Genomic DNA, 72089 nt, shown 5'->3' with positions numbered 1-72089 from the left:
GTGTCCGAACGCCTTCCTTTTCTAAGGACAGTCTGGTTGGATTAGGGCCCACCCTAGAGGCCTCCTAGGTGGCTCAGACAGGAAAAAATCTGCCTGCAAAGCAGGAGACACAGGTTCAATTCCCGGGTCTGGAAGATTCCCTGGAGAAGGGAATGGCAACTCACTTCAGTACTCTTGCCTGGAAAATTTCATGGAGAAAGGAACCTAGCAGGCTGCAGTCCATGGGGTGGCCGAGAGTCAGACACGACTGAGCTATTAACAGTTCACTTTCTTTCACTAGTGGCCTCACTGTAACTTAAATACCTCTCTAATAAAGGGCCTTATCTCCAAACACTATCTCATTCTGAGATACTACTTAATTACCTCTTTAAGGGTCTTATCTCCAAACACTCACATTCTGAGATACTGAGGGTTAGGGCTTCAACATATAAATTTTGAGGGGACACAATTCAGCTCATTACAACAATGGATATTTTAAAATTAAGAATGGCCCCAATTCATCAATAGAATTGTCTATCAATGTAGAGAACAAATATGTGGACACCAAGGGGGGAAATGGGTGGGGTGGGATGAATTGGGAGTTAGGGATTGACATAGACACACACTCGTGATACTATATATAAAATAGTTAGCTAATGAGAACCTCCTGTATAGCACGGGGAACTCTGCTCAGTGCTCTGTCCTGACCTAAGTGAGAAGGAAGTCCAGAAAAGAGGTGATAATGTTTACACATAACTGGTTCACTTTGCTGTCCAGTAGAAACCAGCACAACATTGTAAAGCAACTATGCTCCAATAAAAATTAAAAATAAAAGAATTGTCTATCAATTCCTCCTTCATTTAGTATTTACAGTAATGCTGCTGCCGCTGCTGCTGTCGCTTCAGTCGTGTCCGACTCTGTGCGACCCCATAGACGGCAGCCCACCAGGCTCCCCCGTCCCTGGGATTCTCCAGGCAAGAACACTGGAGTGGGGTGCCATTGCCTTCTCCAATGCATGAAAGTGAAGTCGAGTCGTGCCCGACTCTTAGCGACCCCATGGACTGCAGCCCACCAGCCTCCTCTGTCCATGGAATTTGCCAGGCAAGAGTACTGGAGTGGGTTGCCATTGCCTTCTCCATTACAATAATGAGTGATACTGAATGTGGTCAAAAGCTTTTGATCCCAGTCCTTCTCATCCCTTCAGGTATTTCAAATCCTCAAAGTTCCATTTTCTTCCTTGTACCTTCAATACAGTTTTCTCTACTAATTTTTTTCTTCAGTGTACAAACATAAGGGTACCTTCATACCCTAAAAGTGTGCCCTCCCATGCCCTTTCTCTCTCTTTCCTTCTAATTGTAAAAAATGTAAGAATACTGAGGCATACTTAAGACTTCCTATGTACCTTTAAAGGCTGGTGTTCATTTCTAAATGTTATACCATCTCTCCTCATACCCACTTCAACTCCTGTACAAATGTTCTTGTAAATAAAAATCTGGGTTTTCTTTCTGTTTTGGAACTTGCTGTGTAAAGACCAGGTGTTTCCTGGGCTAGAAGATGAATTCTGAGGATCTTTGATTCCTGTCCTTGAATTTTAGGCATATCGCCACTAGGTGGCAGTAGGAGTCATCTTCTGAACAGACACTGAAGATGTTTAGGCCTCTGCTGATTTAAAAAGCAAAAATTTTTCCCTTTTTTTTTTCAAAGTAGGTGATAATTTTTTTTTCTATGCTGAGCAACATGTGGGACATTAGTTCCCTGAGCAAGGATTGAACCTGTGCCCCTGCAGTGGAAGCATGGAGTCTTCATCACTGGATTGTCAGGAAAGTCCCCCTTGCTGATTTTTAGACGCTGCTTTCTACTTTTAAAAATGGAAATACATTGTATATAATGTATATATGTAAGTATATATATATATTATATGTACACATATGATTTATTTAATTTGGAGAGTATATAAATATATACATTCAGGACTTTCCTGGTGGCTCAGATGGTAAAGAATCTGCCTGTGATTCAGTTTCGATCCCCTGGTCAGGAAGATCCCCTGGCGAAGGGAGGTACCCACACCAGTATTCTTGCCTTGAGAATCCCATGGACAGAGGAGCCGGGCAGGCTGCAGTCCATGGCATTGCAAAGAGTGGCACACAACTGAGCGACTAAATACATGTACATAGTATCAAATATTTATATGTAATATATATGTATATTTATTTTCAAAAGTAAAATAAAAGCAAGCACTAGAGTTTGTCATGTAAAGGCTGTTAAAGCTCTGCCTGATTTCCAGGTTCACAAAATGTGTGCCTGAATTTTGGTCATCTCTGTAGGGATCTAATGCAGAGATTCCCACCTGCATCAACCCTGGGCCCCAGGGCCAAATGGGGGAGGGGGACAGAGTAGGCTCCTCCCTCCACTGTTCTGGGGTAAGCAGTGCCAGGGTGGAAGTGAAATTGTGAATGGTAGTGGCTGAAATATGAAAGTTCATGTGAGAATTTGAAGGCCATGATTTCAGGTTTTCTATAGTAACTCTGGGAGAGTGTTTGAGGGAACCACCTCTTGATTATTACTTAGACCTCTGATATAATTACATGTAAAGTAAAAATCTTAAAAAAATAGCATCTTATGGCTACAGTGACATGAGCACATGATGTTTCTCTCTGTCATTTGGTGAGGAGCCTCAGGCATAGCCTTAATCATGGTCTTTAGCTCAGAATTCCTTTTTTTTTTTTCTATTATTATTTTTTTTTTATTCAATTTTAATTAAAAAAAAATTATACATGTGTTCCCCATCCTGAACCCTAGCTCAGAATTCCTGCCGGATAATGTAGAAGCAAAGTGAAAGTGAAGTCGCTCAGTCATGTCCGAGTCTTTGAGATGCCACGGACTGTAGCCTACCAGGTTCCTCCATCCTTGGGATTTTCCAGGCAAGAGTACTGGAGTGGATTGCCATTCCTTCTCCAGGGGATCCTCCTGACCCAGGAATTGAAGCCGGGTCTCCCGCGTTGCACACAGATTCTTTACTGTCAGAGCCACCAGGGAAGCCCATAGAAAGAAAGGGACCAGGCTTTTCTTTTCCTATCGTAACAGAGAATGGAAGGATCTGGGTTCAGGACTGTTCCTCTCTCCCTAATCTGAGTGTTTTTCTTTACAGGAGCAGGAGAGAAGGGACTATAGGACCCTCTCTGATGACACCAGGGGGGTGCGGCTGTATCTCATGTCTCTTCAAGTCCTTTCTAACAGAGAGCTGTGCGCTGGAACGTTTTAGATTAGTATTTTGGTCTGGCTTTGTCCCCTCCCCTTGTTTGATCTGCATTAGAGGAGGAGAGACCAGAATATCTCTAGGTCTCTTTCAGGGGGTCAGTCTTTGGACTTTCTCTGAGCTGCTTGCTGTGTGGATCGGATTCTGGTGCACAGCCTGGAGCAGCCCATCCTGGACTAATGATAAGCCTTGGATAGGGGCGGGGGCGGGGGTGGGGGCTGGGGCTTGAGGACCTATAGACGCTGCACACCTATGTGGGTGAATTTACAGGGGAAGGGTACACTCAAGTGTGGAAGGGGCAAGAAGAGATAGCCACTGCTACCTTACTCCTCTTCCTCTATGTGGAATGGAATATCTCCGGCCATATCAATGAACAAGGATGCCACAGTCATTAGTGACTTCAAGCTTCCGAATGTGAACGAGGGCTCCCCAAAGGGAACACAAGGTCTGCGATCCAGGAGATGCTGCCATGCCCCAGTGGTGATTGCTGAAGAACTGGTGGCGGGGAGGGGGGCAGTGGGATATGAGAAATAAAAAAAAAATCAGGATTTGGCCCCAGATAGCTGAAGTGCATGTGAAAGGAATGAATTCAGCTAGCGCAGAGGCTTGCATCTTCCCATACAAAGAAGAGTGCAAAATTCCTTACTTGATATCTAAGTTTTCTTGCATAACAATAATCTCTGATGTTCAGACTTACCTGTTCCCCTCTGTTGCAAACTTGTATATAGCCTGACTCCCTCTCCTGCCTCCGTGAAACAGTTTTCTCAAGGCTACTGAGATGCTGTCTCCCGTGCTCAGCGTCCTAAATATTCCCACCAAATAAAATAACTCTACTTTTAGGCTGTGACTAATTTTTTAGTTGACATCTGCACAAAGAATAGCCATTCTCTTGATACAGAGAAAGAAATTCTCAGCCTGGAGGTAAGGAGCTGGTTCTACCTCTATTGCTGTGTATTGTGTTGTGTGTTAGTCACTCAGTTGTGTTTGACTCTTTGCGGCCCCATGGACTGTAGCCTGCCAGGCTCCTCTGTCCCTAGGGATTTTCCAGGCAAGAATACTGGAGTGGGTTGCCATTTCCTTCTCCTGGGGATCTTCCTGACCTCCAGGGATCAAACCTGGGTCCCCTGCATTGCAGGTGGATTCTTTACTGAGTCACTAGGGAAGCCTGTCTACCTCTAATGCAGTTCTTTTCTAAACCTGGAGCTCACTACCCATGAGACGTGGTTCCGCCGTGATTGCTAGTCTGGGCTGACTTCACACTCAGAACAGAACTGCAGCGTTCGCTTCCTCCTGATCTTAGGGAAGCCAGGGCTTCACCACTCTAACTGCTGAGGCTCTCAACTTCCCACGTTCTTCTTTTCTCTTATTTTTACTTTCTCCTTCATAGCTCTCTTCATCTTTTACGTCACCCAAATTATAACAGGGCTTAGGTCTTCTATTCATTTTGTGGTTGGTGGTGATCCCTGGGTTTGGATCGATGTGGTCACTATTGAGATTCTGTTCTCTAAGGATTCCTTCCTGCTCGTGCTTGCTTCCTAGGTTGCTGTGTGTTCTAGAGCCATGACTTGACTGGGAGACATGGGCTGAACAAGTTTTGTGATCACAAGAGCAAGGGCGCTCACGAGTGTGCGGTGCAGCTCGCTTCCTCCGGCTCTCCTAGATTAGCACTTGAACACAGCAGCAGGGTTTCATGTCACTGGCGTGAGCTTCACAGTTTCCAATCTTGGTGCCGTTATCTCCTGTTTTCACTCACTTTATCACCTTAGGCATCATCTTTTTTCTTCTTAATTGTTTATTAAGCACTGATATTTATTTTTTATTTATTTACTAGGCCACACCGTGCTGCATGTGGGATCTTAGTTCCCTGACCAGGGATCGAACCTGAGCCCCTTGTGTTGGAAGGGCAGAATCTTAACCACTGGATGGCCAGGGAAATCTCAGTTCAGTTCAGTCGCTCAGTCGTGTCCGACTCTTTGCAACCCCATGAATCGCAGCATGCCAGGCCTCCCTGTCCATCACCAACTCCCGGAGTTCACTCAGACTCACGTCCATCGAGTCAGTGATGCCATCCAGCCATCTCATCCTCTGTCGTCCCCTTCTCCTCCTGCCCCCAATCCCTCCCAGCATCAGAGTCTTTTCCAGTGAGTCAACTCTTCACATGAGGTGGCCAAAGTACTGGAGTTTCAGCTTTAGCATCATTCCTTCCAAAGAACACCCAGGGCTGATCTCCTTCAGAATGGACTGGTTGGATCTCCTTGCAGTCCAAGGGACTCTCGAGAGTCTTCTCCAACACCACAGTGCAAAAGCATTAATTCTTCGGCTCTCAGCCTTCTTCACAGCCCAACTCTCACATCCATACGTGACCACAGGAAAAACCATAGCCTTGACTAGATGGACCTTTGTTGGCAAAGTAATGTCTTTGCTTTTGAATATGTTATCTAGGTTGGTCATAACTTTCCTTCCAAGGGGTAAGCGTCTTTTAATTTCATGGCTGCAGTCACCATGTGCAGTGATTTTGGAGCCCAGAAAAATAAAGTCTGACACTGTTTCCACTGTTTTCCCATCTATTTCCCATGAAGTATCTCAAGGAAATCTCAATTTAAAAAAAAATTTTATTTATTTGGCTGTGAACTCTTAACTGAAGCATGTGGGATCTAGTTCCCTGACCAGGAAATGAACCCTACATTGGGAGTATGGCGTCTCTGCCACCAGCTCACCAGAGAAGTCCCACCAAGGCATCATCTTTGATGAGGACTTGTCCAAAGTTCCAGTACCTGCAGACTCAACTCAGTCCTGATCACATTCTCTTTCTCTTCTTCACTCTTTCCACCTTCCCCTTCCTCAGCATTCAGAGGTCTCTTGGAACTATAGGTTAAACCATGCAATTTGAGTGCTGCTGTTTTTATGGGACTTTGAAGGAGATTGTCTTAGTTTTCTGGACAAGCCCTCCATTTCCTCGACCTGGACTCCAACCTTGCCTCTTACTAGCCTCCTCCCTGGGAACTAAATCTGACTGCGGCCCTGTCGTGTAGGGAAGGCGCCCGAGGAGGCAGGAGAACATGTTCCCCCTGCCTTTACTTTCCCAGCTCCTGTGCCTCATTCACCTGACTCCTCACCCTCCCTGCCTCACCAACACACGGGCTTGCTCTTCTCCATGCAGCCTGCGCAGTAAACCCGCATCCGTCCAGGTCAGGTGTACCTTCCAGTCCCAGCAGCACAGGGCAGGGAAGGGAGGACCCAGAAGAGCTAGGATTAAGACTGGCAGGGACACAGCTTCCCCCACCTCCCCCGTATATGTACCTGTAGAGAGATTTGTTTTAAGCAATTGGCTTACATAATTGTGGGGCCTGGCCAGTCCAAAATTTGTCAGGCATACTGGCACTTTGGAAATTTCAGGTGAGAGTTGATATTTTTAAAAATTTTATTTTATTTGTTTTTGGCTGTGCTGGGTCTTCTTTGCTGAGTGGGCTGTCCTCTAGTTGTGGCAAGCGGGGGCTACTCTCCAGTTGCGGTGCGCTGGTTTCTCATTGCCGTGGCTGCTCTTGTTGTGGAGCACGGACTCTAGGGAGTGCTGGCTTCAATAGTTGCAGCACGAGGGCTCGGTAGTGGCAGTTCCCGGGCTCTAGAGCACAGGGCCAATAGTTGGGGCACACGGGCTTAGCTGCTCCAGGGCATGTGGGATCTTCCTGGATCAGGGATCGAACCTGTGTCTGTTGCTTTGGCTGGCAGATTCTTTACCACTGAGCCTCCAGGGAAGCCCTGACAGTTGATATTAGTTTTGAATTTCAATTCCATCAGGCAGGCAAGCTGAAAACTCAGGCAGGATTCTATGTTACAGTCTTGGGGCAAAATTCTTTCCTCTCCGAGAAACTTCTTTGCCTTCAACTGTTTGAACGACACCTACTCACGTTAGGGAGGATAATCTACTTTACTTGAAGTCAACTGGTCATGATGTTAATCACACCTACAAAATACTTTCACAGCAGGATCAAGACTAGTGTTTGATCAAACAGCTGGACCCTTAGCCTAGCCAAGCTGACACATAAAACTAGCCATCATGGTCTGCCCTTTGTCAACTAGGTACCCATACACATCTCCCTTAGTCATACTGATGTCTGTATAAAGATAAGGATAATAACAACTCCAACTTCCATCTAACATGATATGACCAAGTTGACACATAAGATGAACCATCACACCACTCTCCCCCAAAGCTCTCCTATCACACTCTTCAGCAGACTCAGTGATTTAGCCATAATCTCACCTGTTGTGTTGTTTAGTCACTCTGTGGTGTCTGACTCTTTGTGACCCCATGGACTGTAGCCCGCCAGGCTCCTCTGTCCATGGGATTTTCCAGGCAAGAACACGAGTGGGATGCCTTTTCCTTCTTCAGGGGATCTTCCCAATCCAGGGATCGAACCCAGGTCTTCTGAATTGGCAGGTGGATTCTTTACTGCTGAGCTACCAGGAAGCCCTACAATCTCACCTACGTTTCCCTAAATATACTTGGGTCTTTCTGCACCTCCATGTCTTTTTTCATGCTGTTTTCTCTGCTTGGATCCCTCCCCTATCCTCTGCGATCACCTACATATCATTCAGGAGTCAGAGCAATGAGTTATCAGCACTTCATAAACCTGACTGGAGAAGGCAATGGCACCCCACTCCAGTACTCTTGCCTGGAAAATCCCACGGATGGAGGAGCCTGGTGGGCTGCAGTCCATGGGGTCGCTACGAGTTGAACTCGACTGCACGACTTCACTTTCACTTTTTGCTTTTATGCACTGGAGGAGGAAATGGCAACCCACTCCAGTATTCTTGCCTGGAGAATCCCAAGGATGGGGGAGCCTGGTGGGCTGCCATCTATGGGGTCGCACAGAGTTGGACACGACTGAAATGACTTAGCAGCAGCAGCAGCAGCAGCATAAACCAGACAGGACATGTCTCAGTGAAGACTGAGATTAAAGTAAAGGTATGGCCAATTATCTGTCATGAAAGTAAAGATACACCTTAAGCATTTAATAATTTGAAAACAAAATCATAAATTTTATAAAATGGGTGATGGGTTGTTCCTTGTGTTGATGACATAGGGCACCTTAGCAGACAGCAAAGAGGGTGTGTGTGTGTGTGAGTGTCTGTGCCTGCCTCTGCTATAACAGTGAGTGTTTAAAAAATAAATGCTAACCATGTCACATGTTAAATATTTAAATAATAATGATGTCATTAGCTTCATGTAGCTTTGGAAATAATTTTGGGAATGCAAAATTATTGTAAGACATTTTCCACCAACACTGAGGCCCCAGGGTGGGGGTTTCCAGTGGTAAAAGAGGTGAAGTGCCAGGCAAAGCTGGTGAGCTGGTCACTCTAGTGTCGCCTTGCCTTGGTCATACTGAATATGTTGCCTATAAATGTGGAGATTAGGGCAGATGAGGAAAGGTAAGGATCTGAGGAATGGGTTTCAGGAGGCATTTGAAATTAGAAGAGCACGATTAGGGCAGGATTAGTACACTGTTCAGAGGGAGCACCAGCCTAAAGCAAAGGGGATGACTGAGAGCCAGGAGTGTGGGCGCCAGAGTCACTTAGACTTGGCTTTGAATCCCAGTGTCTTTGTTTACCAGCTGTGTGACCTTGGGCTAGTTATCACACTAAATTCCACAGTACATGGGGAAACAATGGTACCGAACTGTTGGGAAGTGTAACTGAACTATGGCATATAAAGCATTTAGGAGAGTTGTGTGGCTAAGAATAAGAGTCCAAAAACATGTTAGTGGCTGGCATTATTATTCTTGTGACTAAGAAAGTCACATAAAGGGATCACGTAGAAGTTCTTGGGGAGGAATAAGTAGGGAGGAGTGAAAGAGAGGAGAGGAGGAAGTCTGGATGAGAAAGCTCTGGGCATCACTTCTTGGTCACTCTCAGATCCACCTCTCTCTGCCTTGTCTTCTCCCAAGTGCAAAAAAGTAGCAACTAAGTTGAGAAATACCTTCTATAAGGAAGAAAATTAAACAGTGAGTGACTCTCAAACTCACTGCTGAAAGTTTAATTTTTATTGATGTGTATTTTTTATTGATTTACAATATTATATTTTTTCCAGATGTATGGCATTTTTATAGGTGACTCCAATGGCAACCCACTTCAGCATTCTTGCCTGGGAAATCACATGGACAGAGGAGCCTGGCAGGCTAGAGTCCACGGGGTCACAAAGAGTCATACCTGACTTAGCAAATGAACCGGCATTTAAAGTTACTATAAACTGATGTCTTTATTTCCCTGTGGTGTAAAATACATCCTTGCTGCTTATTTATTTTATACATAGTAGTGTTTCGTAATCTCATGCCCCTAGTGTCCCTCCCCCCAGTAGCCACTGTTTAGTCTCTTTATCTGTGAATCTGTGAAAGTTTAAAATTGATGTTAAATTACAATTAAGAGAGTAGAGTTCTACCATAGGACTCAGGATAGAGGAAATGTTTCCTAAATGAGATAAATGACATTAAAATTATCTGGTTTTAAATAGATCTGAGAGTTGAGAGAGGGAAGGAAGGAAGAGGGAAGGAGGCAGGAGAAGTCACCCAGACATTCAGAGAAGGGACTGTATCCCATCTCAGGTGGCGATCATTCAGAAGGGTTCCCTCTGGGATTCATAACAACTTATTTTTTTTTCTTTTTTTAAATTTTAAATTAATTTATTTGTTTTAATTGGAGGCTAATTACAATATTGTGGTGGTTTTTGCCATACATTGACATGAATCAGCCATGGGTGTACATGTGTTTCCTATCCTGAAGCCCCCTCCCACCTTCCTCCCCATCCCATCCCTCAGGGTTATCCCAGTGCACCAGCCCTGAGCACCCTGTCTCATGCATTGAACCTGGACTGGCAATCTATTTCACATATGGTAATATACATGTTTCAATGCTATTCTCTCAAATCATCCCACGCTCGCCTTCTCCCACAGAGTCCAAAAGTCTATAACAACTTATTTTTAAATTGGAGCAAGAATTATGACATTTGCATCAAAGCAATTTTCCCCTCAGAGTTTTGTGCATGGCAGCCTTTACCTCCTTATTCCTCAAGCTGTAGATCAGGGGGTTCAGCATGGGGATCACTGTGGTGTAGAACACGGAGGCCACGTTCTCCTGGGCCAGGGAACTGGCCGTGGAGGGTTTCAAGTACATGAAGGCGGTCGTTCCATAGAAAATCCCCATGGCTGCAAAGTGGGAGCTGCATGTATTGAAGGCTTTGGACCTTCCCTCTGTGGTGCTGATGCGGAGGATACTGGACAGGATGAAGGCATAGGAAATTAAGACTGTTAAGCTAGTAACTACGAAGTTGAATCCAGCCAAAAAGAAGACTGTCATCTCAATGTCATAGGTGCTAAAGCAGGAAAGTTTCATGAGGGGGAGGATGTCACAGAAGTAATGACTGATGAGGTGTTCACAATAGGGCAGTTTCAACATGAGGCCAGTCTCTATGGTTGAGCCAATGAGCCCCATGATATAGACCCCAGCCACCAGCAGGGAGCAGACTCGATGAGACATGATGATGTTGTAAAGCAAAGGTCTGCAGGTGGCAACGTAGCGGTCATAGGCCATCACTGTCAGCATGTAACACTCAGCAACAACAAACACAATGAAGAAGTAGAGCTGGGCCATGCACCCTGCATAGGAGATGGTGTTCTTCCCTGAGACAAAGTTCACCAGCATCTTAGGGGTAGTGACAGAGGAGTAGCAGAGATCCACAAAGGACAGGTTGCTGAGGAAATAGTACATGGGGGTGTGAAGCTGAGCGTTCAGACAAATCAGGGTTATCATGCCCAGGTTCCCTACCATGGTGATGGAATAGATCCCAAGGAAGAGGAAGAAGAGGGGGAGCTGGAGCTCTGGTTGACTTGTTAAACCTCCGAGAATGAACTCTGTCACTGTAGAGTGATTTTCTGCAACCATTCTCCTTGGGGGACCTGTGTGATGAGAGAACAACTGCATGAAAGGCTGCTTCTTGCACTGCTTGGTGAAGCTAGTTTTGAGACTCTGGGCCAGCTGTGCGATCCTGATCTTTCCTGATGAATATTCCCTCATCCTGCTGTTTGTTTTGGGAGGAAGACAAGACCCTGAGTATTTCAAAGATGAGCCCAAAGGGGGCAAGATCTGGAGCTGCTGTCATTTTCATGGTTCTCAACTAGCCTAGCACAGTGGGTCTGGCAATCCACTCCAGTATTCTTGCCTGAAGAATCCCCATGGAGCTTAAAGAACTTAATGCAAAATAGAACCAAATATTAATATTCTGTATCAACAACATTTGATGCAATATGATGAAAAGATTAAGGTCCAACACTTAGCATAGCATTTGGTGTTTAACAGGTCCTGCTCAGTAAGTATTTGTTGAATACTCTAGGACCAGATTTTTTTCTGCAACCCAAACTCTCAGATCCAGTATGAGATATTATTTGAAGGTCTGTGTTCTCACTTTCTTGCTGACTTTTAAAGTTTTTCCTTAGAGATGGAAAAAGATTCCCGAGGATGGAAAAAATTTTTAAGTATCATACCCGGTGCCAATTCACTGGCCTGGTAAGGACTATTCTATCTGTTCTCATCAGCCCTGGCTGAAAATCTATGTGGATACATGTATGGGCCTGGGCTTTAGCACAGTCCATCCACCCAAAGCATTTGTGGGTCCAGCAGGCAGATCTTATTTCCATTGGCCTCTTGAGTCCTAAAATGACAGTGTGAGGCTGCAGTCCCTGGTGGCTTGACTCCCTAGCTTCAACATAGCTCCTCTGACAGAGATGTCCAGGCCCTCCCTTGGAAGCTGATCCCATTCATTGTCCATCTGCTCCTTCTGCCCTTTCCCCTCCCTCCATCACTATTTTCACACTAGTATAATGTTATCTTCTACTTTCCAGGCTTGGCTTCCTTAAGAGGAATCATCACTTAGATACTAAAATGTCATTTACAACCATATACAGAGTTAAGGTAAAAGACTAGTTCTCCAGGCTTTTTACTCCCAAGCTCTCACTAAGAATTCTGGGTACCAGAATCTTACCAAAGAATTGCGTGTCATCTTCAAAACCCTCTACAAATTTCTAAACGCAAACTCAAATGCAACTAGGCCCCTAACTGCACTAACATCTGGACTGCTACAAGGTCTTCCAGACTCAAGTTCCACTTCCTTCCTCAACTCCAATCTATTCTCCATACCTCCATACCTACATCACCTTCATTGGTGAGAAAAGACGGAACAAGACTTGAAGCATTTCGTATGACTCCCTGTTGTTCTGAATTTAAAGTCTTCAAGATAATGCTCAAGATCCGCCAGGATCTGGTCTTCACCTTATTCAGTTCATATTTCCCATGGATCTCTCATACAAACCTGTGGATTCAATTAGGCCTAATTATCCTAATTTCTATTCCATACAAGCCAAAATCACTGTATAGAGGAAAAAGAATTGACCTAACAATAAAAGTATCTGAATTCCAGACGTTTTTGGCATACACTAGCTGTGTACCTTTGGACATGTCCTTTGCCTCTCGGGGCTCGGTTTCCCTATCTATAAACAGAATGATTGAACCAGATCTTAATAATCCTGCCAGCTTAAGAAAAATTACTCTATGATTCCTAAAAGACCAACCAAATCCATTTCTTTTTCAAAAGTCTGTAGGTCCTCCATGGATTCTTTCTAAGCACTCCAGACCACACTATTCTCTCCATTCTCTGAACTCCATGTCTGGAATTCAAAACAAATCAAATAGTGCATTCCTGGACCAACATCACTGGCATCACTTGAAGATATTAGAGATGCAGATTCTCAGGCCTCACCCCAGACCTACCAAGTCAGGAACTCTGGGATGGGGCCCAGTGATCTGTGTATCACACTGTCTCCAGATGAGGCTGAAGAAGGTTCAAGTTTGCGAATCTCAATCCTGTAGGTAATAAGCAGTAGAGTTAATATTGGAGATACACTTTGTTTCAGAAATGAAATTCTTCTATCATTTATGCAAGTCCTAGATATTGACTGAATGTGAACATCCACTAACCTATCTCAGATTGATGAAGTGTCAGGGGGATATGGTAGTTACAATAGTATTATTGAGTTTCAAGTCAATTTCTGTGTCTGGAAGATGAAGAGATGAGTGATAACAATTTCTAAGCTGGTTGTAAAAATAATATGGGATTATGCAGTTAGAATTTTTTTTTCAAGATGTCATTTCCTATACAAATGTGAGCTGTCAGTAGATGTCTGGAATGTTTTCTTAGTTTTTCACTGGCCTCAGTTCCTAAGGCAATGGTTCTCAACATTGGCTGTACATTATAATCACCTGCAACATTTAAAAAGTGTCGATATCTATGTTTCAGCCAGAGAGGTTCTAATTAATTCATCTCTGGTGAAGCCTGGACCCTGACATATAGGACATTCCAGAGTAAATGCTCACCAGCTACTTTTATTATTGTTCTTATTTTCATTTTGATTATGATATCAAACCATCATCTCCCTAATGACAAAGTGCTTAAGTCCTAAGATGTCCTAAGAAGCACGGATCATCATTGCTGGATATGATACCTATAGATATCCCTTCTCTGACAGGTATTCTTTAAGTTAAAGTCTTAAATTTGCACTATTTTAATTGGTTACTTACACAGTTACTAACTTTTGTATACTGCTCTTCAAAAGTCATTCTCATTAACTCCTCTGAAATGTTTCGCATATGAGGAGAAATGTGTTTAGAGTAGAATTTTCATTCACATGTTTATATGGAGAAAACTGAAGTGCCAAACACTAAGTGACTTTCCAGAGACTTTCTAATTATGAAGAACTTGGAACTGAAACTGCTTTCTTCTAATCATGAACTCTTCCCTTGGCCGAAGTGTGTAGCCTTACAAATCAACGCACCTAGAGGTCTAAGCAATGTTGTGGTTGAATGTGTTTTATCCTTGATGTCTTACATTGTGCATAGCATATAAAAAGGGGAAAGCTATATTATTTTCCTCTTCTCTAGGAAACAGAAGTTTTAAAATTTATTTATTTATTTTTATTGGAAGTTAATTACGTTACAATATTGTATTGGTTTTGCCATACATCAACATGAATCTAAAATTTAAATAAGTTACCAAAAGGCATAAAACTAGGAAGACACGGAACTTGGTCTAACTAAACCTTAGGACTTCTGTCTACCAGTTTGTTATTTGTCCTCTAAACTATGTTACCTTATTCTAGGTTATCTTTTTTGTAGCACTTTGTTATTATTTAATGAAGTTAACTTATTGAATTTTTAGACAAAGATGATAGATTTTATGGCCAATTTCAGATGCATTAAAGAAAAATTAGCAGGACTTCCCTGGTGGTCCAGTGGTTAAGAATGTGTCTTCCAGTGCAGGTGACATGAGTTTGATCCCTGGTCTGGGAAGATCCCACATGTCACAGAGCAACTAAGCCCGTGCGCCACAACTACTTAAGCATGAGTTCTGCAGCTACTGAAGCCTGTGCCCTAGATCCCGTGCTTTGCAACAAGATCAGCCACTGTCAAGAGAAGCCCGTGCACAGCAACTAGAGAGTAGCCCTCACTTGCTGCAGTTAGAGGAAGCCTTTGTGCAACTCCAAAGACCCAGTGCAGAAAAAAAAAAAACAAAAACCTAATTAATTAATTTAAGAAATAAAAAAGAAAACTTACCAAACCAGTATATGTGTGTTGCAGAAAATCAGGGATACAAATAAGCAAACAAAATGCCCTTCTGGCTCCTTGGAGACAAGCAATAGTCATCATGATTTTTTAGGTTTTTTTCAATGCTTCAGTGCATATATACATCACCGATTCAATGGACATGGACTTGAGCAAACTTTGGGAGATGATGAGGGACAGTGAGGCCTGGAATGCTGAAGTCCATGGGATCACAAAGAGTCAGCACAACTTGGAGCTGCTGCTGCTGCTAAGTCGCTTCAGTCATGTCTGACTCTGTGCAACCCCATAGATGGCAGCCCACCACGCTCCCCCATCCCTGGGATTCTCCAGGCAAGAACACTGGAGTGGGTTTCCATTTCCTTCTCCAATGTATGAAAGTGAAAAGTGAAAGTGAAGTCACCCAGTCGTGTCCAACTCTTAGCGTACTTAGTACTGGAGTGGGGTGCCATTGCCTTCTGAACATCAAAAGAGTATGTATCTAGGCTTCCCTGGTGGCTCAGATGGTAAAGTATCTGCTTGCAATGCAGGAGACCCTGTGTTCCATCCCTGGGTTGGGAAGATCCCCTGGAGATGGGCATGGCAACTGACTCCAACATTCTTGCCTGGAGAATCCCATGGACAGAGGAGCCTGGTGGGCTACAGTCCGCAGGGTCCCAAAGAGTCCAACATGACTAAGCATGTCATTTCACTTTTGTGTACGTATCTATATGTGTATAAGCATATATGTATTTTAAATAATTTTTGTAACCTTTTTTAATGTATCACTTTATAATTTTATAATGCATTGTCTCATTCCTATAATAATAGTAACTTTAGCACTATATTTCTTTTTCTAGGTGTAAAAATTCTTGATTATATTAATAGTATGAAGATGAGAAAATCTGAATTGCAGTATAAACACTACATGTTAAATTAGTGATGGTTAAATTGCTAACTTTATAATAATTACTATCAGAGGTAACTAAGATTTTTTGAGTATTATTTCTGTTAATTGTAAAAAAGAAAAAAATTCTTGCAGGGAGCAACAATAGATTAAAAAATCTTACAAATTCCCTTCTACTCAAATTCCACCTCTTAAAACTTAAGAAACATAGACAATCCACCTAGAATACACCATTGCCAGAAATCACAGGGCCGTACAGAGTGAACAGTATTTGCTTAGTGAGGTGCAGATGGGAAAATCCTAGACAGCATTGACTTAATTATTGATTCCCACAATCATCTAACAATATAAAATAGGAAAACATTACCCCATATTTGATATCAGTCACTACAGTTCCTACCTCCAGTTCTACCAGACCATCAGAGGCTCAGGATTGCTGCCCACAAGAACACAGCACACAAAGAAAAACCACCCGGAGATGAAGGTAAACACAGGGTTGGAGATAGCTTGCATCAGACACAAGAGGTGATGAAAGAAATATTTTTCTCATAGAATTGTTTTTTATAAAATTAATTCCTTTATTTTAATTGGAAGCTAATTACTTTACAATATTGTAGCGGTTCTTGCCATCATAGAATTGTTTAAATTGTAATTAAATACTTCTGCCAATGTACAGTTGTACACAGTCTCCTGGAAGTATTTGGAAATGCCTCGATTTTGACAGTTAGGAAATCAATGTCAGGAGATGAGAGGACCGTATAGATTTACATCTAATCCTAAAGTTACTCAAAGGGGCCAGCCCCATCATGAAAAAAGGGTCCATGAGGTTGGGAGATGTGTGGGTGTGTTTATATGTATATGAGCAGAACTTCTCCTGGGAGGCAGTCACTTCAGAGACTGGGCCCTTTGCAAAGGACAATTAGAGTTTTGATTTACACTTGTGCTGTGAATTATGTTCTTGGGTCCCAAGTGTGTTAATTTTCCTTTTATTGGGGAAGTCAACTTGCTGTTTGAGAAACTACAGTCTAATGCCTCCTTTCAAGTAATTTAGCATCAATGAGTCCATCACCATCCACAGTATCATCATTACAAGCAGCGCCACCAGCCCCACAACCCCCGCGGTTATTATTATCAACAACGTCAGTCACTGTCATTATGGTTGTTCCTCTTCACTAGTTATTCACGATCACGCATAATCAACTATGATTAAAAGGCTTATTTGAAAGGATTTAAAGAATAGAGTTGACTGTTTTAATAAAACTGTGTAATTTCACTAAAGGAATGTTAATTCATAAAGAGTGCTAAATTTGTCACCTTGATGTTGGACCTCCAGATTGACTGTGTAGAATGGGAGGAGGTTGAGGGCATAAGAAGGTAGATTTGTAAGAATTCTTCACTTGTATATTCTCATTCATAAGGAAATATGCTGATAAGAATGTGCCCTTTTCAAGACTACATTCAGCAATATATTATCTGTGAAAATGCTGCTAGTGAAGATTTTTAAACCTTTTCTTTTGAGTTAATTGTAGATTCACATAGGGATACAAGAAATAATAGAGAGAGATCCTGTGTACCCTTGAGCAGTTTCCCCAATGGGAACAATCTGCAGAATTATAATACAATATCACACCCAGGATGTCCTTGGAATTTGCCAAGCAAGAATACTGATGTGGGTAGCCATTCCCTTCTCCGGGGATCTTCCTGACCCAGGGATCGAGCCCTCATCTTCCACATTGCAGGAAGATTCTTTTCCCCCTGAGTCACCAGGGAAGCCCCACATGTCGATTGATCTTCTTCAGATTTCCCCATATTTATTTATACTCATTTGTGTGTATGTAAACTAACCTCAAAGCAATTTTATCACATGCACAGATTGTGTATCCATCACCACAGTTCATATAGAAGTGTTTACCTCACCTTCATTTTCTAATTTTCAAAATAATAGTTTAGTTTCTTATTATCTAACAAAGAAAGCTAGTTGTTTTCTTTAGTATCTTTATATTCTTCCTAATTTAACCATATTTTATGTGTGTTTCAGTCCATTGCAATTGTTTTCCTTATATAGCTTAACATTTTCTTGCCTGGAGAATCCCATGGGTAGAGAAGCCTGGCTACACTGCATGGGTTGCAAAGAGCCAGACCCAACTGAGTGACTAACACTTTCACTATGTACCCACTAGGGGTGCTAACGCTTGAAAATGTGACAACATCATTTTGTTGAGAATGGAGAGCAAGCGAACTTCTTATACAGTGATAATAGAAAATAAAATTAAACAACCTCTTTATAGGATTGTTTGGTAGTTTCTTTTAAACTTGCCTATGGCCAAAGAATTCTTAGATACAAAGGTGAAAGAGCAGAGTGAAAAAGTTGGCTTAAAACTCAACATTCAGAAAATGAAGATCATGACATCTGGTCCCACCACTTCATGGCAAGTAGATTGGGAAACAGTGGAAACAGTGTCAGGCTTTATTTTTTTGGACTTCAAAATCACTGTAGATGGTGACTGCAGCCATGAAATTAAAAGACACTTACTCCTTGGAAGAAAAGTTATGACCAACCTAGATAGCATATTCAAAAGCAGAGACATTACTTTGCCAACAAAGGTTCGTCTAGTCAAGGCTATGGTTTTTCCAGTGGTCATATATGGATGTGAGAGTTGGACTGTGAAGAAAGCTGAGTGCTGAAGAATTGATGTTTTTGAACTGTGGTGTTGGAGAAGACTCTTGAGAGTCCCTTGGACTGCAAGGAGATCCAACCAGTCCATTCTGAAGGAGACCAGCCCTCGGATTTCTTTGGAAGGAATGATGCTAAAGCTGAAACTCCAGTACTTCGGCCACCTCATGCGAAGAGTTGACTCATTGGAAAAGACCCCGATGCTGGGAGGGATTGGGGGCAGGAGGAGAAGGGGACGACAGAGGATGAGATGGCTGGATGGCATCACCAACTCGATGGACGTGAGTCCGAGTGAACTCCGGGAGTTGGTGATGGACAGGGAGGCCTGGCGTGCTGTGATTCATGGGGTCTCAAAGAGTCAGACATGACTGAGCGACTGAACTGAACTGAACTGAGATTGAAAACATAGGTTCAGAAAGAGTTCTGTACATGAATGCTTATATAGCCTTTATTCACAGTAACTCAAAGTGGAAACAACCAACTGTCCTTCAACAGGTGTGAAACAATTATTGCCTCTATACCAGCAATGGATTACTACTAATGAAAAAGAAATATATTATTGATACACACAACAATATGAAAGACCTCAAAAGCATTGTGCTGGGCAAAACATATCAGACACCGTTGTGTACTGTGATCAGGGAAAACTAATCAAGTGCTATAGAAAGTGAGTCAGTGGTTGCGTGAGTTTAGGGATAAAGTGGAGATCACACACTTTGGACTTGTGACTTAGCCACATTTCTTTTATTTGCAAAATGTATATATGATCTCACATTCTGTGATTATTGATTGATTTTGAGTGTTAAGATGCAGTCTTTTTTTTTTTTTTTAAAGAGACCCATTTTATTGTAGTATAATCAACATACAAATGATGTACATAATGTGTACAATATTATTAGTCTGAAGATAAGTATACAGCAGTGAGGCCTTCCCAGGTGGCGCTCGCGGTAAAGGACCTGCCTGCCAGTGAAGGAAACATAAGACATGGTACCTAACTGTTGCGAATAGTAATTAAAAGAAGGCATATGAAGAATTTATGTGTTGTGTGGCTCAGAGTGAGTGCCCCAAAACATGGTAGTAGCTGGCATTATTATTACTGTGACTAAGAAATTCACATAAAAGGATCAGGTAGAAGTGCCTGGGTAAGAATAAGTAGGGAGGAGTGGAAAAGAGGACGTCGAGATGACAGACTCTGGGAATCACTTCTTGATGACGGTCAGATTCACCTCTCTCCCAAGTGCAAAAATCTAGGAAGTGGGTTGAGAAATATTTTCTACATAGAAGAAAATTAAACACTGAATGACTCTCAAATTCACTGATAAGGTTTAATTTATTTATTGAAGTGTCATTGATTTACAAAATTATATTTGTTTCACATGGACAGAATTTTTATAGGTGACTCCGTTTAAAGTAACTATATAGTAGTGGTCATGCTTATTTATTTTATGCATAGTGGTTGTATGCTTAATCCCCTGGCTCTCTTCTCCCCCACCACCCCAAGTAATCACTCTTTTTTCTCTATCTGTGAGTCTGTGAAACTTAAAAAAGTATATTAAATTACAATTTAGTTAGTAGAGTTTACTAAAGGACTCAGAATAGAGAAAAGGCTTCTGAAACAAGGAAAAGGAAGATGAAATCAGCTAGTTTTAAACAGAGACGAGAGAAGAGAGAGGACAGGAAGGAGGAAGGAAGGAGGCAGGAGAAGTCACCCAGCCATGCAGAGAAGGGACTGTATCCTACCCCAGGTGGCAAGAATTTTGAGGCCTTCCCTCTGGAATTCAAAACAAGCTATTTTTTTGATTTACTTATTTTTTTTATTGAAGGATATTGCTTTATGGAATTTTGTTGTTTTCTGTCAAACCTCAATATGAATCAGCCATAGGTATACATATATCCCCTCCCTTTTGAACCTCCCTCTCATCTCCCTCCCATCCCACCCCTCTAGATTTTTACAGAGGCCCTGTTTGAGTATCCTGAGACATACAGCAAATTCCCGTTGGCTGTCTATTTTACATATGGTAATGTAAGTTTCCATGTTACTCTTTCCATACATCTCACCCTCTCCTCCCCTCTCCCCATGTCCATAAGTCTATCCTCTATGTCTGTTTCTCCACTGCTGCCTGCAAATAAATACTTCAGTAGCATTTTTCTAGATTCCATATATATGCTTTAGAATACGATATTTGTCTTTCTCTTTCTGACTTACTTCACTCTGTATAATAGGTTCTAGGTTCATCTGTCTCATCAAAACGGACTCAAATGCATTCCTTTTTATGACTGAGTAATATTCCATTGTGTATATGTACAACAACTTCTTTATCCATTCATCTGTCGATGGACATCTAGGTTGCTTCCATGTTCTAGCTATTGTAAATAGTCCTGCAATGAACAAATGGATTCATGTGTCTCTTTCAATTTTGGTTTCCTCAGGGTATATGCCTAAGAGTGGGATTGTTGGGTCATATGACGATATTATTCCTAGTTTTTTAAGAAATCTCCACAGTGGCTTATCAATTTACATTCCCACCAACAGTGCAGGAACATTCCCTTTTCTCCACACCCTCTCCAGCACTGATTGTTTGTAGATTTTTTGATGATGGCCATTCTGACTGGTGTGAGGTGATATCTCATTGTAGTTTTAAGAGAGGGCAAGAATACACAGAAGAACTGTGCAAAAAAGATCTTCATGACCCAGATAATCACAATGCTATGATCACTCAGCTAGAGCTAGACATCCTGGAATGTGAAGTCAAGTGGGCCTTAGAAAGCATCACTACAAACAAGGTGATGGAATTCCAGTTGAGCTATTTCAAATCCTGAAAGATAATGCTGTGAAAGTGCTGCACTCAATATGCCAGCAAATTTGGAAAACTCAGCAGTGGTCACAGGACTGGAAAAGGTCAGTTTTCATTCCAATCCCAAAGAAAGGCAATGCCAAAGAATGTTCAAACTACTGCACAACTGCACTCATCTCACATGCTAGTAAAGTAATGCTCAAAATATTCCAAGCCAGGCTTCAGTAGTACGTGAACTGTGAACTTCCAGATGTTGAAGCTGGTTTTAGAAAAGGCAGAGGAACCAGAGATCAAATTGCCAACATCTGCTAGATCATCAAAAAAGCAGGAGAGTTCCAGAAAAACATTTATTTCTGTTTTATTGACTATGCCAAGGCCTTTGACTGTGTGGATCACAATAAACTGTGGAGAATTCTGAAAGAGATGGGAATACCAGACCACCTGACCTGCCTCTTGAGAAACCTATATGCAGGTCAGGAAGCAACAGTTAGAACTGGACATGGAACAACAGACTGGTTCCAGATAGGAAAATGAGTACATCAAGGCTGTATATTGTCACCCTGCTTATTTAACTTATATGCAGAGTACATCCTGAGAAACACTGGACTGGAAGAAGCACAAGCTGGAATCAAGATTGCCGGGAGAAATATCAATCACCTCAGATAATGCAGATGACACCACCTTTATGGCAGAAAGTGAAGAGGAACTAAAAAGCCTCTTGATGAAAGTGAAAGAGGAGAGTGAAAAAGTTGGCTTAAAGCTCAACATTCAGAAAACGAAGATCATGGCATCTGGTCCCATCACTTCATGGGAAATAGATGGGGAAACAGTGGAAACAGTGTCAGACTTTATTTTTCTGGGCTCCAACACCACTGCAGATGGTGACTGCAGCCATGAAATTAAAAGATGCTTACTCCTTGGAAGGAAAGTTATGACCAACCTAGATAGCATATTCAAAAGCAGAGACATTACTTTGCCAACAAAGGTCTATCTAATCAAGGCTATGATTTTTCCAGTAGTCATGTATGGATGTGAGAGTTGGACTGTGAAGAAAGCTGAGTGCTGAAGAATTGATGCTTTTGAACTGTGGTGCTGGAGAAGACTCTTGAGAGTCCCTTGGACTGCAAGGAGATCCAACCAGTCCATCCTAAAGGAGGTCAGTCCTGGGTGTTCATTGCAAGGCCTGATGTTGAAGCTGAAACTCTAGTACTTTGGCCACCTCATGCGAAGAGTTGACTCATTGGAAAAGACCCTGATGCTGGGAGGGATTGGGGGCAGAAGAAGGGGACGACAGAAGATGAGATGGTTGGATGGCATCACCGAGTCGATGGACACGAGTTTGGGTAAACTCCAGGAGTTGGTGATGGACAGGGAGGCCTGGTGTGCTGTGATTCACGGGGTCGCAAAGAATTGGACACGACTGAGAGACTGAACTGAACTGAACTGAATAATGGGCAATGTTGAGCATCTTTTCATGTGTTTGTTTACTGTCTGTACGTCTTCTTTGGACAAATGTCTGTTTAGGTTTTCCCCCACATTTTGATTGGGTTATTTGCGTTTCTCTTATTGAGTTGTATGAACTACTTGTATATTTTGGAAATTAATCCTTTGTCAGTTGTTTCATTTGCTATTACTCTGTCATTCTGAGGGTTGTCTTTTCAGCTTGCTTATAGTTTCCTTTGCTGTGCAAAAGCTTTTAAGTTTAATCAGGTCCCACTTGTTTACTTTTGTTTTATTTTTGTTACTCTAGGAGTTGGGTCATAGAGGATCCTTCTTTATGTCATCGAGTGTTCTGCCTATGTTTTCCTCTAAGAGTTTTTACTTTCTGGTCTTATACTTAGGTCTTTAATCCATTTTGAGTTTATCTTTGTGTATGGTGTTAGGAAGTGTTCTAATTTCATTCTTTTACATGTAGCTGTCCAGTTTTCCCAGCACCATTTACTAAAGAGGCTGTCTCTGCCCCATGGTATATTCTTATCTCCTTTGTCAAAAATAAGATACCCATAGGTGCATGCATGGGTTTATTTCTGGGCTTTCTATCTTGTTCCATTGGTCTATATTTCTGTTTTTGTGCCAGTACCATACTGTCTTGATGATTGTAGCTTTGTAGTATAATCTGAAGTCAGGAAGGTTGATTCCTCTAGCTCCATTCTTCTTTCTCAAGACTGCTTTGCCTATTCAGGGCCTTTTGTGTTTCCATATGAATTGTGAATTTTTTTGTTCTAGTTCTGTGAAAAATGCCAATGGTAATTTGATAGGGATCACACTGAGTCTGTAGATTGCATGAGACAAATGAATCTATGAAACAGAAACAGACTCATGGACTGAGTACAGACTTGTGGTTGCCCAGGTAGAGGATTTTGGGGGAGGGATCGAGTGGGAGGTTAGACTTAGCAGATGTAAGCTTCTATATAGAGAGTGGATAAACAACAAGGTCCTACTATATAGCACAGAGACCTATATGCAATATCCTATGATAAACCATAATGGAAGAGAATATTTAAAAAGGATGCACATATATGTATAACTGAATCCCTTTGCCATACAGCAGAAATTAACACAACATTGAAAATCAACTATACTTGAGTTTAAAAATAAAAAACAACAAGAAAAGTGAAGTGCTGTGTCTACAACTTACTTTTTTTAAGACAAATGAGTTAATTCTAAGTAGTTCAAGAAAAGAAGAACACAAACGAGACACATTATTGAGGGAGAGGGCTTTCGAAGCACTTTCAACTTTTCTGAAGGCTTGAAATTATTCAAAATAAGATTGGGAGGAGAAGTTAAGCATCCTAGGCTACTCTGATGTGAGCCAAACACAAGGCACACTGGGCAAGAGGACCCCTCCTGTCCCATCCAGCCTGCTGACTGAGGCTCCTGTTGGGGCAGGGTCCCGGCAGTGTGGCATTGTTTCACAGTGACCCCTAGAGGTGCTGTGCACTCAGGGTGGACTGAGTTTGGCCCTTGGCCAAACTGTCAAGTTCATGAACAAAGAAGAGAAGCCCATCCAATTACCCCATCTCTCTTGCCCCAAATTATACAGAGTGCAGCGCATCTGGTCAGCCCTCTGACCTAAGGGTCAGTCCCTGGAGGTGGGGCTCCTATGCTATCACATGATAGATCATCTCCATGACAACAACCAGCACGGCAGGCCAGATGGACAGGCTGGGCATGGACACAGAAAAGAGCAGGGGTCCCAAGGCTGACGTGAGGCCACCCCTCACCAGCCCCACCAGAATGACTTAGAGAACCAATCAAGGAGGAAATTGAGGGTTCATAGAAAGGAAGGGCAGAAAAGGTGGATGTGGGAGTGAGCAGGGAACAGAAGAGCAGACCCTGGGGTTGGGACAGGTCATGTTGACACCAGTGACAGACATGGACTCAGAAGGATGAGGCCAGGGAACACAAGGGAATGCTCACGGTCACTCCTAGAACAGGGCTGCAGGCTGAGCCCGGCTCCACAGGAAGCCATTTCCTTAAGATCAGACTCTGCCTCTCCTGTTGCGCTCTATTCTAAGCCCTTGGCCACTTGTGTAAGGTCCTCCTTGTCACACATGATACTGGTCAAACAGTCTCAATCCACAGACCAAAGAGCCTGAAGTCTTGAAATAAAGAAGTGACTGGTAGTACAGTGGTTAAGAAGTCACCTTCCAAGGCAGTGGGTGTGCATTCAGCCCCTGGTTGGGAGCTAAGATTCCACATGCCTCATGGCCAAAAACCCCTCTGCCCTTGGGGACACATGCCAGATAAGTCAAGCTATTTTTAAAATTGAGAAAGAATAATAACATTTGTATCAAAACAATTTTTCCCTCAGAGTTTTCTGCATGGCAGCCTTTACCTCCTTATTCCTCAAGCTGTAGATCAGGGGGTTCAGCATGGGGATCACTGTGGTGTAGAACACGGAGGCCACGTTCTCCTGGGCCAGGGAACTGGCCGTGGAGGGTTTCAAGTACATGAAGGCAGTTGTTCCATAGAAAATCCCCACAGCTGCAAAGTGGGAGCTGCAGGTGCTGAAGGCTTTGGACCTTCCCTCTGTGGTGCTGATGCAGAGGATACTGGACAGGATGAAGGCATAGGAAATTAGGACTGTTAAGCTAGTAACTACAATGTTGAATCCAGCCAAAAAGAAGACTGTCATCTCAACGTCATAGGTGCTAGAGCAGGAAAGTTTCATGAGGGGAAGGATGTCACAGAAGTAATGACTGATGAGGTGTTCACAATAGGGCAGTTTCAACATGAGGCCAGTCTCTATGGTTGAACCAATGAGCCCCATGATATAGACCCCAGCCACCAGCAGGGAGCAGACTCGATGAGACATGATGATGTTGTAAAGCAAAGGTCTGCAGATGGCAACATAGCGGTCATAGGCCATCACGGTAAGCATGTAACATTCAGCAATGACAAACACCAGGAAGAAGTAGAGCTGGGCCATGCATCCTGCATAGGAGATGGTGTTCTTTCCTGACACAAAGTTCACCAGCATCTTAGGGGTAGTGACAGAGGAGTAGCAGAGATCCACAAAGGACAGGTTGCTGAGGAAGTAGTACATGGGGGTGTGAAGCTGAGCGTTCAGACAAATCAGTGTTATCATGCCCAGGTTCCCTACCATGGTGACAGAGTAGATCCCAAGGAAGAGGAAGAAGAGAGGGAGCTGGAGCTCTGGTCGATTTGTTAAACCTCCGAGAATGAACTCTGTCACTGTAGAGTGATTTTCTGCAGCCATTCTCCTTGGGGGACCTGTGTGATGAGAGAAGAATTGCATGAAAGGCTGCTTCTTGCACTGCTTGGTGAAGCTGGTTTTGAGACTCTGGGCCAGTTGTGTGATCCTGATGTCTTTCCTGATGAATATTCCCTCATCCTGCCGTTTGTTTTGGGAGGAAGACAAGACCCTGAGTATTTCAAAGATGAGCCCAAAAGGGGGCAAGATCTGGAGCTGCTGTCACTTTCGTGGTTCTGAAACAGCCTATACAGTGGGTCTTAAAGTGCAGTTCCTGGGCCAGCATCATTGGCATTACATGAAGACGTTAGAGATGCAGATTCTCAGGCCTCTCCCCAGACCTACCAAGTCAGGAACTCTGGGATGGGGCCCAGTGATCTGTGTACCACACTGACTCCAGATGAGGCTGAAGAAGGTTCAGGTTTGCGACTCTCAATCCTGTAGGTAATAAGCACTAGAGTTAATATCAGAGATATATTTTGTTTCAGAAATGAAATTCTATCATTTATGCAAGTCCTAAATATTGACTGAATGTGAACATACAGTAACCTGTCTCAGATTGATGAAGTGTCAGGGGGATATGTTAGTTACAACAGTATTATTGAGTTTCAAGTCAATTTCTGTGTCTGAAAGATGAAGAGATGAGTGATAACAATTTCTAAGGTGGTTGTAGAAATAATATGGGATAATGCAGTTAGAATTTTTTCTCAAGATGCCATTTCTTACACAAATGTGAGTTGTCAGTAGATGTCTGGAATGTTTTCCTAGTGTTTCACTGGCCTCAGGCCCTAAGGCAATGGTACTCAACATTGGCTGTATATTATAATCACCTGCAACATTTAAAAAGTGTTGATATCTATGTTCCACCCAGAGAGATTCTAGTTAATTAATCTCTGGTGAAGCCTGGGCCCTGACATATAGGTTATTCCAGGGTAAATGCTCACCATCCTTTTTTTTTTTTTTTTTTAGTACTTGTTGTCTTTTATTTATTTATTTATTTTTTAAATTTTATTTTATTTTTAAACTTTACAATATTGTATTAGTTTTGCCAAATATCGAAATGGATCCGCCACAGGTATACATGTGTTCCCCATCCTGAACCCTCCTCCCTCCTCCCTCCCCATACCATCCCTCTGGGTCGTCCCAGTGCACCAGCCCCAAGCATCCAGTATCGTGCATCAAACCTGGACTGGCAACTTGTTTCATACATGATGTTATACATGTTTCAATGCCATTCTCCCAAATCTTCCCACCCTCTCCCTCTCCAACCTTATGATCCAGCAATCCCACTGCTGGGCATACCAGCTACTTTTATTATTGTTCTTGTTTTCGTTTTTTGATCATGATATCAAACCATCATCTCCCTGATGACAAAGTACTTAAGCTATAGACATGTCCTAAGAAGCTTGGATCATCATTGCTGGATATGATACCTATAGATATCCCTTCTCTGACAGGTATTCATTAAGTTAAAGCCTTAAACTTGCACTATTTTAATTGGTTACTTATAGAGTTACTAACTTTTGTATACTGCTCTTCAGAAGTCATTCTCATTAACTCCTCTGAAGAATACTGCATATGAGGAGAAATGTGTTAAGAGTAGAATTTTCATTTGCATGTTTATATGGAGAAAACTGAAGTGCCAGACACTAAGCGACTTTCCAGAGACTTTCTAATTATGAAGAACTTGAAACTGAAACTGCTTTCTTCTGATCATGAACTCTTCCCTTTGCCCAAGAGTGTAGCCTTACAAATCCATGCATCTAGAGGTCTAAGCAATGTTTTGATTGAATGTGTTTTATCCTTGATGTCTTATATGGTGCATAGCATATAAAAAGGGGAAAGCTATATTATTTTCCTCTTCTGTAGGAAACAGAAGCTCTAAAATTTAAGTAAGTTATCAATAGGCATAAAAGTAGGAAGACACAGAACTGGGTCTAACTAAACCTTAGGACTTCTGTCTACCAGTTTGTTATTTGTCCACTAAACTATGTTACATTGTTCTAGATTATCATCTTTGCAGTAGTTTATTATTATTCAGTGAAGTTAACTTATTGAATTTTTGGACAAAGATGATAAATTTTATGGCTAATTTAAGATGCATTAAAGAAAAATTATCAGGACTTCCCTGGTGGTCCAGTGGTTAAGAATCTGTCTGCCAGCGCAGGCAACATGAGTTTGATCCCTGGTCTGGGAAGATCCCACATGCCACAGAGCAACTAAGCCCGTGCGCCACAACTACTAAGCTTGAGTTCTGCAGCTACTGAAGCCTGTGCCCTAGATCCCGTGCTTTGCAACAAGATCAGCCACTGTCATGAGAAGCCCGTGCACAGAACTAGAGAGCAGCTTTTACTTGATGCAACTAGAGGAAGCCTTGTGCAACTCCAAGGACCCAGTGCAGGCAAAAATAAATAAACTAATTAATTAATTTAAGAAATAAAAAGAAATATTACCAAGCCAGTATATGTGCATTGCAGAAAATCAGGAATACAAATAAGCAAAAATAAAATAATCTTCCGGCTCCTTGGAGACAAGCAATAGTCATTACTATTGTTTTAGGTGTTTTTCAATGTTTCAGTGCATATATGCATCCCCGATTCAATGGACATGAACTTGGACAAAATCTGGGAGATGATGAGGGACAGGGAGCCCTGGCAGCTGAAGTCCATGGGTTTGCCAAGAGTCAGACACGACTTGGTGACTGAATATCAACAAAAATATGTTATCTAGGTGTCTCTGGTGGCTCAGATGGTAAAGTATCTGCTTGCAATGCAGGAGACCGAGGGTTCCATCCCTGGGTTGGGAAGATCTCCTGGAGATGGGCATGGCAACTGACTCCAACATTCTTGCCTGGAGAATCTCATGGACAGAGGAGCCTGGTTGGCTACAGTCTGCAGGGTCCCAAGAGTCCAACATGACTGAGTATGTCAATTCACTTTCACTTATGTATCTATATGTGTATAAGCATACATGTATTTTAAATAATCTTTGTAATCTGCTTTTTTATGTATTACTTTATAATGTACTGTCTCATTCCTATAATAATACTAACGTCAGCACTAACTATATATTTTTTTCTAGTGTAAAAATCCTTAATTATATTAATAGTATGAAGACAAGAAAATCTGAATTGCACTATAAACTCTACATGTTAAATTACTGATGGTTAAATTGCTAACTTTATAATAATTGCTATCAGAGGTAACTAAGATTTTTTGAGTATTATTTCTGTTAATTGTAAAAAAGAAAAAAATTCTTGCAGGGAGCAACAATAGATTAAAAATATCTTACAAATTCCCTTCTACTCAAATTCTGCCTCTTAAAACTTAAGAAACATAGACAATCCACCTAGAATACACCATTGCCAGAAATCACAGGGCCGTACAGAGTGAACAGTATTTACTTCGTGAGGGAGGTGCAGATGGGAAAATCCTAGACAGCATTGACTTAATTATTGATTCCCACAATCATCTAACAATATAAAATAGGAAAACATGACCCCATATTTGATATCAGTCACTACAATTCCTACCTCCAGTTCTACCAGACCATCAGAGGCTCAGGATTGCTGCCCACAAGAACACAGCACACAAAGAAAAACCACCCGGAGATGAAGGTAAACACAGGGTTGAAAATAGCCTGCATCAGACACAAGAGGTGATGAAAGAAATATTTTTCTCATAGAATTGTTTAAATTGTAATTAAATACCTCTATCGATCTACAGCTGTACGCAGTTTCCTGGAAGTATTTGGAAATGCCTCAATTTTGACAGTTAGGAAATCAATATTGGTAGATGAGAGGACCGTATAGATTTACATCTAATCCTAAAGTTACTCAAAGGGGCCAGCCCCATCATGAAAAAAGGGTCCATGAGGTTGGGAGATGTGTGGGTGTGTTTATATGTATATGAGCAGAACTTCTCCTGGGAGGCAGTCACTTCAGAGACTGGGCCCTTCGCAAAGGACAATTAGAGTTTTGATTAACACTTGGGTTGTGAATTATGTTCTTGGGTCCCAAGTGTGTTAATTTTCCTTTTATTGGGGAAGTCAACTTGCTGTTTGAGAAACTACAGTCTAATGCCTCCTTTCAAGTAATTTAGCATCAATGAGTCCATCACCATCCACAGTATCATCATTACAAGCAGCGCCACCAGCCCCACAACCCCCGCGGTTATTATTATCAACAACGTCAGTCACTGTCATTATGGTTGTTCCTCATCATTAGTTATTCACAATCACGCATAATCAATTATGATTAAAAGGCTTATTTGAAAGGATTTAAAAAATAGAGTTGACTGTTTTAATAAAACTGTGTAATTTCACTAAAGGAATGTTAATTCATAAGGAGTGCTAAATTTGTCACCTTGATGTTGGACCTCCAGATTGACTGTGTAGAATGGGAGGAGGTTGAGGGCATAAGAAGGTAGATTTGTAAGAATTCTTCACTTGTATATTCTCATTCATAAGGAAAATATGCTGATAAGAATGTGCCCTTTTCAAGACTACATTCAGCAATATATTATCTGTGAAAATGCTGCTAGTGAAGATTTTTAAATTAAACTTTTTCTTTTGAGTTAATTGTAGATTCACATAGGGGTACAAGAAATAATAGAGAGTGATCCTGTGTGCCCTTGAGCAGTTTCCCCCAAGGGGAACAATTTGAAAAGTTATAATACAATATCACACCCAGGATGTCCTTGGAATTTGCCAAGCAAGAATACTGATGTGGGTAGCCATTCCCTTCTCCAGGGGATCTTCCTGACCCAGGGATCGAGCCCTCATCTTCCACATTGCAGGAAGATTCTTTTCCTCTGAGCCACCAGGGGCTCCTGATCTTCTTCAGATCTCCCCATTTTTATTTATACTCATTTGTGTGTATGTAAACTAACCTCAAAGCAATTTTATCACATGCACAGATTGTGTATCCATCACCACAGTTCATATAGAAGTGTTTACCTCACCTTCATTTTCTAATTTTCAAAATAATAATTTAGTTTCTGATTATCTACCAAAGAAAGCTAGTTATTTTTCTTTAGTATCTTTATATTCTTCCTAATTTAACCATATTTTATGTGTGTTTCAGTTCATTGCAATCATTGTCCTTATATAGCTTAACATTTTCTTGCCTGGAGAATCCCATGGGTAGAGAAGCCTGGCTACACTGCATGGGTTGCAAACAGTCAGACCCAACTGGGTGACTAACACTTTCACTATGTACCCACTAGAGATGCTAACACTTGAAAATGTGACAATATCGTTTTGTTGAGAATGCAGAGCAAGTGCTTCTCCTTGCTTCTTATATAGTACTTCTTATACAGTGCTACTCCACTTCTTATACAGTGCTAATGGAAAATAAAATCAAACAACTTCTTTGTAGGATTGTTTGGTAGTTTCTTTTAAACTTGCCTATGGCCAAACAATTCTTAGGTATTTATCTAAGGTAAATGAAAACATAGGTTCAGAAAGAGTTCTGTACATGAATTCTTATATATCCTTTATTCACAGTAACTCAAACTGGAAACTACCAACTGTCCATCAACAGGTAAGAAAGAATTTGTGGATATATAGAAGCAATGGATTACTACTAATAAAAAAGAAATATATTATTGATACACGCAACAATATGAAAGACCTCAAAAGCATTGTGCTGGGCAAAACATATCAGACACCGTAGGGTCCGTATTGTGTACTCTGATCAGGGAAAACTAATAAATTGTTATAGAAAGTAAGTCAGTGGCTGTGTGAATTTAAGGATAGAGGGGAGATTCCATACTTTGGAGTTGTGACTTAGCCCCATTTCTTTTATTTGTAAAAGATATGTATGTGTATAATATATATATATGTATGTGTGTATGTATATATATATATATATATATATATATATATATATAAAATCTCACATTCTGTGATTATGGATTGATTTTGGGTGTTAAGATGCACTCTTTTATTTTTTTAAAGGACCCATTTTACTGTAGTATAGTTGACATAATGTGCACAGTATTATTAGTCTGAGACAAGCAGACACCAGTGAGGGCTTCCCAGGTGGCTCTAGTGGGAAAGGACCTGCCTGCCAACGCAGGAGACGTAAGACATGGTGTCTAACTGTTGCAAATTGTAATTGAAAGAAGGCATATAACGCATTTAGAAGAGTTGTGTGGCTCAGAGTAGGTGTCCCAAACATGGTAGTGGCTAGCATTATTATTACTGTGACTAAGAAATTCATAGAAAGGGATGAGGTAGAAGTTCTTGGGCAGGAATAAGTAGGGAGGAGTGGAAAAGAGGAGAGGAGGAAGTCCAGGTGAGAAAGACTCTGGGCATCACTTCCTGGTCACTCTGAGATCCACCTCTCTCTGCCTTGTGTACTTCCAAGTGGAAAAAAACTAGGAAGTGGGTTGAGAAATATTTTCTGCGTAGAAGAAGATTAAACAGTGAATGACTCTCAAACTCAGCCAAAATTTAATTTATTGAAAGGTAGTTGATTTACAATATTATATTTGTTTCAGACGGACCACATTTTTATAGGTGACTCTGTTTAAAGTAACTATATATTAGTGGCCATGCTTATTTATTTTATGCATAGTAGTTATATGCTTAATCCCCTGGCTCTCTTCTCCCCCACCACCCCAAGTAATCATTCTTTTTTCTCTATCTGTGAGTCTGTGAAACTTGAAAAAAAATTATATTAAATTACAATTTAGCTAGTAGAGTTTACCTAAGGACTCAGGATAGAAAAAGGCTCCTGAAATAAGGAAAATAAACATAATATCAGCTGATTTTAAATAGAGATGAGAGAAGAGAGAGGGCAAGAAGGAGGAGGGAAGGGGGCAGGAGAAGTCACCCAGCCATGCAGAGAAGGGACTGTTTCCTTTCCCTGGTGGGCAAGGGTTCAGAGGGCTTCCCTCTGGGATTCATAACAACTTATTCTTAAATTTGAGCAAGAATGATGATACGTGCCTGAAAATAATTTTCCCCTTGGAGTTTTCTGGATGGCCACATTTACCTCCTTATTCCTCAAGCTGTAGAGCAGGGGGTTCAGTATGGGGACCACTGTGGTGTAAAACCCGGAGGCCATGTTCTCCTGGGCCAGGGAACTGGCTGTGGAGGGTTTTAAGTACATGAAGGCAATAATTCCATAGAAAACCCCCATGGCTGCAAAGTGGGAGCTGCAGGTGCTGAAGGCTTTGGACCTTCCCTCTGTGGTGCTGCTGTGGAGGATACTGGACAGGATGAAGGCACAGGAAATTAGGCCTGTTAGGCTTAGGATTTTATTTTATCATGACTGTGCCCCTCCTACCGTTTCTTTGCAGCTTCTCCTTTGTCTCTGGATGAGGGGTATCTTTTTTTGGAGAGTGCCAGTGTCTTTCTGCCGATGGTTGTTGAACAATAAGTTGATTTTGGTGCTCTGGCAGGAGAAGGTGAGTGGGACCTCACAGGGTAAAGCTGGCTCTGTGTGCCTCTCCCTCTTCTGGTGCTGCCTAACTGGTGCGGGAAGATCTAATAGTTAAATGTGCTAAATTGCTTTAGTTGTGTCTGGCTTTTTGTGATCTATGAGTTGTGGCCCACCAGTTCCCCCTCCATGGGACTCCCAAGAATCCTGGAGAGGGTTGCCATTTCCTACTCCAGGGAATCTTCCTAACCCAGGGATCAAACCTGTGTCTCTTGGGTCTCCCACACTGGCAGGCGGGTTCTTTCCCACGAGCTCCAAGGGAAGCTAGAAGTTAAATAAGTCATCCAAAAGCATAAAACCAGCAAGACACAGATCTGGGTTTAAACTCATGACTTCTGACCACCAGTCTGTTTTGTTTTCATAAAATTATGTTGCTGTGTGTGTAGTAAATGTCATCTTGTGCCTAGTACTTGTTATTATGTTTTTATTATTTTATTATTATGTTATTATTATTAAGCAAACTTAATTTACTGAATTTTTGGACACAGGATCAATTTTATTGCCAATTTCAGATGCATTAAAGAAAAATAACTAAACCAATAAACATGCATTGTAGAAAATCAGACATATAAATGACAAAAATATAATCTCCCTTTCTTTTTCCTTGGAGACTAAAAACTTTCCTTTTAGAGTTTTTACTATGCATGTATGTCTTTCCTGTGATAAGCATGGATTTATCTTTTTTTTTTTCTAATTTTATTTTATTTTTAAACTTTACATAATTGTATTAGTTTTGCCAAATATCAAAATGAATCCGCCACAGGTATACATGTGTTCCCCATCCCGAACCCTCCTCCCTCCTCCCTCCCCATACCATCCCTCTGGGCCGTCCCAGTGCACCAGCCCCAAGCATCCAGCATCGTGCATCGAACCTGGACTGGCAACTCGTTTCCTACATGATATTTTACATGTTTCATTGCCATTCTCCCAAATCTTCCCACCCTCTCCCTCTCCCACAGAGTCCATAAGACTGTTCTATACATCAGTGTCTCTTTTGCTGTCTCGTACACAGGGTTATTGTTACCATCTTTCTAAATTCTATATATATGTGTTAGTATACTGTATTTATGTTTTTCCTTCTGGCTTACTTCACTCTGTATAATAGGCTCCAGTTTCATCCACCTCATTAGAACTGATTCAAATGTATTCTTTTTAATGGCTGAGTAATACTCCATTGTGTATATGTACCACAGCTTTCTTAGCCATTCATCTGCTGATGGGCATCTAGGTTGCTTCCATGTCCTGGCTATTATAACCAGTGCTGTGATGAACATTGGGGTACACGTGTCTCTTTCCCTTCTGGTTTCCTCCGTGTGTATGCCCAGCAGTGGGGTTGCTGGATCATAAGGCAGTTCTATTTCCAGTTTTTTAAGGAATCTCCACACTGTTCTCCATAGTGGCTGTACTAGTTTGCATTCCCACCAACAGTGTAAGAGGGTTCCCTTTTCTCCACACCCTCTCCAGCATTTATTATTTGTAGACTTTTGGATCGCAGCCATTCTGACTGTCATGAAATGGTACCTCATAGTGGTTTTGATTTGCATTTCTCTGATAATGAGTGATGTTGAGCATCTTTTCATGTGTTTGTTAGCCATCTGTATGTCTTCTTTGGAGAAATGTCTATTTAGTTCTTTGGCCCATTTTTTGATTGGGTCATTTATTTTTCTGGAGTTGAGCTGTAGGAGTTGCTTGTATATTTTTGAGATTAGTTGTTTGTTGGTTGCTTCATTTGCTATTATTTTCTCCCATTCTGAAGGCTGTCTTTTCACCTTGCTAATAGTTTCCTTTGATGTGCAGAAGCTTTTAAGGTTAATTAGGTCCCATTTGTTTATTTTTGCTTTTATTTCCAATATTCTGGGAGGTGGGTCATAGAGGATCCTGCTGTGATGTATGTCGGAGTGTTTTGCCTATGTTCTCCTCTAGGAGTTTTATAGTTTCTGGTCTTACGTTTAGATCTTTAATCCATTTTGAGTTTATTTTTGTGTATGGTGTTAGAAAGTGGTCTTTTAAAAAACATTTTACAACTTGCTTTTTAAACTGTAGCACTTTAAAATGTATTGTCATTTGATTCCCATAAAATAGTAGCTCTGGCACTCACTGTATTTCTTTTTCTTTGTGTGAGAGCCTTAAATCCTTAGGATGGGGTGTGAAGACAAGAAAATCTGCATTGTACTGTGATTATTACATGTTAAATTATTGATCCTTAAATTATTAACTTCATAATAAATACTCTCAGAGGTAACTAAGATTTTTGATTATTATTTACATTAAATGAAAAAGAAATATTTCCTGTAGTTAGAAATAGTATATTAAAAACATCTTACATAGCCCTTTTACTCAATTTCCACCTCTTGAAACAATAAGAAACATGGAAAATCCACCTAGGGTATATCATTACCAGAAATCAAAGTGCTTTACAGGTCAGTACAGTGGGATCACCACTGACTTAGTGCAGTGCAGATAGGAAAACCTAGACAGCACAGATTTGCTTATTTTCTCCCATAGTTATCTAACATCATAAAATAGGAAAACATGAGCCTATACTTGATGGTAGTCACTACAATTATTACTCCAGTTCTAGCAGACCATCAGAGGCTTAGGATTGCTGCCCATAAGAACATAGGACACAAGAAAAAACCCTTACCTTAGAGATGAAGGTAAACATGATTGCAAATAGCTTGTATTAGAAACAAGAGTTCATGAAAGAAATGTTTTTCTCACACAGTTGCTTTAAATTGTAATCAAATACCTGTGCTGACAAAAAATGGAACATGCTCTCCTGGAAATTTTAGGATATGCCTCGGTTTCAACAGTCAGGAAATAAATCATAGGAAATGAGAAGACCACACAGGCTTATGAAGTGGAATATGGTCACTGAGATGGGGAGACTTGGAGACCTGTTTAAATATGTGAGTATATGGATAAAGGTTCTCCTGGGATGGAGTCACTTCAGAGACTGGAGTCCTTAGAAAAGGATCAATCAGGACCCTGGTTTTTGTGTTTTTGTGTCCCAAGTGTGTTAATTTTCTTTTTACTGAGGAAGTCAACTTGCCGCTTGAGAAACTATAATCTAATGCATCCTTTCAAATATTTTACACCCACAAATCCATCATCATCATCATTAACATAATTAACATCATCATCATTAACATCAACATCACCACTTCCACCAGCATCACCACAAACACCCACAACCATCTTGGTCATTACCACTGACACCATCATCAGTCACTACCAGTATTACGGTTTTTACTCATCATTAGTTATTCACTGTATGGATGTGAGAGTTGGACTATAAAGAAAGCTGAGCCCCAAAGAATTGATGCTTTTGAACTGTGGTGTTGGAGAAGACTCTTGAGCGTCTCTTGGACTGCAAGGAGATCCAACCAGTCCATCCTAAAGGAGATCAGTCCTGGGTGTTCATTGAAAGGACTGATGTTGAAGCTGAATCTCCAATACTTTGGCCACCTGATGCAAAGAGCTGACTCGTTTGAAAAGACCCCGATGCTGGGAAAGATTGAAGGCAGGAGGAGAAGGGGATGACAGCGGATGAGATGGCTGGAAGGCATCACCAACTCGATCTACGTGGGTTTGGGTGGACTCCTGGAGTTTGTGATGGACAGGGAGGCCTGGCATGCTGCATTTCATGGGGTTTCAAAGAGTTGGATGTGACTTAGAGACTGAATTGAACTGATTAGGCATATCAGCTAGGCTTTAAGTTTTTATTTTAAAGTGTCTTCAAACAGATGCAAATATTTTAATAAAAAACTTATAATTTCAGTAAAGAAATGCCAGTTTATAAGGAATGCTGAAGTTTTCACTTTGCTCCTGCACCTTTAGATGAGTAGTGTTAGGATTACAGAAGGTTGAGGGGCATAGGAAGGTAGACTTTTAAGGACTCTTCATGAGCATTTTGTCATTCATAAGGGAAATATGTTTAAAAGAATATGTACTTTTCAAGAATACATTCATTCATGAAAATGTTGCTAATTCAGATTGTAAATTAAACTTTTTCTCGAGATAATTGTACAATATATTCAAATGGAGGTACAGGAATTAATATATTGATAGCTGCTATGTATCCTTTAAATAGTTAACCCAATGGTAGCATTTTACACAATTATAGTACAATATCATATGTGGAATATTGCATGTTGCCATAGAGGGTCCACTGAACTCTGAAATGGTGTCTCAAGGTCAAAAGTGGATTACAGGGGCTCATTGCTTCTGCGTTAGTCCTTGTTTCTAGTTCTTTAAGAAAGAACTAAAAAAATCTATATGCCATGGTTCTTAATTTTATGAGGATATGTTTTGATATTCATTCTTCGTTTTTTTAGGTATGATTTTTTTTCAATACTTCATTTCAAATATCTAATTCACAGTAAGCAAATTTCCTTGCATTACTGTTTTCACTATTCTCTCCCATGCTTTGGTTTTCTCCTTTGTGGCTCCTACTCACAATAGATTAGATGTTCACTGCTGTTGGAAAATTACTAAACTATCTCTTTGTAAAATCTTTTGGCAGTTTCTTATGAACTTGTGTATGGTCAAACAATTCCACTGCTAGATATGCATCCAAGCTAAATGAAAAAATATCATTAGAGTTCTTTACATGGATGCTTGTCTCTGGTTTATTCATCAGCCCAAACTGGGAATAACCAACTTTCCAGCAAGAGGTGAGGAAACAAATTTGTGGATATATTCAGGCAATGGATGACTAGCAACCAACAAAAAGTGTAGTTTTGATGCAAACAAAACTATGGATATAAAAACTGGCTCTTCTCCGGAGATCCTGTGCACTAAACCCTCGGAGGCCCAGGTTAGGTGTACCTGCCTGTCCTAGGGGCACAGGACAGGGAAGGTCAGGACACAGGGGAGCTCGGATTAATATTGGCAGGCACATGTCTCTCTGCTCCTCTTCCCCACAAAGATTGGTAGAGCAACAAGTCTCATTCTTGCTCTGAATTTCAGGATCTTATAGAAGTAGGACATGCTGGTGAACACTTCCAGGACACGTCCAGTCTTTGTCTTCCAGAAGGTACTCAGCCTGTGGGATAGCAGGCTCTCCAAAGAGCTCCCAAACTGGGTTGGGAGGTCTCTGGGTTGCTCTTGACTTGAGACATGCTTTGTAATCACGTCTGTTTCCTTGCGACACCACGGACTGTTGTCTGCCAGGCTCCCCTGTCCCTGGGATTTTTCAGGCAAGATTACTGGAGTCAGTGGCCATTTCCTCATCCAGGGGATCTTTCCAACCCAGGGATCAAACCCAGGTCTTCTGTATTGGCATGTGGATTCTTTACCACTGAGCTGTCTGTGGAGCTCCTCCTTCTTAATACACCAACCAAAAGAAACTGGAAGGAAAAAAAAAACAAGTTTAAATACTTGAGTATTTTGTAGAGGAAAGAGGGAGGGTACATTTTCACTTCACTAGGAAGATGATTCAGGGGCCTGTGACTCCTCCCAGGAGTGAGAATAGTGCTCCCCAGTGTGGAATGCCCTCCTCCCTAGGATAAGTTGTTAGAGTACATAGTTGGGAATGGATCTTTCCATATGCATTCCACCCTTGTTCTAATCAGGTGAAAAGCTGAAAACTACATATCCCAATGTCCCCTCTAGCTAGAGCCATGGATATGAATTAGTTCCCACTAATTTTTAAATGCATTTTTGGTGAGATTTGAAGGTGGGAGTGAGGTGGTTCTCACTCTTTAGTGTACATTGGAATCACCAGGAGATCTATTGCAACACAGATTACTGAACCCCACCCGGTAACTTTGTAGGTGTGGAGCAGGGATCCCAAATTTGCATCTCTAACAAGCTTCCAGGTGATGTTCGAACCCAAGGTTCAGCTGTTTACTGATTTTTGAGTGGCTTTTATGAGAGGCTTTATTTGTGGTGGCAGTGGTCACAGTAGCAGCAGGGAGTCACATCAATTCTGAAGTCACTTTGGGGGCATCCTCAACTTTTCTTTAGTCTAAATCAGCTCTAACAAAATCATTCACTGTATTTATTCCCTTTTGCTGCAGAAAAGTAGAGTTATATGTTTCTCATTATAAATCACTGATTGATAAAACAGAATACCAAAAAATCGCTAGACATGAGAAAATGTTATACATCCATGCACCGTGTCAGGCTGCTGAGTCTGAAACACGTATGCTTGATATTGTTACAAAGAAAGGGGAGTGGGGGGAAATCTTGTCCTATTGCCACTGGATTTACTGAGCAACGTTGGCAGTAGATCTCTGTGTTAATTAAGCAGAAAGCGATTTGGCGGCAATTTATAATCTGGATGACCAATCATCCTGGTTTGTCTAGGTCTGAGTGGTTTCCCCAGGTGGGGCTTCCAGTGTGAAACATGGTGAAGTGCCAGGAAACCTGGTGAGCTGGTCACTCTGTTTCCTTATTTATTCTGAAAAAGTTGCCTATAAATGTGAGGAGACTAGGGCAGATGATAAACGGTGGAGATCTGAGGAACTGATTTTAGGAGGCATTTGAAATTGGAAGAGCACAATTCGGGCAGGTGTGATTGACTGTTCAAAGGAGGTGCCAGGTTAAAACAAAGGGGACATTTGAGAGACAAGTGTGTGGGCTCCAAAGTCACTTAGACGTGGGCTTGATTCCCAGTGTCTTTGTTCACCAGATGTGTGACTTCAGCAAGTGACTAAACTGCATTTCCGTAGTGAAAAGGGGAAAACAGTAGTACCTAACTGTGTGAGGTGTAATTGAAATAATGCATATAAAGTGTTAGAAGAATTTCAGGGCTCAGGTATATGTTGAAAAACATGTTATTGGCTGACATCATTATTATTGTTACTCACTTACATGAAGGGATCAAGTAGGAGTCCTTATATAGAGATTAGAGAGGAGTGAAGGAGAGAAGAGGAAGATGTTTAGATGAGGAAGGTTCTGGACATCACTTGCTGGAGACTTTCATTCCAATCTCTGCCTTGTGTACACCCAAGTGCAGAAAGTATATTGTAAATTAAGTAATATTTTCTACATAGAAATTAATAAAAAGGTGGATTTCAAACTCACTGTTGAAAGTTTAATGTTTTATTGAGGTGTAATTGATATACAATATTATACTAGTTTTGGATATAGAACATACTTATTCAATATTATTTATAGTATACTCCATTTACAGTTAGAGAACTAAACTTCATTCACGGTAAAAGAAGTGACTCATTGGAAAAGACTTTGATGCTGGGAAAGATTGAAGACAGAAGGAGAAGGGGATGACAGAGGATAACACGGTTGGATGTAATCACAGAGACGATGGACATGAGTTTGAGCAAGCTCCAGGAGTTGGTGATGGACAGGGAAGCCTGGCATGCTGCAGTCCATGGGGTCACAAAGACTCGGACACAACTGAGTGACTGAACTGAATTTACAGTTAAGGAGACATAAAAGATGTGTGTTTGATGCCTGCATCAGAAAGATCATCTAGGGGAGGAAATGGCAATCCACTCTAATATTCTTGCCTGGGAAACCCCATGGAGAGAGGAACCTGGAGGGCCACAGTCCATATGGTACAAGGAGTTGGTCATGACTGAAGCGATTTAGTATGCAGAGAACTAAGAAATAATGGCTATATTTCCATGTGTTGTACATTACATCCCTGTTGCCTATTAATTTTATATAGAGTGGTCTGTGTCTCTCAATCCCCTCCTCTTACCTTGCCCATCCCTGCTTTCCTCTACTCAATGGTAAACACTACTTTCTCTATGTGTGAGTCTGTGAATGTTTAAAGCTTTGTTAAAATCCAATTAAGACAGTGGGATTTATTAAGGGAATCAGGATATAGCATATGCTTCCCAAATGAGGGAAAAGATGAAGAAATCAGAGGAGAGGGTGGATGGGAAGGAAGAGGCAAGGAGGCAGGCGCAGTGTCCCAGCCATCCAGAGAAGGGACAGCTTCCCATCCCGGGTGTGCAAGCATTCTTAGGGCTTCTCTCTGGGATTCATAACAACTTTTAAAACTAAGAAAGAGTAATAACATTTGCCTTAAAACATTTTCCTCTCAGGGTTTTCTGCATGGCAGCCTTTACGTCCTTATTTCTCAAGCTGTAGATCAGGGGGTTCAGCATGGGGATCACTGAAGTGTAGAACACGGAGGCCACATTCTCCTGGGCCAGGGAACTGGCTGTGGAGGGTTTCAAGTATATGAAAGCGGTTGTTCCATAGAACATCCCCATTGCTGCAAAGTGGGAGCTGCAGGTGCTGAAAGCTTTGGACCTTCCCTCTGTGGTTCTGATGCGGAAGATACTGGACAGGATGAAGGCATAGGAAACAAGGATTGTTAAGCTGGTGACTATGATATCAAATCCAGCCAAAGAGAATACTATCATGTCAATATGATAGGTGCTAAAGCAGGAGAGTTTCATAAGGGCAAGTATGTCACAGTAATAATGACTGATGAGTGTCTCACAGTAGGACAGTTTTGACAAGATGATAGTCTCTATGTTTGAGCCAATGACTGACATGACATAGACCCTAGCCAATAGCAGGAAGCAGGCTCGTTGAGACATGATGATGTTGTAAAACAGAGGTCTGCAGATGGCAACGTAGCGGTCATAGGCCATCACTGTCAGTGTGTAACTCTCAGTAACGACAAATAGAAGGAAGAAGTAGAGCTGGGCCATGCACCCTGCATAGGAGATGGTGTTCTTCCCTGACACAAAGTTCACCAGCATCTTAGGGGTAGTGACAGAGGAGTAGCAGAGATCCACAAAGGACAGGTTGCTGAGGAAATAGTACATGGGGGTGTGAAGCTGAGCGTTCAGACAAATCAGTGTTATCATGCCCAGGTTCCCTACCATAGTGACTGAGTAGATCCCAAGGAAGAGGAAGAAGAGGGGGAGCTGGAGCTCTGGTTGACTTGTTAAACCTCCGAGAATGAACTCTGTCACTGTAGAGTGATTTTCTGCAGCCATTCTCCTTGGGGGACCTGTGTGATGAGAGAAGAACTGCATGAATGGCTGCTTCTTGCATTGCTTGGTGAAGCTAGTTTTGAGACTCTGGGCCAGCTGTGCGATCCTGATGTCTTTCCTGATGAATATTCCCTCATCCTGCTGTTTGTTTTGGGAGGAAGACAAGACCCTGAGTATTTCAAAGATGAGCCCCAAAGGGGGCAAGATCTGGAGCTGCTGTCACTTTCGTGGTCTGAAACAGCCTAGCACAGTGGGTCTTAAAGTGCAGTTCCTGGGCCAGCATCATTGGTATTACATGAAGACGTTAGAGATGCAGATTCTCAGGCCTCTCCCCAGACCTACCAAGTCAGGAACTCTGGGATGGGGCCCATTGATCTGTGTACCACACTGTCTCCAGATGAGACTGAAGAAGGTTCAAGTTTGCGAATCTCAATCCTGTAGGTAATAAGCACTAGAGTTAATATCAGAGATATATTTTGTTTCAGAATTGAAATTCTTCTATCATTTATGCAAGTCCTAAATATTGACTGAATGTGAACATCCAGTAACCGATCTCAGATTGATGAAGTGTCAGGGGGATATATTAGCTACAACAGTATTATTGAGTTTCAAGTCAATTTCTGTGTCTGAAAGATGAAGAGATGAGTGATAACAATCTCTAAGGTGGTTGTAGAAATAATATGGGATAATGCAGTTAGAATCTTTTTTTCAAGATGCCATTTCTTACACAAATGTGAGCTGTCAGTAGATGTCTGGAATGTTTTCCTAGTGTTTCACTGGCCTCAGGCCCTAAGGCAATGGTACTCAACATTGGCTGTATATTATAATCACCTGCAACATTTAAAAAGGGTTGATATCTATGCTCCACCCAGAGAGATTCTAATTAATTCCTCTCTGGTGAAGCCTGGGCCCTGACATATAGGTTATTCCAGGGTAAATGCTCACCAGCTACTTTTATTATTGTTCTTGTTTTCATTTTTTGATCATGACGTCAAACCCTCATCTCCCTAACGACAAAGTACTTAAGTTACAGACATGTCCTAAGAAGCATGGATCATCATTGCTGGATATGATACCTATAGATATCCCTTCTCTGACAGGTATTCTTTAAGTTAAAGACTTAAATTTGCACTATTTTAATTGGTTACTTATACAGTTACTAACTTTTGTATACTGCTCTTTAAGAGTCATTCTCATTAACTCCTCTAAAGAATACTGCATATAAGGAGAAATGTGTTAAGAGTAGAATTTTCATTCGAATGTTTATATGGAGAAAACTGAAGTGCCAGACACTAGTGACTTTCCAGAGACTTTCTAATTATGAAGAACTTGAAACTGAAACTGCTTTCTTTTGATCATGAACGCTTCCCTTGGCCGAAGTGTGTAGCCTTACAAATTCACGCACCTAGAGGTCTAAGCAATGTTGTGGTTGAATGTGTTTTATGTTTGATGTCTGACGTTGTGCATAGCACATGAAAAGGGGAATGCTATATTATTTTCCTATTCTCTAGGAAGCAGAAGCTCTAAAATTTAAATAAGTTATCAAAAAGCGTAAAAGTAGGAAGATACAGAACTGGGTCTAACTAAACCTTAGGACTTCTGTCTACCAGTTTGTTATTTGTCCACTAAACTCTGTTACCTGGGTACTCTTTCTGCCCCCTTCTGATGCCTATGTCAGAAGCTTTCTCTATCTCCTTTATACTTTAATAAAACTTTATTACACACACACACACACACAAATAAACTCTGTTACCTTGTTCTAGATTATCTTCCTTGTAGCTACTGCTGCTGCTGCTAAGTCGCTTCAGTCATGTCCGACTCTGTTCGACCCCATAGATGGCAGCCCACCAGGCTCCCCCGTCCCTTGGATTCTCCAGGCAAGAACACTGGAGTGGGTTGCCATTGCCTTCTCCAATGCATGAAAGTGAAAAGTGAAAGTGAAGTCGCTCAGTCGAGCCCGACTCTTAGCAACCCCATGACTGCAGCCCACCAGGCTCCTCCGTCCATGGGATTTTCCAGGCAAGAGTACTGGAGTGGGGTGTCATTGCCTTCTCTGCTTCTTTGTAGCAGTTTATTATTATTTAGTGAAGTTAACTTATTGAATTTTTGGACAAAGATGATAGATTTTATGGCCAATTTAAGATGCATTAAAGAAAAATTATCAGGACTTCCCTGGTGGTTCAGTGGTTAAGAATCTGTCTGCCAGTGCAGGCGACATGAGTTTGATCCCTGGTCTGGGAAGATCCCTCATGCCACAGAGCAACTAAGCCCGTGTGCCACAACTACTAAGCTTGAGTTCTGCAGCTACTGAAGCCTGTGCCCTAGATCCCGTGCTGTGCAACAAGATCAGCAGCTGTCATGAGAAGCCCACACACAGAACTAGAGAGCAGCCTTTACTTGACGCAACTAGAGGAAGCCTTGTGCAACTCCAAAGACCCAGTGCAGGCAAAAATAAATAAACTAATTAATTAATTTAAGAAATAAAAAAGAAAAATTACCAAGCCAGTATATGTGCATTGCAGAAAATCAGGAATACAAATAAGCAAAAATAAAATAACCTTCCAGCTCCTTGGAGACAAGCACTAGTCATTACTATTGTTTTAGGTGTTTTTCAATGTTTCAGTGCATATATGCATCCCTGATTCAATGGACATGAACTTGAGCAAACTCTGGGAGATGATGAGGGACAGGGGGGCCTGGCATGCATGGCATCTACGGGTTTGCCAAGAGTCGGACACGACTTGGTGACTGAATATCAACAAAAATATGTTATCTAGGTGTCTCTGGTGGCTCAGATGGTAAAGTATCTGCTTGCAATGCAGAAGACCCAAGGTTCCATCCCTGGGTTGGGAAGATCCCCTGGAGGTGGGCATGGCAACTGACTCCAACATTCTTGCCTGGAGAATCCCATGGACAGAGGAGCCTGGTAGGCTACAGTCTGCAGGGTCCAAAAGAGTCCAACATTGCTGAGCATGTCATTTCACTTTCACATATGTATCTATATATGTATAAGCATACACGTATTTTAAATAATTTTTGTAACCTGCTTTTTAAATGTATCACTTTATAATGCCTTGTCTCATTCCTATAATAATAGTAACTTCAGCACTAACTATATATTTTTTTCTAGTGTAAAAATCCAGCATGAAGACAAGAAAATCTGAGTTTCACTATAAACTATACATGTTAAATTACTGACGGTTAAATTGCTAATTTTATAATAATTGCTATCAGAGGTAACTAAGATTTTTTGAGTATTATTTCTGTTAATTGTAAAAATGAAAAAATTCTTGCAGGGAGCAACAATAGATTAAAAATATCTTACAAATTCCCTTCAACTCAAATTCTGCCTCTTAAAACTTAATAAACATAGACAATCCACCTAGAATACACCATTGCCAGAAATCACAGGGCCATATGGACTGAAAAGTATTTACTTCGTGAGGTGCAGATGGGAAAATCCTAGACAGCATTGACTTAATTATTGATTCCCACAATCATCTAACAATATAAAATAGGAAAACATGACCCCATATTTGATATCAGTCACTACAGTTCCTACCTCCAGTTCTACCAGACCATCAGAGGCTCAGGATTGCTGCCCACAAGAACACAGCACACAAAGAAAAACCACCCGGAGATGAAGGTAAACACAGGGTTGGAGATAGCTTGCATCAGACACAAGAGGTGATGAAAGAAATATTTTTCTCATAGAATTGTTTTTTATAAAATTAATTCCTTTATTTTAATTGGAAGCTAATTACTTTACAATATTGTAGTGGTTCTTGCCATCATAGAATTGTTTAAATTCTAATTAAATACCTCTGCTGATGTGCAGCTGTACACAGTCTCCTGGAAGTATTTGGAAATGCCTCGATTTTGACAGTTAGGAAATCAATATTGGTAAATGAGAGAACCATATAGATTTACATCTAATCCTAAAGTTACTCAAAGGGGCCAGCCCCATCATGAAAAAAGGGTCCATGAGGTTGGGAGATGTGTGGGTGTGTTTATATGTATATGAGCAGAACTTCTCCTGGGAGGCAGTCACTTCAGAGACTGTGGGCCTTCGCAAAGGACAATTAGAGTTTTGATTTACACTTGGGCTGCGAATTATGTTCTTGGGTCCCAAGTGAGTTAATTTTCCTTTTATTGGGGAAGTCAACTTGCTGTTTGAGAAACTACAGTCTAATGCCTCCTTTCAAGTAATTTAGCGTCAATGAGTCCATCACCATCCACAGTATCATCATTACAAGCAGCGCCACCAGCCCCACTACCCCCGCGGTTATTATTATCAACACCATTGTCAGTCACTGTCATTATGGCTGTTACTCATCATTAGTTATTCACGATCACGCATAACCAATTATGATTAAAAGGCTTATTTGAAAGGATTTAAAGAATAGAGTTGACTGTTTTAATAAAACTGTGTAATTTCACTAAAGGAACGTTAATTCATAAGGAGTGCTAAACTTGTCACCTTGATGTTGGACCTGTAGATTGACTGTGTAGAATGGGAGGAGGTTGAGGGCATAAGAAGGTAGATTTGTAAGAATTCTTCACTTGTATATTCTCATTCATAAGGAAAATATGCTGATAAGAATGTGCCCTTTTCAAGACTACATTCAGTAATATATTATCTGTGAAAATGGTGCTAGTGAAGATTTTTAAATTAAACTTTTTCTTTTGAGTTAATTGTAGATTCACATAGGGGTACAAGAAATAATAGAGAGAGATCCTGTGTACCCCTAAGCAGTTTCCCCCAATGGGGACAATTTGCAGAATTATAATACAATATCACACCCAGGATGTCCTTGGAATTTGCCAAGAAAGAATACTGATGTGGGTAGCCATTCCCTTCTCCAGGGGATCTTCCTGACCCAGGGACCGAGCCCTCATCTTCCACATTGCAGGAAGATTCTTTTCCCTCTGAGCCACTGGGGAAGCCCCACATATCGATTGATCTTCTTCAGATTTCCCCATTCTTATTTATACTCATTTGTGTGTATGTAAATTAACCTCAAAGCAATTTTATCACATGCACAGATTGTGTATCCATCACCACAGTTCATATAGAAACGTTTACCTCACCTTCATTTTCTAATTTTCAAAATAATAATTTAGTTTCTGATTATCTACCAAAGAAAGTTAGTTATTTTTCTTTAGTATCTTAACCATATTTAGTATCCTATTTTAACCATATTTTATGTGTGTTTCAGTTCATTGCAATCATTGTCCTTATATAGCTTAACATATTCTTGCCTGGAGAATCCCATGGGTAGAGAAGCCTGGCTACACTGCATGGGTTGCAAAGAGTCAGACCCAACTGGGTGACTAACACTTTCACTATGTACCCGCTAGAGATGCTAACACTTGAAAATGGGACAATATCGTTTTGTTGAGAATGCAGAGCAAGTGCTTCTCCTTGCTTCTTATATAGTACTTCTTACACAGTGCTACTCCACTTCTTATACAGTGCTAATGGAAAATAAAATCAAACAACTTTTTTGTAGGATTGTTTGGTAGTTTCTTTTAAACTTGCCTATGGCCAAACAATTCTTAGCTATTTATCTAAGGTAAATGAAAACATAGGTTCAGAAAGAGTTCTGTACATGAATTCTTATATATCCTTTATTCACAGCAACTCAAACTGGAAACTACCAACTGTCCATCAACAGATAAGAAAGAATTTGTGGATATATAGAAGCGATGGATTACTACTAATAAAAAAGAAATATATTATTGATACACGCAACAATATGAAAGACTTCAAAAGCATTGTGTTGGGCAAAACCTATCAGACACCGTAGGGTCCGTATTGTGTATTCTGATCAGGGAAAACTAATAAATTGTTATAGAAAGTAAGTCAGTGGCTGTGTGAATTTAGGGATAGAGGGGAGATTCCATACTTTGGAGTTGTGACTTAGCTCCATTTCTTTTATTTGTAAAAGGTATGTATGTATGTATATGTATATATATGATCTCACATTCTGTGATTATTGATTGATTTTGGGTGTTAAGATGCACTGTTTTTTTTTTTTTAAAGGACCCATTTTTCTGTAGTATAACTGACATAATGAGTACAGTATTATTAGTCTGAGACAAGCATACACCAGTGAGGGCTTCCCAGGTGGCTCTAGTGGTAAAAGACCTGCCTGCCAACGCAGGAGACATAAGACATGGTGTCTAACTGTTGCAAATTGTAATTGAAAGAAGGCATATAGCGCATTTAGAAGAGTTGTGTGGCTCAAATAGGTGCCCCAAACATGGTAGTGGCTAGCATTATTATTACTGTGATTAAGAAATTCATAGAAAGGGGTGAGGTAGAAGTTCTTGGGCAGGAATAAATAGGGAGGAGTGGAAAAGAGGAGAGGAGGAAGTCCAGGTGAGAAAGACTCTGGGCCTCACTTCCTGGTCACTCTGAGATCCACCTCTCTCTGCCTTGTGTACTTCCAAGTGGAAAAAACTAGGAAGTGGGCTGAGAAATATTTTCTACATAGAAGAAAATGAAACAGTGAATGACTCTCGAACTCAGCTAAAGTTTAATTTATTGAAAGGTAGTTGATTTACAATATTATATTTGTTTCAGATGGACCACATTTTTATAGGTGACTCTGTTTAAAGTAACTATATATTAGTGGCCATGCTTATTTATTTTATGCATAGTAGTTATATGCTTAATCCCCTGGCTCTCTTCTACCCCACCACCCCAAGTAATCACTCTTTTTTCTCTATCTGTGAGTCTGTGAAACTTGAAAAAAAATTATATTGAATTACAATTTAGCTAGTAGAGTTTACCAAAGGACTCAGGATAGAGAAAAGGCTTCTGAAATAAGGAAAATAAAGAAAATATCAGCTGGTTTTAAATAGGGATGAGAGAAGAGAGAGGGCAAGAAGGAGGAGGTAAGAAGGCAGGAGAAGTCACCCAGCCATGCAGAGAAGGGACTGTTTCCTTTCCCTGGTGGGCAAGGATTCAGAGGGTTTCCCTCTGGGATTCATAAGAACTTATTCTTAAATTTGAGCAAGAACGATGACATGCGCCTGAAAATAATTTTCCCCTTGGAGTTTTCTGGGTGGCCACATTTACCTCCTTAAACCTCAAGCTGTAGATCAGGAGGTTCAGTATGGGGACCACTGTGGTGTAAAACCCGGAGGCCATGTTCTCCTGGGCCAGGGAACTGGCTGTGGAGGGTTTTAAGTACATGAAGGCAATAATTCCATAGAAAATCCCCATGGCTGCAAACTGGGAGCTGCAAGTGCTGAAGGCTTTGGAACTTTCCTCTGTGGTGCTGCTGTGGAGGATACTGGACAGGATGAAGGCACAGGAAATTAGCCCTGTTAGGTTTAGGATTTTATTTTATCATGATTGTGCCCCTCCTACTGTTTCTTTGCAGCTTCTCCTTTGTCTCTGGATGAGGGGTATCTTTTTTTGGAGAGTTCCAGTGTATTTCTGCAAATGGTTGTTGAACAACTTATTTTCTCCCATAGTTATCTAATATCATAAAATAGTAAAACATGAGCCTATAGTTGATATTAGTCATTACAATTACTACTCCAGTTCTAGCAGACCATCAGAGGCTTAGGATTGCTGCCCATAAGAACGTGGGACACAAGAAAAAACCCTTACCTTAGAGATGAAGGTAAACATGATTGCAAATAGCTTGTATTAGAAACAAGAGTTCATGAAAGAAATGTTTTTCTCACACAGTTGCTTTAAATTGTAATCAAATACCTGTGCTGATGAAAAGTGGAACATGCTCTCCTGGAAATTTTAGAATATGCCTCAGTTTCAACAGTCAGGAAATAAATCATAGGAAATCAGAAGACCACACAAGCTTATGAAGTGGAATATGGTCACTGAGATGGGGAGACTTGGAGACCTGTTTAAATATGTGGGTATATGGATAAAGGTTCTCCTGGGATGGAGTCACTTCGGAGACTGGAGTCCTTAGAAAAAGAGCAATTAGGACCCTGGTTTTTGTGTTTTTGTGTCCCAAGTGTCCCAAGGGTGTTAATTTTCCTTTTACTGGGGAAGTCAACTTGCTTCTTGAGAAACTATAATCTAATGCATCCTTTCAAATATTTTACACCCACAGATCCATCATCATCATTAACATAATTAACATCATCATCATTAACATCAACATCACCACTTCCACCAGCATCACCACAAACACCCACAACCATCTTGGTCATTACCATCGACACCATCATCAGTCACTACCAGTATTACAGCTTTTACTTATCATTAGTTATTCACTGTATGGATGTGAGAGTTGGACTGTAAAGAAAGCTGAGTGCTGAAGAACTGATACTTTTGAGGTGTGGTGTTGGAGAAGACTCTTGAGAGTCCCTTGGACTGCAAGGAGATCCAACCAGTCCATCCTAAAGGAGATCAGTCCTGGGTGTTCATTGGAGGGACTGATTTTGAAGCTGAAACTCCAATACTTTGGCCACCTGATGTGAAGAGCTGACTCATTTGAAAAGACCCTGATGCTGGCAAAGATTGAGGGCTGGAGGAGAAGGGGATGACAGAAGATGAGATGGTTGGATGGCATCACCGGCTCAATGGACATGAGTTTGGGTAAACTCCGTGAGTTGGTGATGGACAGGGAGGCGTGGGGTACTGCGGTTCATGGGGTTTCAAAGAGTCAGACACGACTGAGAGACTGAATTGAACTGATTAGGCATATCAGCTAGGCTTTAAGTTTTTATTTTAAAGTGTCTTCAAACAGATGGAAATGTTAATAAAAACTTATAGTTTCAGTGAAGCAATGCCAGTTTATAAGGAATGCTGAAATTTTTACTTTGCTCCTGAACCTTTAGATGAGTAGTGTTTGAATTACAGGAGTTTGAAAGGCATAAGAAGGTCAGCTTTTAAGAACTCTTCATGAACATTTTGTCCTTCTTAAGGGAAATATGTTTAAAAGAATATGTACTTTTCAAGAATACATTCATTTAGCTATCATTTATGAAAATGTTGCTAATTCAGATTGTAAATTAAAGTTTTTCTCGAGAAAATTGTACAGTATATTCACATGGAGGTACAAGAAATAATATATTGATAGATGCTATGTATCCTTTAAATAGTTAACCCAATGGTAACATTTTACACAATTATAGTACAATATCACATGTGGAATATTCCATGTTGCCATAGAGGGTCCACCAAACTCTGATTTCCTCTGTTTTATTTATACTCATTTCTAAATGTACTTGAAAGAGAGGGAGGAGCCAAGATGGCGGAGGAGTAGGATGGGGAGAACACTTTCTCCCCCACAAATTCATCAAAAGAGCATTTAAACATCGAGTAAATTCCACAAAACAACTTCTGAATGCTGGCAGAGGACATCACGCACCCAGAAAAGCAACCGAACTCTTCGAAAGGAGGTAGGAAAAAATATAAAAGACAAAAAAAAAGAGACAAAAGAGGGAGGGACGGAGTTCCGTCCCAGGAAGGGAGTCTTAAAAAGAGAGAAGTTTCCAAACACCAGGAAACCGTCTCACTGCCGAATCTGTGCTGAGCTTTGGAAGCACAGAGGGCAACATAACAGGGAGAAAAAATAAATAAACAATTAAAACTCGCAGATTGGGAGCCCTACGGTAACTCCCCCAGAGGAGAAGCAGCGCAGACGCCTGCATCCACCATTAGCAAGCGGGGGCTGGGCAGGGAGGCGCCGTGCGGGCTGCATCGCTGAGAGTAAGAATCTGGCCTGAATACCCTGAGCGCTATCTGAGCGAAATAATTTGGGCTAGCAAACCAGACTGTGGGATATCTACCACGCGAAAAGCCAGCCCTAACCTAAGACACCACCAGGCCCGCACACGGAACAAAGGACTGAACAGAGATAGCCGGCTGCAGACCTTCCCCCTCCAGTGACACGCAGCCAGAGCCGGAAGGGGGCAATCGCAGCCCCAGAGAGACATTATCTATAAAACTGTAAGCAAGCTTCTTTGCTAACTAAAACTTCTTGGGGGTCTGGACGGTCAATATCTGCCTGAGAAGGTGCGCCGGTTTTACACCCAGATAACCGAGTGGCGGGGAGGCGATAAGTCGCAGCATTGGCGCTCGCCAAACACCTCATCACCTGAGCTGCTCGGACCTGGGAAGAGCACAAAACGCAGGCCCAACTGAGTCTGCGCCTCTGAGGACTACCCGAGTGCCTGAACCTGAGCGGCTTGGACCTGGGAGGTACATGCAGCCCAGGGCTGGCCTCGGATGGTTCCCAGCGGAACAACCTAGAGCCCGAGCAGTGTGGGGGCAGACCCAGTGTGGCTGAGGCACTGTGAGCACATGCCAGTGTTACTTGTTTGCAGCATCCCTCCCTCCCTCCCCACAGTGCGACTGAACAAGTGAGCCTAAAAAAAAAAAAAAAAAAAAGTGTCTCCACCGTCCCCTTTGTGTCAGGGCGGAAACCAGACACTGAAGAGACCAGCCAACAGAAGAAGTTATAACAGAGGGAAACGCCTTGGAAGCTACAGGCAATAGATTAAAACCCTGTGGTTACTACGGGCTACATAGGAAGGGGCCTATAAATCTTGAGAAATATAAGTTGGACCAAGGAACTAGCCAAAAATGAACTGAACCCACAATATTCACAACAAAACCAGAGAAAGTCCTAGATATATTTTTACTATTTTTACGATCATTCTTTCTTTTTTTTTATTAAAAAATTTTTTTTAAGTCCTCTATTGTTCCTTTAATTTTCACTTTTATAACCTATTACTTTGCAAAAAAAAAAAAAAAAGACCCTATTTTTTTCTTCTTCAGCAAACTTCATATATATATATTTTATAATTTTTTGACCTTGTTTTTTTTTTTTTTTCTTCTTCTTTTCTTTAACATTGTATTTTTGAAATTCCAAACTCTACTCTAGATTTTTAATTTTAGCTTTTTGGTATATGTTATCAATTTTGTACCTATAGTTTTTTTTTATAATTTCTGTGACTTTTTTTCCCCCCTCTGTTTCTTTCTCTTCTTCTTTTATATAACATTGTATATCTGAAATTCCAAACTCTACTCTAGATTTTTAATTTTTGCTTTTTGGTATTAGTTATCAATTTTGTACCTGTATTTTCTTTATAATTTTCGCGACCTTGTTTGTTTTTCTTTGTTCGTTTTTTCTCTCTTTCTTTTCCTTCTTCTATTCTTTAACATCGTATTTTTGAAATTCCAAACTCTACTCTAGATTTTTAATTTTTGCTTTTATGTATTTGTTACCAATTTTGTACCTTTAAGAACCCAATCTTCAGGACCCATTTTTCACTAGGGAGCGAGATTACTGGCTTGACTGCTCTCTCTCCCTTTGGACTCTCCTTTTTCTCCACCAGGTCGCCTGTGTCTCCTCCCTAACCCCTCTCTACTCTACCCAACTCTGTGAATTTCTGTGTGTTCCAGATGGTGGAGAACACTTAGGGAACTGATTACTGGCTGGATCTGTCTCCCTCCTTTTCATTCCCCCCTTTTATCCTTCTGGCCACCTCTGTCACCTTCCTCCTTCTTCTCTTCTCTGTATAACTCCGTGAACATCTCTGAGTGGTCCAGTTGTGGAGCGCACATAAGGAAGTGACTACTGGCTACCCCACTTTCTCCACTATTGATTCCACCTCATTTCATTTGGGTCACCTCTAACTCCCTCCTCCCTCTTCTTTTCTCCATGTAACGCTGTGAACCTCTCTGAGTGAACCTCACAGTAGAGAAACTTTTCATCTTTAACGTAGATGTTTTATTAATGGTGCTGTATAGAAGGAGAAGTTTTGAAACTACTGTAAAAATAAGACCGATAACTGGAAGCAGGAGGCTTAAGTCCAAACCCCGACTCCAGGGAACTCCTGACTCCAAGGAACATTAATTGACAGGAGCTCATCAAACGCCTCCATACTGACACTGAAACCAAGCGCCACACAAGGGCCAACAAGTTCCAGGGCAAGACATACCAAGCAAATTCTCCAGCAACAAAGGAACACAGCCCTGAGCTTCAAGATATAGGCTGCCCAAAGTCACCCCAAAACTATAGACATCTCATAACTCATTACTGGACATTTCATTGCACTCCAGAGAGAAGAAATACAGCTCCACCCACCAGAACACCGACACAAGCTTCCCTAACCAGGAAACCTTGACAAGCCACCTGTACAAACCCACACACAGCGAGGAAACGCCACAATAAAGAGAACTCCACAAACTGCCAGAATACAGAAAGGACACCCCAAACTCAGCAATTTAAACAAGATGAAGAGACAGAGGAATACCCAGCAGATAAAGGAACAGGATAAATGCCCACCAAACAAAAGAGGAAGAGATAGGGAATCTACCTGATAAAGAATTCTGAATAATGATAGTGAAATTGATCCAAAATCTTGAAATTAAAATGGAATCACAGATAAAAAGCCTGGAGACAAGGATTGAGAAGATGCAAGAAAGATTTAAAAAGGACCTAGAAGAAATAAAAAAGAGTCAATATATAATAATAATGCTATAAATGAAATTAAAAACACTCTGGAGGCAACAAATAGTAGAATAACAGAGGCAGAAGATAGGATTAGTGAATTAGAAGATAGAATGGTAGAAATAAATGAATCAGAGAGGATAAAAGAAAAACGAATTAAAAGAAATGATGACAATCTCAGAGACCTCCAGGACAATATTAAATGCTGCAACATTCGAATCATAGGGGTTCCAGAAGAAGAAGACAAAAAGAAAGACCATGAGAAAATACTTGAGGAGATAATAGTTGAAAACTTCCCTAAAATGGGGAAGGAAATAATCACCCAAGTCCAAGAAACCCAGAGAGTCCCAAACAGGATAAACCCAAGGCGAAACACCCCAAGACACATATTAATCAAGTTAACAAAGATCAAACACAAAGAAAAAATATTAAAAGCAGCAAGGGAAAAACAACAAATAACACACAAGGGAATTCCCATAAGGATAACAGCTGATCTTTCAATAGAAACTCTTCAAGCCAGGAGGGAATGGCAAGACACACTTAAAATGATGAAAGAAAATAACCTACAGCCCAGATTATTGTACCCAGCAAGGATTTCATTCAAGTATGAAGGAGAAATCAAAAGCTTTTCAGACAAGCAAAAGCTGAGAGAATTCTGCACCACCAAACCAGCTCTCCAACAAATACTAAAGGATATTCTCTAGACAGGAAACACAAAGTTACTTTGACAAAGGAGGCAAGAATATACAATGGATTAAAGACAATCTCTTTAACAAGTGGTGCTGGGAAAACTGGTCAATCACTTGTAAAAGAATGAAACTAGAACACTTTCTAACACCATACACAAAAATAAACTCAAAATGGATTAAAGATCTCAACGTAAGACCAGAAACTATAAAACTCCTAGAGGAGAACATAGGCAAAACACTCTCCGACATACATCACAGCAGGATCCTCTATGACCCACCTCCCAGAATATTGGAAATAAAAGCAAAAATAAACAAATGGGACCTAATTAACCTTAAAAGCTTCTGCACAACAAAGGAAACTTTGTAGATGTGAAACAGGGATCCCAAATTTGCATATTAACAATGTTCCAGGTGATGTTTGATCCCAGGGTTTAGTTGTTTACTGATTTTTGAGTGGCTTTTATGAGAGTCTTTATTTGTAGTGGCAGTGGTCACAATAGCAGCTGGGAGTCACATCAATTTTGAAGTCTCTTTGCGGGCATCCTCACACTTTCTTTAGTCATTAAATCAACTCTAACCAAGCCATTCACTGTATTTATTCCTTTTTGCTGCAGAAAAGTAGAGTTATATGTTTATCATTATAAGTCAGTGATTGATAAAACAGAATACCAAAAAATCGCTAGACATGAGAAAATGTTACACATCCACGGCACCCTGTCAGGCTGCTGAGTCTGAAACACGTATCCTTGATATTGTTACAAAGAAAGGGGAGTGGGGGGAAAGTTTGTCCTATTGCCACTGGATTTACTGAGCAACCTTGGCAGTAGATCTCAGAGTTAATTAAGCAGAAAGCGATTTGGTGGCAATTTATAATCTGGATGACCAATCATCCTGGTTTGTCTAGGTCTGAGTGGTTTCCCCAGGTAGGGCTTCCAGTGTGAAACATGGTGAAGTGCCAGGAAACCTGGTGAGCTGGTCACTCTGTTCCCTTATTTATTCTGAAGAAGTTGCCTATAAACATGGGGAGCCTAGGGCAGATGATAAACGGTGGAGATCTGAGGAACTGACTTTAGGAGGCATTTGAAATTGGAAGAGTACAATTCTGGCAGGTGTGATTGACTGTTCAAAGAAGGTGCCAGGTTAAACAAAGGGGACATTTGAGAGTGAAGAGTGTGGGCTCCAAAGTCACTTAGACTTGGGCTAGATTCCCAGTGTCTTTGTTCACCAGATGTGTGACCTTCAGCAAGTTACTAAATTGCATTTCCATAGTGAAATGAGGAAAACAGTAGTATTTAACTGTTGTGAGGTGTAATTGAAGTAATACATATAAAATATTAGAAGAGTTTGAGGGCTCAGGTAAACATTGAAAAACATGTTAGTGGCTGATATCATTATTATTGTTACTCAGTTACATGAAGGGATCAAGTAGGAGTCCTTACATAGAGATCATTAGAGAGGAGTGAAGGAGAGAAGAGAGAGATGTTTAGATGAGGAAGTTTCTGGACATCACTTGCTGGAGACTTTCATTCTACCTCTCTCTGGCTTGTGTATCCCCAAGTGCAAAAAGTAGATTGTAAATTAAGTAATATTTTATACATCAGATCAGATCAGATCAGTCTCTCAGTCATGTCCGTCTCTTTGCGACCCCATGAACCGCAGCACGCCAGGCCTCCCTGTCCATCACCAACTCCCGGAGTTCACTCAGACTCACGTCCATCGAGTCAGTGATGCCATCCAGCCATCTCATCCTCTGTCGTCCCCTTCTCCTCCTGCCCCCAATCTCTCCCAGCATCAGAGTCTTTTCCAAGGAGTCAACTCTTCGCATGAGGTGGCCAAAGTACTGGGGTTTCAGCCTTAGCATCATTCCTTCCAAAGAAATCCCAGGGCTGATCTTCAGAGTAGACTGGTTGGATCTCCTTGCAGTCCAAGGGACTCACAAGAGTCTTCTCCAACACCACAGTTCAAAAGCATCAATTCTTCGGCGCTCAGCCTTCTTCACAGTCCAACTCTCACATCCATACATGACCACAGGAAAAACCATAACCTTGACTAGATGAACCTTAGTTGGCAAAGTAATGTCTCTGCTTTTGAATATGGTATCTAGGTTGGTCATAACTTTCCTTCCAAGGAGTAAGTGTCTTTTAATTTCATGGCTGCAGTTACCATCTGCAGTGATTTCGGAGCCCAGAAAAATAGTCTGACACTGTTTCCACTGTTTCCCTGTCTATTTCCCATGAAGTGATGGGACCGGATGCCATGATCTTCATTTTCTGAATGTTGAGCTTTAAGCCAACTTTTTCACTCTCCACTTTCACTTTCATCAAGAGGCTTTTTAGTTCCTCTCCACTTTCTGCCATAAGGGTGGTGTCATCTGCATATCTGAGGTTATTGATATTTCTCCCGGAAATCTTGATTCCAGTTTGTGTTTCTTCCAGTCCAGCATTTCTCATGATGTACTCTGCATATAAGTTAAATAAGCAGGGTGACAATATGCAGCCTTGACGTACTCCTTTTCCGATTTGGAACCAGTCTGTTTTTCCACGTCTACTTCTAACTGTTGCTTCCTGACCTGCATACAAATTTCTCAAGAGGCAGATCAGGTGGTCTGGTATTCCCATCTCTTTCAGAATTTTCCACAGTTTATTGTGATCCACACAGTCAAAGGCTTTGGCATAGTCAATAAAGCAGAAATAGATGTTTTTATACATAGAAATTAATAAAAAGGTGAATTTCAAACTCACTGTTGAAAGTTTAATGTTTTATTGAGGTGTAATTGATATACAATATTATATTAGTTTTGGATATAGAACATACTTTTTCGATGTTTTTTGTAGTATACTCCACCTACAGTTAGTGAACTGTAACTCCACTCACAGTAAAAGAAGTGACTCTTTGGAAAAGACCCTGATGCTGGGAAAGATTGAAGACAGGAGAAGAAGGGGATGACAGAGGATAAAATGGTTGGATGGCATCACCAACTCAACGGACTTGAGTTTGAGCAAGTTCCAGGAGTTGATGATGAACAGGGAAGCCTGGAATGCTGTAGTCCTTGGGGTCTCAGAGAGTCGGACATGACTGAGCGACTGAACTAAACTTACAGTTAAGGATACATAAGACTTGTCTATTTGATACCTGCATCAGGAAGATCCTCTGGAGGAGGAAATCACAACCACTCTAGTATTCTTTTTTTTTTTTTTTATTGATGGATAATTACTTTACAGAATTTTGTTGTTTTCTGTCAAACCTCAACACGAATCATCCATAGTTATACATATAACCTCTCCGTTTTGAACCTTCTTCCCATCTCCCTCCCCATTCCACCCATTTAGGTTTCTACAGAGCCCCTGTTTGAGTTTCCTGAGCCATACAGCAAATTCCCATTGGCTATCTATTTACATATGGTAATATAACTTTCCATGTTACTCTCTCCATGCATCTCACCCCTCTCCTCCTCTCTCCACATGTCCATGAGTCTATTCTCCATGTCTTTTTCTCCCTGCTGCCCTAGTTCTTCAGTACCATTCTTATAGATTCCATATATATGTGTTAGAATATGGTATTTATCTTTCTCTTCCTGACTCACTTCACTCTGTATAATAGGTTCTAGGTTCATCCATCTCATCAAAACGGACTCAAATGCATTCCTTTTCATGGCTGAGTGTTATTCCACCGTGCATATGTACAACAACTTCTTTATCCATTCATCTGTCAAAGGACATCTAGGTTGCTTCCATTTTCTAGCTATTATAAATTGTGCTGCAGTGAACAATGGGGTACATGTATCTGTTTCAAGTTTGGTTTCCTCAGAGTAGATGCCTAGGAGTGGGATTGCTGGGTCATGTAGTGGTTTTATTCCTAGTTTTTTAAGGAATCTCCATACCATCTTCCATAGTGGCTGTATCAATTTACATTCCCTCCAACAGTTCAAGAGCGTTGCCTTTTCTCCCTGCCCTCTCTGGCATTCATTGTTCATAGACTTTTTGATGATGGCCATTCTGACTGGTGTGAGGTGATATCTCATTGCAGTTTTAATTTGCATTTCTCAAAATTGCCAACATCCACTGGATCATCGAAAAAGCAGGAGAGTTTCAGAAAAAACATCTATTTCTGCTTTATTGACTATGCCAAAGCCTTTGACTGTGTGGATCACAATAAACTGTGGAAAATTCTGAAAGAGGTGGGAATACCAGACCACCTGACCTGTCTCTTGAGAAACCTGTATGCAGGTCAGGAAGCAACAGTTAGAACTGGACATGGAACAACAGACTGGTTCCAAATAGGAAAAGGAGTACATCAAGGCTGTATATTGTCACCCTGCTTATTTAACTTATATGCAGAGTACATCATGAGAAACGCTGGGCTGGAAGAAACACAAGCTGGAATCAAGATTGCTGGGAGAAATATCAGTAACCTCAGATATGCAGATGACGCCATCCTTACGGCAGAAAGTGGAGAAGAATGAAAGAGTCTCTTGATGAAAGTGAAAGCGGAGAGTGAAAAAGTTGGCTTAAAGCTCAACATTCAGAAAACGAAGATCATGGCATCTGGTCCCATCACTTCATGGCAAATAGATGGGGAAACAGTGGAAACAGTGGCTGACTTTATTTTTCTGGGCTCCAAAATCACTGTAGATGGTGATTGCAGCCATGAAATTAAAAGACGCTTACTCCTTGGAAGGAAAGCTATGACCAACCTAGATAGCATGTTAAAAAAGCAGAGACATTACTTTGCCATCAAAGGTTCATCTAGTCAAGGCTATGGTTTTTCCAGTGGTCATGTATGGATGTGAGAGTTGGACTGTGAAGAAAGCTGAGTACAGAAGAATTGATGCTTTTGAACTGTGGTGTTGGGGAAGACTCTTGCGAGCCCCGTGGACTACAAGGAGATCCAACCAGTCCATTCTAAAGGAGATCAGTCTTGGGTGTTCATTGGAAGGCCTGATGTTGAAGCTGAAACTCCAATACTTTGGCCACCTGATACGAAGAGCTGACTCCTTTGAAAAGACCCTGGTTTTGGGAAAGATTGAAGGCAAGGGGAGAAGGGGAGGACAGATGATGAGATGGTTGGATGGCATCACCGACTCTATGGACATGAGTTTGGGTAAACTCTGGGAGTTAGTGATGGACAGGGAGGCCTGGTGTGCTGCAGTTCTTGGGGTCACAAAGAACTGACATGACTGAGCAACTGAACTGAACTGAGTGTGTATATGTCAATCCCAATCTCCCAATTTATGCCTTCTTCCACCACCCACTGATAACCATTTTGTTTTCTATATCTGTAACTCTATTTCTGTTTTATAGATAAGTTCATTTGTACTCTTTTCTAAGATTCCACATATGAGTGATAACATGTTATTTGTCTTTCTCTGTCTCACCTACTTAACTTAGTATGATAATCTCTAGTCTATCCATGTTGCTGCAAATGGTACTATTTAATTCTTTCTGATGACTGAGTAATATTCCATTGTATATATGTACCACACATTCTTTATCCACTCCTCTGTCAATGGATATTTGGGTTGCTTCCATGTCCTGGCTGTTGTAAATAGTGCTACAATGAACACTGGAGTGCATGTATCTTTTCAAATTATGTTTTTCTCCAGATATATACTCAAAAATGGGATTGTTGGTTTTGCCATACATTAACATGAATTCGCCACAGGTATACAAAACCAATACAATATTGTAAAGTAATTAATCTCCAATTAAAATGAATAAATTTATATTAAAAAATGGGATTGTTGGGCAATATGGTAACTCTATTTTTAGTTTTTTAAGGAATCTCCATACTGTTTTCCATAGTGGTTGCACCAATTTACATTCCCATCAACAGCGTAGAAGGGTACCCTTGTCTCCACACCATCTCCAGCATTTATTGTTTGTAGATTGTTTTTGATGATGGCCATTCTCCCTGGATAAGGAAATGGAAGCCCACTCCAATATTCTTGCTTGGAGACTCCCATGGACAGAGGAGCCTGACAGGTTACAGTCCATAGGGGTCGCAGAGTCAGACATGACTGAAGTGACTTAGCACACACACATGCAACAGGAGGTTAGACACTGAAGAAGAAAAGATTATTGAAAGAGCAACTATTAAACTAAACCACACAGAAAAACAGCAAACAACCTCAGTAACATGTAGAACAATTTCAAGTGGTCTAAACAATTTGTGTCATTAGAGTCCAGGAAGGAAGAGAATAAACAAAAAATATTTGAAGATGCAATGGTTAAAATATACTATATTTGGTGGGTGGACATAGAGATAATCAAAGAAGAACAAAATGTGGATAATTGTTGAGCTGGCTGTTGGGTATATGGATGTTTAGACAACTCTTCTCTTTACTCTGTATATATTAAATTTTTTTCATATTAAAAGGTTATAATTAAATAGATAATTGATTTAAGGGTAAAAGCAAACATTTTAAAACTTCTGAAGAAAAATGAAAAATTTCATGATGTTGGTATAGGCTAAGGGATTTTAGAATAAGCGCAAAAGTACCCACCATAAAAGACCAGAAATGACAACTGGGCTTAAGAATGAAAACTTCTATTCTTGGAAATAGACTATTGAAGAAGTGAAAAGACAAGACACAGAGAGGGGAAGATGTTCAATATCAAAGGACTTGTATTCGGGTCATATAAGAACTTTTATAATTCACTAGGTCTCTTCCCTGGAGAAGGCAATGGCACCCCACTCCAGTACACTTGCCTGGAAAATCCCATGGATGGAGGAGCCTGGTGGGCTGCCAGTCCATGGGGTCGCTAAGAGTTGGACACGACTGAGCGACTTCACTTTCACTTTTCACTTTCACGCACTGGAGAAGGACATGGCAACCCACTCCAGTGTTCTTGCCTGGAGAATCCCAGGGATGGGGGAGCCGGGTGGGCTGCCATCTCTGGGGTCGTACAGAGTCAGACACGACTGAAGCGACTTAGCAGCAGCAGGTCTCTTCCCAAGTCCCATCCCCTAGAGGCAGACCACACAGCTGGCTGTTCACCCCCAGAGCAAAGGATGGCCAGGGAATGGCTGTGTGTCAAGGTATGGATGGAGTGCTTGTGGAGTGGGACAGAAGAGGTGTGAGGTGGATGGGGCAAGCTGTGACTGTGGACGGGGGCTTCTTTATGTATTGAGTATTGGCAGCAGAAACCTCAAATTTGCATCTTTAACAAGTTTCCAGGTGATTCTGTATCCCAGAGCTCAGTTATTTATTAGCAATTTTGTGAGTATGAGGGCCATTTTACATGATGGCAGTGGTCATAGTGGCAGCTTTGGGTCAGATCTAACATGAAGTCACTTAGGAGGGAGCCTCACCCTTTGTTTAGTCATTAGTTAAACTGTAAGCAAGTTATTCCTTTATTCACTGCCTTTCTGCTTGAGAATACTGGAGGTCCATTTCTGATAATAAATCACTGATAGATACAAGAGAATACCAGAATTAGCTAGAAATAACAAGAAGTATCTATTAATCTTATGCATCATATCAGGCTGCTAAGTCTAAAACGTATCCTTGATATTGGAATAAAGCAAGAGGAGTGGGGAGAAACTTTGTCTCAAGGCCACTGCATTTACTGGCTGAGGTAGATGGTAGATCTCTGAGTTAATTAAACAGGGGAAGAGAGTTGTAACAGCATGTAATCTGGTGACCAGTCATCCTGGTTTTTTGGAACAGAAGGGTTTCCCAGGGTGGAGGCTTCCAGAGTTAAAACTGGTAAGGTGACTGGTAAACTGCTGAGCTGGTCACTCTAGTGTAAACTTTCCTTAGTTATAAAAAGAAGTTGCTGATAAATGTGAAGAAATTAGGGAAGATGAAAGGTGAGAATCTGAGGAAGTGATTATAGGAGACATTTGAGATTGGAAGAGCACAATTAGGGCAGGGTTAATTGCTGTTCAGAGGGAGCAACAGCATAAAGCAAAGGGCAAGATGACTGAGAGCCAAGAGTGTGGGTTACAGAGTCACTTAGACTTGGATTTGAGTTCTCAAGTCTTTGTTTATCAGCTGTGTGACCTTGAGCAATTTACTACATCAAATTCCACAGTGAAATGGGGAAAACAGTGGTACTTAACTATTGTGAAGTGTAATTGAAATAAGGCATACAAAGCATTTAGAAGAGTTGTGTGGCTCAGAGTAGATGCCCCCAAACATGGTAGTGGGTGGCATTATTATTATCATGACTAAAAAGTCATAAAAGGATGAGGTAGAAGTTCTTGGGCGGAAAAAAGTAGGGAGAAGTCAAAGAAAACGGACGAGGAAGTCCAGATGAGAAAGCTCTAAATATTACTTCTTGGTGCCTCTCAATTTCATTACTCTCTGCTTTGTGTACTCCCCAAGTGCAAATATGGCCTCCCAGGTGAAGCCAGTGATAAAGAACCCACCTACCAATACAGGAGACCTAAAAAGACATGGGTTCTATAGCAGGGCTGGGAAGATTCCCTGGAGGAGGGCATGGCAACCCATTTCAGTATTCTTGCCATGGACAAAGGAGCCCAGTAGGCTATGCTCCATAGGGTCACACCAAGTTGGACACCACTGAATCATCTTAGCACACACCCATGCAAATGCAAATAAGTAGGAACTGGGTTGAGCAATGTTTTCTACACAGAAGGTAATTAAACAGTGAATGACTCTAAAATTCAATGATAAAAGTTTAATTTTTAATTGAAAGGTAGTTGATTTACAATATTCTATTACTTTCAGACATGCAACAAAGTTATTCAGTATTTTTATAGTTAATACACTTTTTTTTTCTCTTTCTTTCTTTGTGGCCACTTTTTTTTTGTTTAAGTTAAATTTATTTATTTTAACTGGAGGCTAATTTCTTTACAATATTGTATTGGCTCTGCCACACATCAAGATGAATCCACCATGGGTGTACACGTGTTCCCCATCCTGAACCCTCCTCCCACCTCCCTCCCTGTACCATCCCTCCTGGTCATCCCAGTGCACCAGCCCCAAGGATCCTGTATTGAACCTGGACTGGTGATTCATTTCTTATATGATATTATACATGTTTCCATGACATTCCCCCAAATCATCCCCCCCCCCCCCAATCCACAGAGTCCAAAAGACTGTTCTATACATCTGTGTCTCTTTTGCTGTCTCGCATACAGGGTTGTCGTTACCATCTTTCTAAATTCCATATATATGCGTTAATATACTGTATTTGGTGTTTTTATTTCTGGCTTACTTCACTCTGTATAATAGGCTCCAGTTTAATCCACCTCATTAGAACTGATTCAAATGTATTCTTTTTAATGGCTGAGTAATACTCCATTGTGTATATGTACCACAGCTTTCTTATCCATTCATCTGCTGATGGACATCTAGGTTGCTTCCAAGTCACCATAAACTAATTGGTTTATTTCCCTGTGCTGTACCATACATCCTTTTTCCTTCTTTATTTTATATATAATAGTTGTGAGCTTAATCCCCTGGCTGTCATGTCCACCCCCCATCCCAGTAGCCACTGTTGGTTCTCTGATTCTGTGAAATTTTAAAACATATATTAAATTACAATCAAGAGAATAGAGTTTGCCAAAGGGTCAGAATAGAGAAAATGCTTCTCAATGAGAGAAAAGATGAACTTAACATCAGTCAGTAGTTCAGTCACTTAATCATGTCCGACTCTTGGTGACCCCATGGACTGCAGCATGCAGGCTTCCCTGTCCATCACCAACTCCCAAAGCTTGCTCAAACTCATGTCCATCAAGTCAGTGATGACATCCAATCATCTCATCCTCTGTCATCCCCATCTCCTCCTGCCTGCAATCTCTTCCAGTATCAGAATCTGTTCCAAGGAGTCGGTTCTTCACATCAGGTGGCCAAAGTATTGGAGTTTCAGCTTCAGCATCAGTCCTTCCAATGAATATTCAGAACTGATTTCTTTGAGGATTGACTGGTTTGATCTCCTTGCAGTTCAAGGGAATATCAAGAGTCTTCTCCAACACCCCAGTTCAAAAGCATGAATTCTTTGGCACTCAGCTTTCTTCATAGTCTAACTCTCACATCCATACATGACCACTGGAAAACCCATAGCTTTGACTAGATGGACCTTTTTTGGCAAAGTAATGTCTCTGCTTTTTAATATGCTGTCTAGGTTGGTTATAGCTTTTCTTCTAAGGAGCAAGCATCTTTTAACTTCATGGCTGCAGTCACCATCTGCAGTGATTTTGGAGCCCCCCACCCCTCAAATAAAATCTGTTACTGTTTCCATTGTTTCCTCATCGATTTGCCATGAAGTGATGGGACTGGTTGCCATGATCTCAGTTTTTCGCATGTAGAGTTTTAAGCCAGCTTTTTCACTCTCCTCTTTCACTTTCATCAAGAGGCTTTTTAGTTTCTCTTCACTTTCTGCCATAAGGGTGGTTTCATCTGCATATCTGAGGTTATTGATATTTCTCCCAGCAATCTTGATTCCAGCTTATGCTTCATCCAACTTAACACCAGCTGGCTTCAAACAGAAGTGGGAGGAAACAGAAGGTGGGAAGGAAGAGGGAAGGAGGCAAGAGCAGTTACCCAGTCATGCAGAGAAGGGACTGTTTCCAAACCCAAGTAGGTGAGCATTTGGAGTGCTCCCCTCTGGGATTCATAACAAGTTATTTTTAAAACTGAGAAAGAATCATAACATTTGTATCAAAAGGATTTTACCCTCAGAGTTTTCTGGATGGCCACCTTTACCTCCTTATTCCTCAAGCTGTAGATCAGGGGGTTCAGCATGGGGATCACTGTGGTGTAGAACACGGAGGCCACGTTCTCCTGGGCCAGGGAACTGGCCGTGGAGGGTTTCAAGTACATGAAGGCGGTTGTTCCATAGAAAATCCCCACGGCTGCAAAGTGTGAGCTGCATGTGCTGAAGGCTTTGGACCTTCCCTCTGTGGTACTGATGTGGAGGATACTGGACAGGATGAAGGCATAGGAAATTAGGACTGTTGAACTGGTGACTATGAAGTTGAATACAGCAAAAATGAAGACTGTCATCTCAACATGGTAGGTGCTAGAGCATGTTAGCTTCATGAGGGGGAGGATTTCACAGAAGTAATAACTGATGAGGTGTTCACAGTAGGACTGTTTCAACATGAGGCCAGTCTCTATAGTTGAACCAATGAACCCTATGGCATAGACCCCAGCTACCAGAAGGGAGCAGACTTGATGAGACATGTTGATGTTGTAAAGCAAAGGTCTGCAGATGGCAACATAGCGGTCATAGGCCATCACTGTCAGCATGTAACACTCAGCAATGACAAACACCAGGAAGAAGTAGAGCTGGGACATGCACCCTGCATAGGAGATGATGTTCTTCTCTGACACAAAGTTCACCAGCATCTTAGGGGTAATGACAGAGGAGTAGCAGAGATCCACAAAGGACAGGTTGCTGAGGAAGTAGTACATGGGGGTGTGAAGGTGGGCATTTAGACAAATCAGTGTTATCACGCCCAGGTTCCCTATCATGGTGACCAAGTAAATCCCAAGGAAGAGGAAGAAAAGTGGGAGCTGAAGCTCTGGCCGATCTGTCAAACCCTGAAGAATGAACTCTGTCACTGTAGAGTGATTTTCTGTAGCCATTCTCCTCTGGGTGGGGGCCCTGCGGGGATGGGAGAGAAGAACTACCTGAAAGGCTGCTTCTTGCACTGCTTGGTGAAGCTAGTTTTGAGCATTTGGGACCAGCAGAGGGATCCTGATATCCTTTCTGATGAATGTTCCCTCATCCTACTCTTTGTTTTGGGAGGAAGACTAGACCTTGGGTATTTCAAAGGTCATAGAGATGAGAAGAAAAATGGAACAAGATCCAGAACTTTTACCGTATTCATGTCTCTGAAATATCCTAGAGCAGTGGGTCTTAAAGTCTAGTCCCTTACCAGCATTGCTTGCATCGCCTGAAGACATTGGAGATGCAGATTCTCTGGCCTCACCCCAGACCTCCCAAGTCAAGAACTCTGGGTTGGGGTCCACTGATCTGTGTACCACACTGTCTCCAGGTGAGGCTGATGCAGGTTCAAGTCTGAGAAGCTCAATCCGGTAGATAACAAGCAGTAGAATTCATATTTTGTAGTTGGAGACGTAGTTTGCTTCTGAAATGAAACTTCCCTGTGGTCTATGGAAGTCCTAAATATTCACCAATTGTGAACAGATGAAAACTTGTCTCAAACAGATTTAGTGTCAGGGTGATATGGTAGTTACAACAGTATCACTGAATTACAAGTCAGTTTCTGCATCTGAAATGTGAAATTAGTGATATCGATTCCTAAGGTGTTTGTAAAAATAATATTGGATAATACATAGTTAGAAAATATTTTTCAAAAAGCCAGCTCCATAAAAATGTGATGTGTCAATAGGTGTCTGGAATTCTTTGTGGTCTACAGAGGTTCTCAATTAATCCATCTGTGCTGAGGCCTCAGTCCTGGCACGTAGCATCGTCTAGAGCAAGGGACCTCAGCCTCCGGGATCTAATGCCTCATGATCTGAGGTGGACCTGATGTAATAATATTAAAGTGCACAATAAAGGTAACGTCCTTGAATTATCCTGAAACCATACCCCTGCTGCCCGGGTCCGTGGAAAAATTGTCTTCCACAGAACTATTCCCTGATATCAGAAAGATTGGGGACCACAGGTCTAGAGTAGGGCTCAATAGTTACTCTTACTATTGTTGTTGTTTTTATTTTCAGATCATAATAAGCCATTATCTCCTTATTGACAAAGTACCCGCATTATACACATGGCTATAAGAATCATGGATCATCATTGCTATAGATATCCCTTTTCTGAAATAAATATTTCTTAAGCTAAAACCCTAAATTTGCACTATTTTCTTTGCTCACTTTTACAGCTACTAACTTTTATGTAATGCTAGTCAAAAGTCAATCTCATTAACTCCTCCCACAAGTTTTGTGTATAAGGAAAAATATGTCTAGAGTTGAATTTTCATTCCTATGTTCATATGGAGGAAACTGAAATGCCAGAAAGAAGTGATTTTCCTGAGGCTTCCTAATTATCAAGGACTTGGAACTGAAACTGCTTTCTTCTGATCATGAGCTCTTCCTTTGGCCCAAGCGTGGAGCCTTATAAACCTGCACACCTAGAGCTCTAAGCAATGATGTGGTTGAACATGCTTGATCCTTGGTGTGTTAGATTGTGCATAGCTAATAAAAAAGAATATTGCATTATTTTCCTATTTTCTAGGAAACTTAGCCTTTAAAAGTTAAATTTACAAGCACAAAACTGGTTATGAAACTTTGGACTTCTGACTTCTAGTCTATTTTGTTTTCAGTAAACTATGTTGCTTGTGTGCAGCACTTTGTTATTATTTAGTAAACTTAATCTATTGAATTTCTGGACATAAATGACAAATTTTATTAACAATTTCAGATTTTTAAATAAATTATCAAGGCATTAAATGTGCATTGTAAGAAATCAGAAACACTAAGAAGCAAAAATACAATGCTATTTTCCTGTTCCTTGGAGACTAACAACAGTCTAGACTGTCTTTTTACATCTTATCAGTGTATATATACTTACATGTGTATCGGCATATAGTATTTAAAAAATTTTGTAACCTAGTTTCTAACTGTAGCACTTCAAAATGTATGGTGTCATTTGATTCCTATAAGAATAATAATATTATTAATAAATGATTTCTATAAGAATAGTAATTCTGGCGCTAACTATATTTCTTATCTAAGTGTAAGAGTCTTTGAATCTTTAGGATGTGGTGTGAAGACAAGAAAATCTGCATTGCCTTTGTAAACTTTATATGTTAAATTATTGGTGGTTAAATTGTTTGCTTCATAATAATTACTATCAGAAATAGCTAAGATTTTTTGAATATTTTTCAATTTATTAAAAAGGAGAAAAAGTAGGTAGCAACAATAGATTGAAAATATCTTGCATATCCCCTTCTACTCAATTTCTACCTCTTGAAATGTGGAAAAATCCACCTGGAATATACCATTACCATAAATCAAAGGGCTTTACAGAACAGTACAAAGTGAACATAATTTACTTAGTGCAGGGCTGATTGGAAAACCCTAGACAGCACTGAGAATTATTTTCTCCCACAATCATCTAATAACATAAAACAGGAAAACATGACCCCATACTTGATATCAGTCACTACAATTATTACCTCCAGTTCTAGCAGACCATCAGAAGTTCAGGATTACTGCCCATAAGAAAATAACACACAAAGAAAAAACACTTAGAGATGAAGTAAACATATGGTTGAAAATCTTCTGCATTATAAACAAGAGTTCATGGAAGATATATGTTCTTTGTACAATTGCTTTAAATCATGATTAAGTACTTGTACTGAGGAAAAATGGATCAGTTTCCCAGAAATTACAGAGGATGCCTAGATTTCAAATGTCAGGAAATAAATATCAGGGAGTGAGAGGACCTTATAGATTTATATCTAATTCTGTTTACTCAAAGGGACCAGCACTGTCATGAAAAATAGATCTCATAGATTGGGGACTTGCAGGTCAGCCTATTTATATAAGTATGGTCACAGCTTCTCCTGGGATGCAGTCACTTAAGGAGCAATTAGAGTCTTGGTTTACCCCTTTGCTGTGAATCATGTCTTTTGTCTCCCAGGTGTGTTAATTTTCCTTTTATTGGTAGAGTCACTTTGCTGTTTGGGAAACTATAGTCTAATGCCCTCCTTTAAAACATTTTACAACCAATAACCGTATCATCATCGTCTTTGTTGTCATCACCACCAACACCACCTTGGTCATTACCATTAACATCGTCATCAGTCACTTCCATTATGGTTGTTACTCATCATTAGCTATCCACTATCAGGCATTATCAACTAGGCTTAAAATGTTTATTCTAAAGGATTCAAACATAAATAAGGGATTCAAAACATACTTGAATTTTTCAATAAAACAAACCGTATACTTTCCATAAGGAATATGGATTTATAAGGAATGCTAAATTTGTCACCTTGTTGCTGCAACTGTAGACCAACAGTGGTAGAATGGCAGGAAATCGAGGGGCATAAGAAGGTAGACATAAGAAGTCTTCACTAATACATTCTCATTCTTAAGGGAAATACATTTATAAGACTATGCAGTTGTCAAGAATATATTCAGCAATATATCATTGATGAAAATGTTGTGAAGATTAGCTAATGAAGATTTTTAAGCTAAATTTTATCTTCTGAGATAATTGTAGATTCATATGTAGGTATAAGAAATAATATAGAGAGATCCTGTGTACATTATGCAGTTTCCCCCAATGGGAATATTTTGCAAAATTACAATACAGTATCATACATAGGATTCTGCATGTTATGACAGACAATCTACTGATCTTATTCAGCTTTCCCTATTTTTATTTATACTCATTTCTGTGTGTATACATTTACTTTGATGCAATTTATCACATGCACAGATTTGAGTATCCATCACTACAGTTCATATAAATACACATCACTTTCATTTTCTAATTTTAAAACAGTACCTTGATTTCTTATTATCCTCCAAAGATTATTATTTTTCTTTAGTATCTTTATAGTCTCACTAATTTAATCATACTTTTTTTGTGTTTTACTCTATTACAACTACTATCCTTTTGTTGCTCAAAATTTTCTGTCTTTGGCCTGTGGAATTCTCTTTATTTTGTCTCTTGAGTCTTTTGGATATGGTTCTACTAGTCTCTAATATTAAATATTGTCTGATATGACAAGGTCTAATGTTAAATATTGTCTGATCTCCTCTCATATATTCCATTCTTCAGACCAGAAACCAACACTTTCTTCAAGCTATTTGTATTCTTTTAGTGGTGAAAAGGTGTTTCAAGGCTACAAACTAAGTTTGTAGTACAGGGGCTCTTTGTTTCTGGGTTAGTAATTGTTTCTAGGTCTTTCAAAAAGAACTCAAAAATTTGTACTAAGTGGTTTTCAATAATTTTATAAGGATATGTTTTGATATTCACTCTTCAGTGTTTTTATTAGGTGTGATGTTTCTTTTTAATATGTCACTTCAGATATCTAAATTATTATCTATTTAATACTGGGAAAAGTTCCTTGAATTACATTTTTTACTTTTGCTTTGGTTTTGTCCTTGTGGCTCTTGCTCACCATAGACTAAATCTTCTTGACCTGGTATCTACATTTGTTGCTTCCCATAAATTTCTTCATTTTTTTCTTTTCTTCATTTCCTTCTTTCAGGTTCTGTTTTTCTTGAAGTATTATTTGTTGTATTTATTTGCTCTTCTATTACTTTTAATTTCTTAAATTATTTTTTTTTTCATTTCTAGGAATTTCCTGAATTATTATATCATTACTGAATTTGTCCTAATTCTGAATTTTGTTGTTTTTTCATTCCCCGAATCAGTTTCAAAATGTGTCTTAGCTCATTTTGATAGAGTGTATTGTATTCATCCATTTGAAGGGACTTGCTTTGGATTGTTCTCTCTATTAGTCACACACCATATGCAATTAAAAACTGGACAACATATATAAAATAATTGTTTTTAGACACTGAACACCAAGTAATGCTGACTTATGACCTAAGACAGAAGAGGAACAGATGAGGTGAACCCTATGTCCACCCTGACTCTTGGTCTGGTGATCCTTTTGAGATCATGGCTGAAGGAAGGTATATGGC

At 40.7% G+C, this 72089-nt stretch overlaps 4 protein-coding genes across 4 annotated transcripts; all 4 read right to left on the bottom strand.

The window, feature by feature from the left end:
- Positions 1 to 10243: 10243 nt before the first annotated feature.
- Positions 10244 to 17196, bottom strand: LOC139180680 (olfactory receptor 8A1-like). Its single transcript, XM_070782796.1, has 2 exons — positions 17183 to 17196; positions 10244 to 11177 (listed from the first exon to the last, which is right to left on the bottom strand). The coding sequence occupies exons 1-2, from the start codon at positions 17194 to 17196 to the stop codon at positions 10244 to 10246; spliced, it is 948 nt and encodes a 315-aa protein (XP_070638897.1).
- A 7851-nt stretch (positions 17197 to 25047) lies between these two features.
- LOC109554260 (olfactory receptor 8A1) lies at positions 25048 to 25977 on the bottom strand. The gene has a single exon (XM_019954578.2). The coding sequence runs from the start codon at positions 25975 to 25977 to the stop codon at positions 25048 to 25050; it is 930 nt and encodes a 309-aa protein (XP_019810137.2).
- A 15417-nt stretch (positions 25978 to 41394) lies between these two features.
- LOC109554079 (olfactory receptor 8A1-like) lies at positions 41395 to 42348 on the bottom strand. The gene has a single exon (XM_019954393.2). It carries the CDS (start codon positions 42346 to 42348, stop codon positions 41395 to 41397), a length of 954 nt encoding a protein of 317 aa, XP_019809952.2.
- A 23765-nt stretch (positions 42349 to 66113) lies between these two features.
- Positions 66114 to 67067, bottom strand: LOC109554078 (olfactory receptor 8A1-like). Its single transcript, XM_019954392.2, has one exon. The coding sequence runs from the start codon at positions 67041 to 67043 to the stop codon at positions 66114 to 66116; it is 930 nt and encodes a 309-aa protein (XP_019809951.2). The 5' UTR covers positions 67044 to 67067.
- Between the last annotated feature and the right edge of the window lie 5022 nt (positions 67068 to 72089).

This window comes from Bos indicus, chromosome 29 (assembly GCF_029378745.1).
Source record: "Bos indicus isolate NIAB-ARS_2022 breed Sahiwal x Tharparkar chromosome 29, NIAB-ARS_B.indTharparkar_mat_pri_1.0, whole genome shotgun sequence".
Taxonomy (NCBI): Eukaryota; Metazoa; Chordata; class Mammalia; order Artiodactyla; family Bovidae; genus Bos; species Bos indicus.
The sequence above is the reverse complement of the archived record's forward strand: the minus strand, read 5'-3'. Positions and strand labels throughout refer to the sequence as shown.

Coding starts and splice junctions, on each gene's coding strand:
- LOC109554078 (XM_019954392.2), bottom strand. CDS start 67,043: ATGGCTACAGAAAATCACTCTACAGTGACAGAGTTCATTCTTCAGGGT.
- LOC109554260 (XM_019954578.2), bottom strand. CDS start 25,977: ATGGCTGCAGAAAATCACTCTACAGTGACAGAGTTCATTCTCGGAGGT.
- LOC109554079 (XM_019954393.2), bottom strand. CDS start 42,348: ATGGCTGCAGAAAATCACTCTACAGTGACAGAGTTCATTCTCGGAGGT.